Below are 72089 nucleotides of genomic sequence, written 5' to 3'. Positions count from 1 at the left end.
GGGCTGCTCTCTGAGGCTGTGGGACGGATGTAATGGGCTCTGACAGGAGGGAACTGATCTCATTCACAGGGGATTTGATTTGTGGCATGAATGTGGTGACCCTCAATGGACACATTAATGACCGTTATCATTCACAGACTTTCTGCTGCCATTCATAAAGAAGCCTTTTTCGGGGCTCCAGAGCTGGGACTCAGTCATACTGCTGCTCCCGGCTGCATAAAATACATTGTTTTCACTGCCTTTAAGATAACGCAGTGTCAATTTGGCTTAGCCTCTGTTCTTGTGACTGGGTAGGTAGGTGGGAGGGGAGAGTTGGGTGGTTGGTCGAATGCTTTGAGCAGCAGCATAGTGCAGTAAATAATAACGTTGTTTACAGTTCAGTTACAACCACATGCTGACTGAACAAAACAAAAGCCTACAGTCTGTCACCAGAAACCCACTCTGCAGTCACATGGTCAATATTTAACATCAGCCCACTGCTATTTATGATCGAAAAAATATATATTTACATAAAACCATGTAGTGCTTATTAATTTTGAGGTTCATCTGCAGTATGAACTGTAACAAGGATTATCAATTTTAAATCCACAAAAAAATCTACATTTAAATACATAGTTGTTTCAAATGACAAATGCCTGATTGCAGTAACGACATGGTTCCAATAATATATTTGGATGCCCAAAAACAAACATTGCTTTAAAAAGAGAGCACAGCAAGTGAACCAAATAGAACGGTTATAATTAAATGTTCTAGAGGCAGGATGTTCATCAGTGTGTGGTTTACAAAAAAAACAAAAAAACAAATCTAACATCACTATGAATGGGAGAACAGTCAGAGAAAGGTTTCAGTCATATTGAAAGGAAATGTTCAGTACAGTGAAGAGGGCTGGTTGGGTTCTGCATTACAAAAGGTGTCCATTACAAACATGTGGCGAGGCAGCTGCAACATGAGTATTCTCTCTGTGTACCTGGCTTAGCTATCTGTCAGAAGACTTTTGGTCTGCCTCAAAAGACCAATAAACACACAATATGATGTTCAACGCTATTAGACCTGCTATTGTCAAATTCACCATCAATCAGAAAAGGTAAATGCATCACCTGTCAAACTTCAATCTCATAATGTGCTTTTTTAAGACTGAGCATTTTTTCATTTCGGTAAGTGAAACAAGAGAAATGAAAATAAATTCCACAAATTCAAATGTTTCAAACTAATGTTTCAAAGGTTGTACTTAACGAAAGCATGTACTTGGCATTTTTCCATTACATTACTCCAAGCTGGCAGGCCAAATTGTGTTTTCCAAGAATAGGTGTCTTGACATCCCGCACACTGAAAATGAGCTAACAAGCTAACATCACAACTTCTTCTAATGAAAACTAGCAAAACAAATTCCAATGCATGCAAGTCTAATTTCCACGTTAATATTATTAGCGAGGCAGCGGTGCTGATAATGATATGAAGGTCTGTAGAGTTCTATGGGTGCTGCCTGCCTGCCTGCTTGGCTGGTTGACTGGCTGGCTGGGACTCAGAGGTGTTGTTTGACAGCTGCACAGGAAGAGCCTCTCTCCACACATAGAGGTGTCAGCAGCGTCTGTACATTTACAATTTTGATGTCAGATTCCCTGTGCATGTGTGGATATAAAAATCACATTCTCTTCCGCTCTACATCGCTGCTTGCCTCCCTCTCATACACCGACCAATCTGTTCATTATGATAAGTTGCTCATTATATGAAAACGTGTACTTGTTCTTCCAAGCTCACAACAAAAGATTGTATGCAATTATTCATTCCAAGCATAGATTTACCAACACTGAGGGGTGTTTGATAATGCTTTGAAAACACTTAATTGAAGGTGTACTTTTACAGGTGAAAAAATAAGCTAGGCTGACATACTGTTGAGAAATGTATACCTTTACACCAAATTAACAAACACCCCGGCCACTTCATAACAAATAGAGATGTCGCTGAGTTAATGTACCCTTCTCACAATTTAGAATAAAGAAATTGAGATAACAGTATATGCTTTTCAAAACGGTATATATAATTTTGACGCCTAAAAATAACCTTAGTTGAAATGCTAAATCTGATAAGTAAAACAGAAATATAAAAATGTAACATGGCCAAAGTAATAAGCTCTACACTGAGAGCAAGTGAGGCAGGAAGGACATTTTCTATGCATCTTCCAACTCAAGGCAGTGAGTGCAGCCTCTAAAATCTTCCCCATGCGAGCGTAGCCTCTATAATCCTCCCTACATGAGCGTAGGCTCTAAAATCCTCCCCATGTGAGTGCAGCCTCTAAAATCCTCCCCATGTGAGCGCAGCCTCCAAAATCCTCCCCATGCACATAACTCCCATTGCTAGACACCGGCCACTTTGCTTTCACAGTCCAGAGATCAAACCAGCGGCCATGTTCCCAGAGGAACAAATGTCTTTGCATGCTGGGAGATTGGGCCGGTGTTGGTGTGAACACAGATATACCGCTGACAGGAAGCAGAGGCAGTCAGTTGAAGAGCCAATTATGGGCAGAGCTGCAGGGGAAGGTTTAGAAACACCAGTGTTTCTGTGTCGCGCCACTTTAGGGTACATGATTAACTTCTAAAAGAGTCCCTGAAAGTTAGTCAGCCTTTCGCTAGTGGCAGTGAAACAGTGTGTTGGAAAGTTGGGGTTGGCACTGCCCAAAGAAACCAGACTGGCACAACAGCAACAACAACCAGACAACCAGAAACGAACCAACCAACCAGAGTTCTTGTTTTGTTGTTCCCTGAACTGACTGTATTACCACATTCTTCAGGCTTTTAATGGTTCTTGTTTTTTCACATTTGGTTAAGTTTTAGAGTGCTTCTGCGTATCAGTTAGAAAATGCAGGTTATGAGACCTCTCCTGAAGCCACGACTTGGAGGAGGCAGGGCAATGAAGGCATTCTCCTCCAGTAGAGTTAGGAGGAATTCAAGTTGACCCATCCAAAGAAAATAGCTCTGCTTTATGGGAAGAACTAATTACAGGACGTTGCCATCTGAATGGAGGTTGAAGGAGCAAGTTAATTAACTGGCCTCCAGAAAACAGAAAACCCTGTTTCGCCTCTGTTAGTTCGATTTTCCAAACAAAATAATTTAGCATGTAAGCAAGGGATCATCAAGACTTTGCTCTGACAGTTTATATTTAAACGAAAAAAGAAAACATGAGGGATTGAGAGAAGTAATTCCCTGCTGGTCAATCTCCCTTGGTATCAAAATAAGGAGTGTCCACACGGACCGGCTCCTCCTCTATAACATTGTGATGATGGCAGAGAGGGGTTAACAGTGACCAACAGTCTTTTAACTACCCATGGCTACCAGCCCTCTGACACTGGCTGTATTTAAAAAGTTCCTTTCAATCCATCTGTCTCTCCTTTCTTCACCTGACTTGCTCAAGAGATTTGCTTTATCTTAAAGGTCATTTCATTCAGCCGGGCACCAAACAAACCTGAATATAACTGTCCCGATCTTTTGCCTCAGAGCAGAATTCATGCTTGAGTTGCCTCAAATAAAACAGGACCCCAGCTAGCTAGCCGGCAGCAGAGAGAGAGAGAGAACTCTAACAGAGCTCAGAGCAGGTCTATTGAAACGGCTCCATGTATCATACAGTTCCACTTACAACAGAACATTTCCATTTAATGACACCAAACATATTAACCCTGGTCAGCACCCAATTACTCAGAATAAGTGAATTATCTGCTCCGCCATGTAATTTGAAAATGTTGTCAGGCAATGTGAGCCAGGCTGACGCAGAGGGTGGGCCCCGTTTTTTCATTTTGTTAATCCAGCTCTCATTAAATCCCAGGCCTCGTGGGTTATTTCAAATCCATTAACTTTGAATACAGGTAATTCCTTCATTCCCGTCCGCCCATTCAAACAGAAGGGAACACCGAGATTCCCTGTCTGTCAGGGGCTGTTGTTAGGGGTGTAGAATGACACGAACAAAACTGATTTGATGAGCTTTTTCCTCCCAGGCCAACACTCAATCAAACAAACTGTCCGGGCAGTGAACAGAACACCATTCATATTTAATTACAGGCTTCTAACATCTCCCTCGGATAGCATTACACCACCTAGGCCTATACCAGTCATGCTGCTATCAAATACTGTACACAGAGGAAAACTTATTGAAAGTTTGTGAGATGGTTACAAAATCAAATGCCTTAATTAACTCTCCTTCAAGACACAGAAATGTATCTCCCTGACACACACATATCTTATTCTACACCTCATACTGATGTGTGTACAAAGTAACAATGTTTCAGTTGCAGCGCCGAGCCAGCAGCTCCCATCTCACATTTAATGGCATGTAAATAACACCAGGTGGTGAATATTAAGTATCTAACATGTGTCACAGCACTCTGTGGGTGTAAAGTCCCTGCTGGCCTCCCAGGCAATGATAGTAGAGGGTGATTTAAGTTATGGGCTGAGCTGGTGAACCTGTTTCACTCTGAGTCATAGCATATATTCTACACTGTAGATTAGAACATGGGCAGCTAGTTTAGACCATGCAACATGGACTGACAGATAGGGTATCAACTACGATGCAGTAGAGACATCCAATGAGCATGAACACACAATGAATGTGTAAACATACTATTACATACTTGTCTTGGATACATGCACGCACACACACACATGCACACCCAGTACTGTAAGTGTATTCTGGCATAAAAACCCAGGCTGGCGCCTGTCACTCAACAAGGTCCTGGAATATGCATCGGCAGGACGGGCGTCCACATCGATGCCTGACAAACCTCCAGGCACCAGGCTGTAATTGGAACGGCTTAATCCTCAGATCAAGACAGACTCATTGACAACCTAAGGGGAGGCTGGTCCCAGCAGTGTCTTATTAGTGGAGGGAGCAGCCCACCTCTGTGGTGGAGGGAGTGGTGATGTCATCACTACTAGATAAACAACACAACCCTAAATGAAGCACTCCACATTCTACACAATATAGTATAGTGAACTATATCTCTATCATGTACCGGCTGTTCCAGTGTGTGTGTGTACATGCATCATATCCTCTTTAATTGGCCATCCTGTGTATCATGTGTGAGTCTCTGCTCTGTTTGGTGCCATGGATGGCCTGGCCTATGTAGTATCATGTGGAAGAAGTGAAACATCAGCCTCATGACTTTAACACACCGGGGCAAGTCTCCTCTCAACAGTCTACTAAAGGAGTTGCTCACTCAGGATAAGCACACCTTACCTATAGCATCACTCTGAGCAGAGACAGCCTCTCAGACCTCCCTGCCTCAATAGAAATAGCCACTACTCTCTCTTGAAATTGCCCCATGTTCCTTCCCCTCACCTCCCAGATAGGTAATCTGCTCTCTGGTAAAAGGAGGTAGAGGAGAGCCATGTAGCAAAGGCTTACTGTGACATGTTCTTGGCAGGGTCTCAGAGTTTGGCTCCAAATCCTATTTTCAGGAGCCAAGTTGCACCAAAAAACTGCCTCAGAGTGTTAATTTGTAACCATTGTGAGTGCCTGGTATCACCTGTCACTGAGCATATCAGAGGGCTGTCTATGAAGTGAAACACACGGACTCATATACACTAGAGAAACAGGACAATTGGGTGGCTGCTGCTGCCTAAAATTTCAAATAGTACATTTTTAATCAGTGAAGTACCACCTGTCTTAAAAAGTCAATAAGAAGGTGTGAATGACATAAAACTATTCATATAAAACTACCCACAGAGAAGTAAGCAATGGAAACACACATCATGTAGTTAGTTCAACCACTACAGCTGCCCTGTAACCAACAACAACCAAGCAGTGCTGATGTGATCCATTGGTAATACAGCTGGGAGCAAAACGAAACGAAACACATCCCCAAATAGATAAAGACAAGAAATATAATGTTACAGCGAAAACACAATATTTCCCTGTTCTAAAAGAAAGTGCAGTCTTTGGTAGAACCCGGGTGGAGGGAGAAACATCCTCTCCATGCAGAGTGAGGGTGATTCCTGGGTAGTGTTAGATGTGTGGCCTTTTTAGATGGACTGAGGGAGTAGGGATGAAGGAGCTGTTTCATTTACAGAGAACGAACAGGAGGTATCGCCTTCCCTTTGCTGTTAGAGTTCATTCAGCTAACACACTGCGTTATTATTGGTTTAGAATTGAAATGTTAATTTTGGGAACTAGGCAACTGTGACTGCCTGCGAGCTCTGTGTTCATTCCTCATTTTCCAGTCTGTCTGTAAACTAAAGGACAGTCTGTCTTCATGTTAATGGTTAACCCCCAACTCTCCATGCTACATTTAAACTCAACACAAGGAGGGACTGAGGCCTAGCCTATACCAGTGTGTCTACACTGCAACCAGTCAGAGATCTCACCAGCATTTGTCTAAAAACTAGACCCAGTGGGAACATGTGGGATCCTAGATCCTGCTTGGCATAATAGGAGTTTGGCTGTGCAGCACAAAAGGATTTGTGGCCAGGCTAGAGGTCCAGGGCTGGGCAGTGGACAGTGGGTGTAGCAGGGCTCCAGGGGCTACTCCTATACTCAGTGAAGCTCTGGGGCTGGGCAGTGAAGATCCGGGGCTGGGCAGTGAAACTCCAGGGCTGGGCTGTAAAGATCTGGGGCTGGGCAGTGAAGATCCGGGGCTGGGCAGTGAAGATCCGGGGCTGGGCAGTGAAGATCCGGGGCTGGGCAGTGAAGATCCGGGGCTGGGCAGTGAAGATCCGGGGCTGGGCAGTGAAGATCCGGGGCTAGGCAGTGAAGATCCGGGGCTGGGCAGTGAAGATCCGGGGCTGGGCAGTGAAGATCCGGGGCTGGGCAGTGAAGATCCGGGGCTGGGCAGTGAAGATCCGGGGCTGGGCAGTGAAGATCCGGGGCTGGGCAGTGAAGATCCGGGGCTAGGCAGTGAAGATCCGGGGCTGGGCAGTGAAGATCCGGGGCTGGGCAGTGAAGATCCGGGGCTGGGCAGTAAAGCTCCGGGGCTGGGCAGTGAAGATCCGGGGCTGGGCAGTGAAGATCCGGGGCTGGGCAGTGAAGATCCGGGGCTGGGCAGTGAAGATCCGGGGCTGGGCAGTGAAGATCCGGGGCTGGGCAGTGAAGATCCGGGGCTGGGCAGTGAAGCTCCGGGGCTGGGCAGTGAAGATCCGGGGCTGGGCAGTGAAGATCCGGGGCTGGGCAGTGAAGATCCGGGGCTGGGCAGTGAAGATCCAGTGAAGGGGCTGGGCAGTGAAGATCCGGGGCTGGGCAGTGAAGATCCGGGGCTGGGCAGTGAAGATCCGGGGCTGGGCAGTGAAGATCCGGGGCTGGGCAGTGAAGATCCGGGGCTGGGCAGTGAAGATCCGGGGCTGGGCAGTGAAGATCCGGGGCTGGGCAGTGAAGCTCCGGGGCTGGGCAGTGAAGATCCGGGGCTGGGCAGTGAAGCTCCGGGGCTGGGCAGTGAAGATCCGGGGCTGGGCAGTAAAGCTCCGGGGCTGGGCAGTGAAGATCCGGGGCTGGGCAGTGAAGCTCCGGGGCTGGGCAGTGAAGATCCGGGGCTGGGCAGTGAAGCTCCGGGGCTGGGCAGTGAAGATCCGGGGCTGGGCAGTAAAGCTCCGGGGCTGGGCAGTGAAGCTCCTGGGCTGGGCAGTAAAGCTCCGGGGCTGGGCTCCTTGGGCTGGGCAGTAAAGCTCCGGGGCTGGGCAGTGAAGCTCCTGGGCTGGGCAGTAAAGCTCCGGGGCTGGGCAGTGAAGCTCCGGGGCTGGGCAGTAAAGCTCCGGGGCTGGGCAGTGAAGATCCGGGGCTGGGCAGTAAAGATCCGGGGCTGGGCAGTGAAGATCCAGGGCTGGGCAGTGAAGCTCCGGGGCTGGGCAGTAAAGATCCGGGGCTGGGCAGTGAAGCTCAGAGGCTGGGCAGTGAAGCTCAGAGGCTGGACAGTAAAGATCTGGGGCTGGGCAGTAAAGCTCCGGGGCTGGGCAGTGAAGCTCCGGGGCTGGGCAGTGAAGATCCGGGGCTGGGCAGTGAATGCAGTGGGAGCACAGACATGGGTTGTGGCTCACAAACTCTGAGGAAGGAGTCACGATTGATCTGGAGTCTACAGGTCTACAGAGAAACAGATATATTCCAGTGGCTGGTGTATTGCGTGGTGCAGTCAGCGGGTCAGACTCAGCACTATACTGCTGTACACAGAAAGAGGGAGGGAGGGGAGAGGAATGAGGAGAGAGAGAGAGAGGGAGAGATGAGAGAGAGAGAGAGACTTAGTAGAGAAATTAGTGCATCAGCAAGCAGGCCTTCCAGGGAGATCTATATGACAGGAATTAAACGGCATATTCAAATTGTTTGCGGAACCATTTAGCATTCCCCCTGCCTGCCGCCCTGCCCCGGGGCTAAACTGACCACTGGAGACCGGCCATCCAAGCATTCTCAGCAATAACAAAGTAGAGCAATAACTAACAGCGATTAAAGGAATATTGATGGCCTGTGACACACAGCATCCTGAAAAATGTTATTTGGTTAAGTAGTTACAATAATTAAGTATATGAGGGTCAGTCAATTTAATCTGGTGTTTTTATATGAGCCATTATTGAGTAAACTGGCCAAGGCTTCAGAGAGTCCTTATTGCTGACCAACTGTCTGATCATTCCATACTGTATGAGGTATAGTCTCATCATGCCATAGTGTATGAGGTGTAGTCTCATTATGCCATAGTGTATGAGGTGTAGTCTCATCATGCCATAGTGTATGAGGTATAGTCTCATCATGCCATAGTGTATGAGGTGTAGTCTCATTATGCCATAGTGTATGAGATGTAGTCTCATTATGCCATAGTGTATGAGGTGTAGTCTCATCATGCCATAGTGTATGAGGTGTAGTCTCATTATGCCATACTGTATGAGGTGTAGTCTCATTATGCCATAGTGTATGAGGTATAGTCTCATTATGCCATAGTGTATGAGGTATAGTCTCATTATGCCATAGTGTATGAGGTGTAGTCTCATTATGCCATAGTGTATGAGGTGTAGTCTCATTATGCCATAGTGTATGAGGTGTAGTCTCATTATGCCATAGTGTATGAGGTATTGTCTCATTATGCCATACTGTATGAGTGTCTCATTATGCCATAGTGTGAGGTATAGTCTCATTATGCCATAGTGTATGAGGTGTAGTCTCATTATGCCATAGTGTATGAGGTATAGTCTCATTATGCCATACTGTATGAGGTGTAGTCTCATTATGCCATAGTGTATGAGGTATAGTCTCATTATGCCATAGTGTATGAGGTATAGTCTCATTATGCCATACTGTATGAGGTGTAGTCTCATTATGCCATAGTGTATGAGTAGTGCCATAGTGTATGAGTCTCATTATGCCATAGTGTATGAGGTATAGTCTCATTATGCCATAGTGTATGAGGTGTAGTCTCATTATGCCATAGTGTATGAGGTGTAGTCTCATTATGCCATAGTGTATGAGGTGTAGTCTCATTATGCCATAGTGTATGAGGTGTAGTCTCATTATGCCATAGTGTATGAGGTGTAGTCTCATTATGCCATAGTGTATGAGGTGTAGTCTCATTATGCCATATGCCATAGTGTATGAGGTGTAGTCTCATTATGCCATAGTGTATGAGGTGTAGTCTCATTATGCCATAGTGTATGAGGTGTAGTCTCATTATGCCATAGTGTATGAGGTGTAGTCTCATTATGCCATAGTGTATGAGGTGTAGTCTCATTATGCCATAGTGTATGAGGTGTAGTCTCATCATGCCATAGTGTATGAGGTGTAGTCTCATTATGCCATAGTGTATGAGGTGTAGTCTCATTATGCCATAGTGTATGAGGTGTAGTCTCATTATGCCATAGTGTATGAGGTATAGTCTCATTATGCCATAGTGTATGAGGTGTCTCATTATGCCATACTGTATGAGGTGTAGTCTCATTATGCCATAGTGTATGAGGTGTAGTCTCATTATGCCATAGTGTATGAGGTGTAGTCTCATTATGCCATAGTGTATGAGGTGTAGTCTCATTATGCCATAGTGTATGAGGTGTAGTCTCATTATGCCATAGTGTATGAGGTATAGTCTATGCCATAGTGTATGAGGTATAGTCTCATTATGCCATAGTGTATGAGGTGTAGTCTCATTATGCCATAGTGTATGAGGTGTAGTCTCATTATGCCATAGTGTATGAGGTATAGTCTCATTATGCCATAGTGTATGAGGTGTAGTCTCATTATGCCATAGTCTCATTATGCCATAGTGTATGAGGTGTAGTCTCATTATGCCATAGTGTATGAGGTGTAGTCTCATTATGCCATAGTGTATGAGGTATAGTCTCATTATGCCATAGTGTATGAGGTATAGTCTCATTATGCCATAGTGTATGAGGTGTAGTCTCATTATGCCATAGTGTATGAGGTATAGTCTCATTATGCCATAGTGTATGAGGTGTAGTCTCATTATGCCATAGTGTATGAGGTATAGTCTCATTATGCCATAGTGTATGAGTGTATAGTAGTCTCATTATGCCATAGTGTATGAGGTGTAGTCTCATTATGCCATAGTGTATAGTCTCATTATGCCATAGTGTATGAGGTGTAGTCTCATTATGCCAGAGTGTATGAAGTGTAGTCTCATTATGCCATAGTGTGTGAGGTGTAGTCTCATTATGCCATAGTGTATGAGGTGTAGTCTCATTATGCCATAGTGTATGAGGTATAGTCTCATTATGCCATAGTGTATGAGGTGTAGTCTCATCGTGCCATAGTGTATGAGGTGTAGTCTCATTATGCCAGAGTGTATGAGGTGTAGTCTCATTATGCCATAGTGTATGAGGTGTAGTCTCATTATGCCATAGTGTATGAGGTGTAGTCTCATTATGCCATAGTGTGAGGTGTAGTCTCATTATGCCATAGTGTATGAGGTGTAGTCTCATTATGCCATAGTGTATGAGGTGTAGTCTCATTATGCCATAGTGTATGAGGTATAGTCTCATTATGCCATAGTGTATGAGGTGTAGTCTCATTATGCCATAGTGTATGAGGTGTAGTCTCATTATGCCATAGTGTATGTAGTCTCATTATGCCATAGTGTATGAGGTGTAGTCTCATTATGCCATAGTGTATGAGGTGTAGTCTCATTATGCCATAGTGTATGAGGTGTAGTCTCATTATGCCATAGTGTATGAGGTGTAGTCTCATTATGCCATAGTGTATGAGGTGTAGTCTCATTATGCCATAGTGTATGAGGTGTAGTCTCATTATGCCATAGTGTATGAGGTGTAGTCTCATTATGCCATAGTGTATGAGGTGTAGTCTCATTATGCCATAGTGTATAGTGTATGAGGTGATAGTCTCATTATGCCATAGTGTATGAGGTATAGTCTCATTATGCCATAGTGTATGAGGTGTAGTCTCATTATGCCATAGTGTATGAGGTGTAGTCTCATTATGCCAGGTGTAGTCTCATTATGCCATATGAGATGTAGTCTCATTATGCCATAGTGTATGAGGTATAGTCTCATCATGCCATAGTGTATGAGGTGTAGTCTCATTATGCCATAGTGTATTAGGTGTAGTCTCATTATGCCATAGTGTATTAGGTGTAGTCTCATTATGCCATAGTGTATGAGGTGTAGTCTCATTATGCCATAGTGTATGAGGTGTAGTCTCATTATGCCATAGTGTATGAGGTGTAGTCTCATTATGCCATAGTGTATGAGGTGTAGTCTCATTATGCCATAGTGTATGAGGTGTAGTCTCATTATGCCATAGTGTATGAGGGTAGTCTCATTATGCCATAGTGTATGAGGTGTAGTCTCATTATGCCATAGTGTATGAGGTGTAGTCTCATTATGCCATAGTGTATGAGGTGTAGTCTCATTATGCCATAGTGTATGAGGTGTAGTCTCATTATGCCATAGTGTATGAGGTGTAGTCTCATTATGCCATAGTGTATGAGGTGTAGTCTCATTATGCCATAGTGTATGAGGTGTAGTCTCATTATGCATAGTGTATAGTGTATGAGTGTATAGTCTCATTATGCCATAGTGTATGAGGTGTAGTCTCATCGTGCCATAGTGTATGAGGTGTAGTCTCATTATGCCAGAGTGTATGAAGTGTAGTCTCATTATGCCATAGTGTGTGAGGTGTAGTCTCATTATGCCATAGTGTATGAGGTTCAGTCTCATTATGCCATAGTGTATGAGGTATAGTCTCATTATGCCATACTGTATGAGGTGTAGTCTCATTATGCCATAGTGTATGAGGTGTAGTCTCATTATGCCATAGTGTATGAGGTATAGTCTCATTATGCCATAGTGTATGAGGTATAGTCTCATTATGCCATACTGTATGAGGTGTAGTCTCATTATGCCATAGTGTATGAGGTGTAGTCTCATTATGCCATAGTGTATGAGGTGTAGTCTCATTATGCCATACTGTATGAGGTGTAGTCTCATCATGCCATAGTGTATGAGGTGTAATCTCATTATGCCATAGTGTATGAGGTGTAGTCTCATTATGCCATACTGTATGAGGTGTAGTCTCATTATGCCATAGTGTATGAGGCATAGTCTCATTATGCCATAGTGTATGAGGTATAGTCTCATTATGCCATAGTGTATGAGGTGTAGTCTCATTGTGCCATAGTGTATGAGGTGTAGTCTCATTATGCCATACTGTATGAGATGTAGTCTCATTATGCCATAGTGTATGAGGTATAGTCTCATCATGCCATAGTGTATGAGGTGTAGTCTCATTATGCCATAGTGTATTAGGTGTAGTCTCATTATGCCATAGTGTATGAGGTATAGTCTCATTATGCCATAGTGTATGAGGTGTAGTCTCATTATGCCATAGTGTATGAGGTATAGTCTCATTATGCCATACTGTATGAGGTGTAGTCTCATTATGCCATAGTGTATGAGGTGTAGTCTCATTATGCCATAGTGTATGAGGTATAGTCTCATTATGCCATAGTGTATGAGGTATAGTCTCATTATGCCATACTGTATGAGGTGTAGTCTCATTATGCCATAGTGTATTATGAAGTGTAGTCTCATTATGCCATAGTGTGTGAGGTGTAGTCTCATTATGCCATAGTGTATGAGGTTCAGTCTCATTATGCCATAGTGTATGAGGTGTAGTCTCATGCCATAGTGTATGAGGTGTAGTCTCATTATGCCATAGTGTGTGAGGTGTAGTCTCATTATGCCATAGTGTATGAGGTGTAGTCTCATTATGCCATAGTGTATGCTGATGTATCGTCATGACCCAACCGAAATATACTATTACAGTACAAACATCTCTCTACACTATTACAATACAAACATATATCTACACTATTACAATACAAACATCTCTCTACACAATTACAATACAAACATCTCTCTACACTATTACAATACAAACATCTATCTACACTATTACAATACAAACATCTATCTACACTATTACAATACAAACATCTCTCTACACAATTACAATACAAACATCTCTCTACACTATTACAATACAAACATCTCTCTACACTATTACAATACAAACATCTCTCTACACTATTACAATACAAACATCTCTCTACACTATTACAATACAAACATCTCTCTACATCTCTCTTTCAAACATTTCACAAATAATTACATAGGCTGTAATACATAGGCCAACACTCTTAACCGCTAGGCTACCGGCCTGTGGCATTGCGTTGTGTGGCAAAACTGCACATTTTAGAGTGGCCTTTTATAGCCCCCAGCACAAGGTGAACCTATGTAATGATCATGCTGTTTAATCAGCTTCTTGATATGCCACACCTGTCAGGTGGATGGATTATCTTGGCAAGGGAGAAATGCAGGGATGAACAGAGATTTAAACAAATTTATGCACAAAACGTGAGAGAAATAATATTTTGTGCATATGGAACATTTCTGTGAACTTTTATTTCAGCTCATGAAACATGGGACCGACACTTCACATCGTGTGTTTACATTTTTGTTCAGTGTACATACAGGAGGACAACACAAAACACTAGAACATGTTCTGTTTTGACCAAGCTTCAATAGCTACAGGGTTGTACTAGAGCATCAGCTGTCACTGTGTGATGTGCTTGTAGGGGCTTACCACTACACAGGTACCCTTTTCACTTCCAGGCAGAAAATGACACATTCAATAAACTCAAGTATCTTGGTCAAGTGTCAATGGCATCAAACACACCTGACAAGTGACTGAAGTCTTCCGCGCGAACATCGAAGCCATCCTGTCATAATATTTTATAATTTCCAAATCGTAATCTCTGTTTTGAGACCATAGCTTTGATACATTGAACCACTGCCTTGCTGGCATGCTTGGGCACTGTGAAAAACAGGAAAGCAAAAATGTATGTCGAGGGTTGTGGGACTTAAGGTTAGATGGTGATGAGGAAATCTAATCTGTGAGATGACATTAACAGAGTGTCAATGAGCCTGTGTGTGTCTAAGCCCTCTAACAGACAGTGGTGGCTAGGGTTACCAACCGTAATTCTGACGGTGAAAGGGACACAATCAGCCTACTTAATCTCAAAGAGCTAGTCTCTTAAAGAAAAGAAAGATGATCTGTCTCCGTTCTACTGCATAAAACAAACGTACATGTGACATATCTTACAATGGAAGCAAACGTACATTAAATTAAAAACGCAGATTGGAGAGATCACAAAGAAAGCCTGAATGCCGTTTTCCCTTTATAAATAAAAGCAGGTTGTTTCTCCTCAAAAGTCCCAGCCTTATAAAACTACCTGCCTTGAAAGACACAAACCCAGAGAGCACATTTTTAAGAATTAGCATCACAAAGAAGTTAAATGTCTCTCCTTGCAATAAACGACTCCTAAAACGACCCTGCAATTTCACTGGTGATGATAAACAGGGGGAGAAAGACAACAGAGGCCTTGTGGGTAAGACAAGCCCTTACTGTACATTACAGCCATTATCATCCCTGAAGAATCCTTTTGGATGGACGATGGGGAAACAGAGCATTGTGGTGGCTGTGCTATGCATGAGTGGCTTATTAAAGAATACCCAAAGAGCCTCCCATTCCCTCCTCTCCTCCAGTCTGGTCTGACTAACCCAGTCTTCCTGCCCTCCCCAAGAGGACCCCACATTAGTGCTCCCACCTGTTTGTCTGGGGACTCCCCGGACACAATAGGTCATGAAATGCAATCTCTCTTTCTCGCCACACAAAAGGAAAGAGAGCGGATGAACTGTAAGCTAAATGACCTTCACGTTTGGATAGTCCCCAGAATTTCTCTACCATTAAAATAAACTATGCAAATACTATATTTTACAACTACATGACCCCAAGAGGATTACTTAAATGTAGAAGAAACACAAAGGGTAAATGAAAAGTGTTAGAACTGGGTGGATAGTGTATATTTCCTTGTGAGTGTAACACAGGGCAAAGAAATCCTGCTTAATGTTTGTACTCACTATCTGGAAGTCTTGTCTCCCAACCAGCTGTGTACACGCTTTAGACTGTCACTGTTTTTTCCACAGGAAACCAAATCCATGAGAACCATCAGAGGAGAAGAGGGGGAGACATACTGGAGCTGAAGAGGAGAAGAGAGGGGGAGACATGCTGGAGCTGACGAGGAGAAGAGAAGATATTTAAAAGCATACTCTAATGAGCTGATAGTCATAGAGAATATGACTTTTCTTTTTTATTCACTAATCTGTTCACTCAATGATAAGTATGATTTACAATTAATTTTTTAAAGTGTATATTACATATGATAAAAAAGACCTGAAACTTGACACTCACTTGAGAGTCACTCTAGGAAGCTCCTTTTAGAGGCCCTTAGCGGCAAACCTGTCACCTGGCTGGTATTGATTGACAGGTGTAGGCTGCGGTGCAAGTGTGGCTCGGTGGTCGTGTGTCTTGGGGCCGTGGAGTGTGGCTCAGCATGGCTCACCATTGTTCTCAGCAGGTCTAAGATCACCCAGAGCCAGGCCAGAGACTCAGTGGGGAGTCCCGGTTCCACACCATACCAGGCTCTCCACACCACCAGGCCCCAGGCCACAGTTTGTATCGACTCGGCAGGCCTGACAGCCCAGGACGGGACAGTGAGGAAGGGGGGCTTTGGAGTACACAGGTCTGTGGAGCATAATCCACATTTCACTGGGAGGTTGGGTAGGGACTGTATGGAAGGTACACTGCATGAGTTCAAGTCCATAAAATTTGTCTGATGGATTATAGAATTAAATAGGTGTTTGCTCCCTTGCTGTTCATACTTTCATAACTAAAATTACAAAAACATTTTTTTTGTGTGCAAATGACAAGTTATACATTTGCTAATTATAGAGCACAGACTTTACTGTAGAGACACTAAAACTAAAGGGACAGTAAAGTTACTTTGTTAATGTGTCCCATCCTTCCCTTCAGACATTACCACCTTAAACCAGTTAAGTCCATTAGACAACAACACTAAAACAGCATGTTATAAAGTCTGCAAAACAAACATCAATACCCGTAGTGGTGGAAATGAGACAGATCTACATCTTCTATAAGAACGTTATGGAAGATGCTTATGTGCATGAGTGTGAATTAAAGAGTGTGTATTCATCTTATTCTATAACACTGGATGGTGGCATGGAGACACACTCCAAAAGCCTGTCTGTCAGAGTGCCACATGGGCAGACTAGGGGCAGCCCCACTCAGCCTGTGGAGATTGTGTTTCACCATGTTTCACCCCAGTCTTCCTGTGGTGCTGTGTTGTGAAGCAGAAAGCCACTACTGGGAGGCACAGTGGAAGAGATCAATTCTACACATTCCTGCCACCTGAGATTCAAGTGTTTCTGTAATGCTGCACAGCTCAATCAATACTTAACCAAAGCTAGTAGGGCTGTTGCCTGCTGCACGCCTGGGGAAAAAGGCCCTCCTCCACCACACATCACTAGGACCACTCACTGAGGGTTTGTTACACAACTAAAAGCATGTGTCTATTTCATTATTTCTCCTTGTTGCATCCCTTTTCTCTCCTTTGATCACACAAGGGGAGCTGCTCCATATGCTTATCCCACCATTTTCCATTCTCCCAAATCCGTGGCCGGGCCCTCGAGTTAAGGCTGGGTTATTTTTTACGATTATGTAGTTAGCAATCGTTGATGGTTTGCTCCCTAGTATCTGGGCTGTCAAGCCTCTCTGAAGATTTGATCTTTCTTTAAATAGCTGAATTAAAATGATATATACATTCAAAGTAAATATTCCTGAAATTAAAAAGACCATTGTTTTCAACACATTTCCCTTGGTGCATTGCAGAATTTCAGAGCTTTGGACTGTCATCAAGGACATAGACTATATATACCCTACTGCAATCAGAGTAGTTTATCCACCTTGAGGCTGAGTGAAAACAAGCATGCTGTATCACATCAAACACTTCATTACCCCTACATGCACAACAGTGATATAGTGAACTATAGCCACACACTGTATATAGGCATATAACTCATGTTTGAAGCTCCACCAGTTCAAAGTTCGATTGAATTTAAGTAATTCCAGCTCTTCGAATAAAAACCACAACATCCATCCACTATTACATGCATTTGAAAATTGTATCTATTGGTTTTATGAAGAATTAGGAATGATTTAATATGGTTGAAATAAACAAATTAAACAAACAAATTGTTCTCTATGTCATGGCAATTTTACCACTATTATTATTGCTATTATTATTATTAGTTCATTATAGTTAATTATAATCATTATTATTATTGTTTAAATATGGTGCTTCTGGATGGATATTGAACCAACTATAGTTATAGTGTAACATATATTATGAAATTCGTGTTAATAAATCTAAAGATTTGTTTTTCCTGCATAGTTTTACAGGCCCACTTAAGGTTACAAACGAAATATTAAATAACTTCCATTCTACATCAAAGTGTATGGAGCTAAATCTACGACTGATTAAATAAGGCAGATCAGGTATCATTAGTCAAACTATAATCATAAACTGCTATATCAATAAATGTCACATTTACAAGATAAAAAAAATCCGATATTATCCTACACCTCATTTCCTTGTTTACTTTTCTAAGACAAATCACTAACCAAATCACCGAGCACCGAGATCAGGACTCTGTAATAAAAGAATCCGGAAGCTGATGCACTGTACGAACACCTCTCTATCAGGGGACCAGGTGTGACCGTCAAAAGGGAAAACAGGCACGGGGGGCAGGGATCTCATCGTCGGTCCCGCAAGGATAATTTAGCGTCGAGATCTTGTAAATATTGGAGATTCTAGCCAGCTATAAAATCCCGAAGAAGAGGGGGAGAGAGAGCGGCGAGGGAGAGAGGATGCGGAGCTCAAATGAACAGGTCCTGTATTGCAGGATGTGCAATGATGTGTTAAATTAAATGCAGCTGTTGAAAAGCAAAAGGGTAAAATATGCCTCCAATGTCATCAACCTTTCCATCAACTGTCCACGTGGTGTTTTTGGCGATATGTCCCCTGCTCTAGTTTTGTGAGGCGTTACACAGAAATTAACAATGCAGCCTGTTTTAGCACACTAATTCAAAACAAAAATTCATATTTTCTATCACCGAATATTCAAATTGTATGCGTAATGACACATTGTATGCCTAAATTGTCTAATTTAGCGACAGTTTTAAAAAGTTGTTGTTCACTTTGATGTAATTTATAAGGCCTATTCTGGCCATCATTAAGAATATAATTATTCATTATTTTTACATTTGAACGAAACGTGGTCTGCAATCTGCATAGGCATACAGCCCGGATACCCCAATTGTTTCCATTCACTTCGTTTCTAATTTCACTCCGGTGAAACATGAATTAAAATGTATGATGAGTAACATAGAGTGTTACCCCAGGGCTAGACGGTGACGACGAGTCTTCTAAATCCATCACATCAAGCCTTTGAAAGACAGAGGTTTTCGGGACCGGTCGGTTCTTTAATTAAAGATTCAATTGACTGACAACAGCAGAAATGATGAACTAAGAAATGTGACTATCGCATATTTTTTCTGCTATCGCATATTTGTTTTATGCCCGATCACCACAACCCAGGTGTCCTCATTGATTACGTCTACATCCGAACTCAGATTGTTTGACACAATCATGCAAATCACTTTTACATTTTTAATACTGCTTCAAAATACTGCTTCACTTTTTAATTACTGCTTCACAAGTGCCAGTCGAAAATGAGAGGGGAGATACATTAATTGACCAGTGTTATAGATCCATGATACAGTATTATTTCACAAGTGCATATTTAAACTCAAATTTAAAAGTTGAATCTACAAAAAAAATATCTGTTCCCTCAAATAACATGACAAGACCACATTTCAAAAGTGAAAACTCTCCAATTATTCCAAACCCCCATTATCTCCAATCATAAAGCATACAAAACAGAAAGAAACAAAAGAGAATGAAGAGACACAAACACTCATAGTTTTCTTTTGGAAAACGGATGTATTTGAATAATAGAGTAAAGAATGACAGTATCTTAGTTGTTAGTAGGTATTAAAGTGTAGAGAAACTGGACCCATAAAGATCTTCCAACTTTCCAAGAAAGTGCATGTAACAGTCCGAAGGTTGTCAAACCTAATATATATTTATATTTATAAAAACACTATCATTTGTCCCCTAGCCAAGATGGACTTTGTCTTATGAGCTTTATATGTACATTTTGTTGTGGTGGAATTTCTAGTTCCCACGTCTCACATTATTTACATAGACGTCAACACATATGTTGCACTTGATGCCAATGAGGATGCTGAGGACATAGCAGCAATGTGGAAATCCAGCAGATGACCTATAGGAGAATCCCACCCACATGATTGGCTCTCTTCTCACTTCAAACCAGGAAGTGGACCTCTCCGAATTCATCATCTCCTCAAACAACACAACTGTTTTGTGTTAAACTTAACACCAAAAAGCAACAAAACAAAAAAAGATAAAGAAAAAAAAATTGAACTATGGAAGAAAGAAAAAAAGGACAATACATAGAACAACATTAACGAACAAAACAGGTTAGGCCTACTGTAACTCTAAATAAACACTTGAAATGCCTACTGTAACTCTAAATAAACACTTGAAATGCCTACTGTAACTCTAAATAAACACTTGAAATGCCTACTGTAACTCTAAATAAACACTTGAAATGCCTACTGTAACTCTAAATAAACACTTGAAATGCCTACTGTAACTCTAAATAAACACTTGAAATGCCTACTGTAACTCTAAATCAACACTTGAAATGCCTACTGTAACTCTAAATAAACACTTGAAATGCCTACTGTAACTCTAAATAAACACTTGAAATGCTTGAATGCTTTCTTTTTCCTTAAATAAAAGATCAACAGCGGTTGATAAGGAAATGACTACAGTGTAATCATAGTCCCTTGCCTGAAGTCTCAATGATTCTTTTCATGGGGGAACGTTAATACACATCTGTTAGACCATCTAGAGTAGATCAGTGTACATTATTTACAGCCATTCTGTTTCACTTATTACAGATCTAATGCATCACATGAACATCAACAGTTGTGTTAAAGCTATATACTACAGACAAAAATAACTTAATGCCAAGGTAAAGATATGCTAAAGTTTCAAAAGCTCACTTTCAGCTCATACCCATTGTGGCTGTAGAACAGAAAAAAATGAACTGTTAATGCTTCCACTTGGTTCCGAGCAAGGTTATAATCACTAATAAATAAGCTCCTTAAAACTATAACATGTTGTACATTGTACAAAAAAGCAACTTCTCTTCACACTCATGTTGGTAAAGTTTCAAAGTTAAGCCAAAGCCAAGTCATTCTTTGTCTTTGCCTGGTTCTTTTTCTCTTTTCAATCACTATGTGTGTGTGTGTGCATGTGTATGTGTGTATGTGTATGTGTATGTGTATGTGTATGTGTATGTGTATGTGTATGTGTGTGTGTGTGTGTGTGTGTATGTGTGTATGTGTATGTGTATGTGTATGTGTATGTGTGTGTGTACATATGAGAGGGAAAAAGTCTCTAGTTTGTGGCAATCTCTTTGTTGTCCTCCATGAAACGTGTGAATCGGAAGTGGGTCCCGTTCTCTGCGTTGGCCATTTTCTCTAGGCCAGCCAGAGCGGCATTGGATTCTGTACTGTGCAGCTTCTCCAGGTTGCCTGTGAAGCCGCCCACGGGCGAGCTGCCCCCGTTCCCCATGCTCCCCGACAGAGATGGCAGGCCTCCGTTCTGGATGACAGAGATCTCGTTGGTCTTCATGGCCAAACCGCTGGAAAACGCTGCAGCGTACTGGTTCCAGAAGCTAGCCGGGTCTCCGTTCCCCAACCTAGATGCCATGTCCTTCTGGAAGATCTCTGGGAACTTGACAGGGTTGGTGCCCAGGAAGGCCATGGAGCCGTCTACAGAGAGCCGGCGGCCGCGTCTGGCAGGGGCGCTGTTCCACATGTGTGTCCCCATATGAACCTGGAAAGAGAAACAGAGATACAGAGATAAGGAGAGATAGAGAGAGAGAGGACGCAAATCAGAAATATTTCAAACTTGGCCACGACAAAGGCACATAGTAACAGATGAAGCAATGGAAAAAATAATAATAATAAACAGCAAGTTAGTATTAAAAGAGTTCAGCACCCTGGGTGCAGCAGGAGGATTGGTGCAGTGAGCTGTGAACGGCGTGGGGACGTGGGCATGGTGTAACCATTTTATTATGGCTAGGATGAAATACTGCATTTAATCTGAAACCTTCATTCAAACGTCTCATGAGGGAGACCCTTGTGCTTTGGTTCAAATTGCAGTGCCCACTCTCATTGCCCTGGCCAGTATTACATCTGATGTTCACCCCTACTATACCCTTTGCCAACGAGGACAATGTATTTTTCTCCTTCTTTTGATCCTGAAAGGATGAGTGTTACAGATAATTAATGTTATTCTTTTTAAATCTGTAGAAACATGGAGGTGTCAGATACACAACTGAATGTGTTGTCTAGAGTGATAACATGTTTTAAAATATCACTTGCTAGAAATTATACATAATTTTAATAAAAACACACTACAAAATCAGCTGAAATCTTGCTACAAATAATAAGGGTATTGTTTTTTTTATATCATCAAGGGTGTAAACTATAACTGGTGCTGATTACCCGGTAATTGCAATCTGGTTATACATTTGACAGTGCTTCCTAAATATTACACCTTTCTATGTTTCACCACCTTGATTTCACACAGTTGAGTGGTGTTATCACATTTGGTCCTTCAGTTCCTGTTTATCTCTGAGGTTTATCACCTTTTCCAAATGGTCAAAGGGAAACTGGGATTTTCATGGGGTAAACTCTGGAAAACTGAGGATGGTTGCCTCTGGTTGCCTCTAGTAACTGCAGTTAATGCTGTTAACTGAACCATTCCCAGCTGTGCTCTGCTGATCACATTCTCAGGTTTCTACCCAATAATCATATTAATGGGGTGATTCAACCTTTCCGCTGAGCTGGTTCTTTCATTATAGAACATTACTGCCTCCGAATGGCACTGACATAACACACTTCAATTTGTTGCTCAAAGTTGTGGATCAAAATTCTGGTGATTTTTATACTCCTCCTATAGATATTCATTAATAAATATGTGAACATTTTCCAATTCCATTCATAATGTTTTTAAATATACAATTGCCCTGAGATATTGAATATGTGTGTATTTTACCTATTGCATTCATAATGTTTATAATCATACAATTACCTTGAGATTTCCTTTGGTGGTGAAAGCCCGACCACAGATGTGACAGGCGAAGGGCTTCTCCCCAGTGTGGGTCCTCTCATGTATCTGCAGAGCGCTAGAGGAGGAGAAGGTCTTCCCACAAGTGTTGCAGTAGTGCTGCTTGGGTGTCCGGCGTAGAGGGGCAGAGGCTGAGAGCACCGGGGATGTAGAGGCCGAGGTGGTCACCAGGCCGTGGGGCATGTTACTTGCCATGTCCTTATGGTGATCCCGGTCCTGGTGGTCCCTGTGGTGTTCTCTGTGGTGTTCCCTGTGATGGTCGATATGGTGGTCCCTGTGGTGGTCCCTGTGGTGGTCCTGATGGTGGTGGAGGCCGTGGAGGAAACCGTTGACCTCTGATTTGATCATGGAGGACAGGGAGTTCACAGAGAGGAGGGAGGGGGTCGGACTGGAGGAGAGGCTGGTGTTAGAGGGTTCGAAGAGCTGCGAGGGCAAGTCCCTCATCTGGTGGGTGAGCATGTGCTGCTTCAGGTTGCCCTTGGTCGAGAAGCCCCGGTTACAGGCCGTGCAAATGAACGGTCTCTCTTTGGTATGGCTTCGGTAGTGGATGTCCAAGGCACTCTGACATGCAAACGTCTTCCCACAGATGTCACAGGCTGTGTTCTTGAACGTGCCACGCTCACGGAATGGGAAGAGCATGCCCAGTGGGTCTTTAGACGGGTTGCAGGATGTCAGGTCCAAGGCCCCGAGGCTAGAAGGGTGATGCTGCATGAGGCTGGCACTGATGTGATCCAGGGACAAAGCCCTCTGGTGCCTCTCCTGTCTTTCCTCCAAGCTGGGGGATTTACGTTGATGTTGGGGGTGCCCATTGGTGGGGGATGGGGGCTGCATGGAAGAGGTAGATTCTGACACTGCTGGACTCCCGGCACCTGGGCTCTCGATGTCCCCACCCAGGGATGAGGAGTCGTTAGTAAGGCAGTCCCCTTCCATTGAACCTCTGTTCCCCATGGCCTTCATTCTACTGGCCTGCAGCTCCTCTACCAGCCTCTGGTGGGGGTTATGGTGGCTGTTATGCTGATTGTCATGGTGGTTGTTAAGATGATTGTTATGGTGGTTGTCATGGTGGCTGTGATGTTGATTATTATGGAGGTTGTTGTGGTGGATTCTATAGTCAATATCATGGTGGGTATTGTGGTAGGCGTTGTGATGGGCATGATGGTTTTTCTCTTGCCCGTCCTGGACGACCATCTCGGGGTGAGAGGGGGAATTGCACAGGCTGTCTTGGGAGGCATCGGCTGACTTAGGGGTGTCTGGGACGCTGCTATCAGGGCCGTCTTCCATCCCTTCCACTCCCTCCATCCCCTCCATATCATCATCAGAAAAGTTGTCCAGATCATCAAAGTTCTCATCGAAGTTCCTCTCATCAAAGGAGCCAGTGTCGGAGCCCATGGACTCAGGGTAGCTGTCTGGCAGTGGGGTGTTTGGGATCTGCCCTCCCATGTGCATTCGGATGTGCTGCTGCAGTACCACTGCGTTGGTGAACTTCTTCTGGCAGATGGGGCAGGAGTGATGGACCCTGAGTGGAGGCATGGCCCGGTGGACGGTGTAGTGGGTCTTCAGGTTCCCTTTGGTGGTGAAGGCTCTGCCACACACTTTACACTTGAAGGGCCTCTCTCCAGTGTGAGTACGGTAGTGCATTTTCAGAGCGCTCTGACAGCTGAGCACACGGTGGCAGATGACACACTCATTGGGGTCCGTCAACTTCCTGTCGATGTTCTCCACCAGCTGCTGCAGCTTGGAGGTCTCCGACCCCTGGAGCGGGTCCAAGAGGCCCCCGAACGGGAACTTAGCCTTGAAATGCTCAGACATGAGGGGCATAAGAGGGTTGGTCATCATAGGTGGGCTGTTGGAGGTTGTGTATTCTGTGTTGCGCTCAGACTCAGAGCTCACACTCGGCATGAAGCTCAACGAGTGATTGCCCTCTTCAGTTTTCCCGTTTGACGTAGGCAGGGCAGCAGCTTCTTCAGACAACCCGTCGTTGCTTTTCATTGATGGCTCAGCAGCATCACAACCGGAGTCAGTCTTTGTGGAAAAGGATGGGCTGGTTATGGCTACCGAATTATCTTCTTTTTTAATGAATGGTGGCAGGCTGGGTATGGTTGGTGGGAGCAGCATGCCCACTGACGAGGTCAGAGTGGAGAGAACAGGTTTGCTGTCCAGCCAGCTGGTCACAGGCTTCTCTGGAGGCATTGACATACCATATGGAATGCCGGTGCTCGTTGGAATATTGTCTAAATGCTCGGGGACAGGGTATGGATTCATCTGAACATGTGGATACTTCTCTTTATGACGCTGGAAGTGGACCTTCAAGTTACCACGGGTGGAGAAGCGATTGCCACAGATGTTACACTTGTACGGCCTCTCACCTGTGTGAGATCGCAGGTGGATCTGCAAGGCACTGTCACTCCCAAACACCTTGGCACAAAATCTGCACTTATGCTTGAAGAACGCCTCCTCTGAGCTGCTCTTGGGTTCAAATGAAGTTACGTTTGGTGGCTTGCCTTTCCTCTGGGCCAGCGCAGCCAGAGAGTTGAGGTCCTCCACTGTGGTGCCAATACTGGGCAGGGAGCTGGAAAATAGGTTGTTTCCAGACAGGGGCTGAGGTAGATGTGGATTAGTTACAGGGTTCAACAGGCTACCTATCCCAAAGGCTGGCATGGATGACTTAGTGTGTGATGGGTTACTGAGCTGAGAGTGGAGGTTGCTACTGATCGCATGTATTGGCCTCTTGTCAGATGACGACTGGGAGTTGTTGACTGTGGATAACCCCAGTGAGCTGATGCTCTGAGATGATTCACCGCTGCTGGGGTTGTTGCTCTGAGGTAGCTGCACCCTTTCAGCCAGCTGCTTCAGGCTGCTGATGCTGGCAGACTGGCTGGCCAGGCTCTGTGCTAAGCCTGCGGCTGCAGCCAGCTGCTGAGAGAGATGGGAGCTGAGCGTGGTCAGTGGGTTGGCTGACGGCCCCAACGAGCCTCCTGGTGTGGAGATGCTGGGGGGCACCTGCATTTCAGGGGACTGGGAGGCCAGTAGCAGGATCTGGTGACGGATCTGTTCAATGAGCTGCAGCTGGTGGATCTGTTGCTGCTGCAGGCCCAGGAGTTGCTCCATCAGGGCCGGCACTGCCACCCTGGGGCCCCCGGACCCAGACCCAGAGGAGCGCTGCATCTCCTGGGAGAACTGGGCCACAGCCACTTTGGTGCTCTGCAGGTTTTCGATGATGACGTTGCTGTTGATCATAGAGATGCTCCCCAGGTCAGTCAGGTTGCCAAGCGGAGGTAGCTGAGGGGCAGAGACGGACGAGGTGCCCGGTGCTGGTCCGGAGCTCTTCCTACTGGAGCTGTGGCCATTTCCCTCGCCCGTGTTCATGTTGATGTTACTGTCTCCCTCCATGTGGCTGCTGCCTCCATCATTGTCGTGGCCAGGATGAGCGTTGATTTCGGAAACGTCGACGTCCATGGATTCTTCTTTGTCAAGAGCGTTATGCTCCAAAAGGTCACTGCACTCTGCTTGATCAGTGTTATTAGCCATGTCATTCATCTGCTCATCAGGATTATGTGGAGGGGAGCCAGGCGAGAAGCTTCCGGAAGGAGAGGCAGGATTCTCATTCACTATCAGAACTAATTGATTCTTAGTGCAATTCTTCTGGTGTTGTTCAAGATCTGATAGTTCAAAGAACTCAGCACAACATCTGCTACAGACATGGGCATCTGACTCCTTGCAGGGGGGGTCTTCCTCCGAGCAGGGCTCTTCTGTGTCCCCTGAAAAACACAGGAGGAGGAAACAGAGGATTAGTGATTAGAAATGTTTTGCAGCTGAAGAGGCAGCTTTATCTATTCAAATTCCTTTGTTGTTAATCTTAAATTAATCAGTTTTACACTTATCTGCTTGATAAGTTCACAAAAAACAACCATCAAAAAAGCAACAATAAACCAAAAAAATTGTGAAAGACTCATTTTAATGTGGTGGCTCTGAGAAACAGGATAAGAAAATAATGTAAATCAATAATACTTGTTCAAATATTGCCTAAAAGTGATATTTGAAGATGTACATCTGGTTTCATCAAGCCAACCATCTTTTAAGTAATAATTGTCCATAGACAATCCATCAACATATAAAATACTATGAAGTGAGGACATTGGGGCTTAATGACATTTCATAGAGAAGCATTGATTTCCAATATTTCATACTCCTCCATGTCTACTTGTCCATTGAGTGCAAATCAACCATTTGAAGGACTTATTAGACTTCCAATTTGCTGTCAACTTTGCTCATTTTCAACTCAACTACAGGCATCTTGGACAGGTTATCCCTGTCACTAAGCTAATTTGTATCCCGTCAGGCTGCAATCGGAATCTGACAGCCACAATAAACAGAACCTTTGGATTCCAGATTGTTCTCTCTAGCCACTCGGACACTCAACAAAGACAGTGGAAAATGATATATGCCATTATTGTACTGATATCACTAAGAATTATACATTTTGTTTTTACTAAAATATCTGTAATGTTTACATAACACATGTTTTTATAAATATGTTATGTATATTTAATAAATTACATAACATAAAATAAATAGAACACATTATAGTACCTAATATAAAATGAAGAGTAAAACATAAAGTATAAAACTTTGTATCAAAAACTGTTAATTTGTTTTGATGTAAATCTGTAAGTATCACAGTGCTATATATATATATATATATATATAGCACTGTGATATATATATATATACACCTTCCAGGGAAAAATAAAACCAAAACATAACTACAAATGGGTCAATAAATGAGTCAAGACCTATGAGTGGAGCTGCTGTCATATATATTAGAATGAACAGCTTGCTGCCCAAAACCAAGCAACTGGCAACACCAGTTTTAAGCAACAGGCAATTCAATACCAACCAATAAGAATACGCAAAATGAATAATTGTCTTTTAAATGTGCATAGAAACTGGTCTTGGTTATGCAATTTCCATTCAACAAACACAGGGGTCAGTGTGAAAAGAACAAAAGGCGAGTCAACACCCCTGTGCCACTGCTGTGCTCCAGACTTTCCCCATTCTATCTTCTTTTTGTCAAACCAAAATCTCACTGTTTAACATACAAGTTGATTTACAAATTTCAATTCTCTATGAATCCCTTTCACTGTGGGCCCCGGCGATCTACATTTTCATCACGGGTGGAAAGGGAGGAGGGTTCATTTGAAAATGAAACCCAGAGACAGAGACAGAGACAGAGAGAGACAGAGAGACAGAGAGACAGAGAGAGAGAGAGAGAGAGAGAGAGAGAGAGAGAGACAGAAAGAGAGAGAGAGAGAGGAGTGCGGCCCTTCCCCACTGAGACAGGATGGCTTCCCATTGTTCACACAGCATGGGAGCGGCGGGCTCATCGGCACGGCCTGGCCTGGTCTGCTCATCTTGGCCAACTCAAAGCAGATCCTGTTTAATTCAGGGATTATCTCCCTCAACGTTTCTCTGCTCTGGGACATCAGATAACGCAAAGTTGCCATGACAGTAAAACCCAGACTCACACCACTCTAACCATGCAAACGGAGAAGACTCGCTCAAACATTAATGGTAACTTTTTAATATCAACCATGCAGCCCCCCCTGAAAGCGTCAGTAATGAAAAATGTGTTTGATTTACCTCGTGGGAAGGAAGAGTAGCTTTGTTTGGTATTGGTTGACCATGTGAACAAATTAAAGTGGATTTTATGTAAGAGGAAATACATCAATTTACACAATGTCCTGAATACACTGCTGTAGGAAACACTAATGTAGCTAAACAAAAATGTGATAAAACTATCCAAAGTCAACAACAAAATAAAAGCGCTTGAACCGCCCTTCAAGAACTTAAAAAAGTTACCTAGAGGTTACAGGAGCAAACTTTTACAAACATACAAAAGTGCACTATCAAAGCAAAAAATGTAAACATCAAGTTCATAGCGTTAATTATTATTCTCTTACTAGATTAAAGTGCACTGGAGTGTAGTGATGACACACATGTTGAAGCCGCAAGCTACTATTTCCACATATCATTAATAAAAAATGTAAAAAGGATTTAAGATTCCATACATCCAAACGTTTGTTTAAACTGTCCAATGGAATCTGTATGAAAACACTAAGAACAAGTGACTAGCTCAAGTTTCTTCAGAGACTTGTGGATAACTTATTTACTTAGGCAGTCAGTAATAACTATCTTTAAATGTAACATTCTCTCATTTGTCAAGTGAATGGAAACTGAACATTGTGGATTGTATCACATTGTGGATTCTATCTAAACATGATCATGTTTAGCACCCAAAATAACTATATCCAAAACCACAGAGAAAAATAAAACAAAGAGCATATGCCCACATGTAACTCTGTTATCAACTTCTCATAACATTCACTGAAACCACAATATATATGTCCCTAATAATAACGTACTTGTAACAGGCTAGGATTTGACCAACCAAGGGGTAAATTCACTTTCTAAATCTCAAAGTGTGTTACTCTCAACACCCAGCACACCCCACCCCCTTCCTTCATAAATACTCCAATTAAAACCCACCACCTTGACTATTAAGAAGAGTTAAACATCTCAGAAGCATGGAGTATTTGAAAGTCTTAAATCTATAATCATGTACTGACATGTAATTATGTTTGTTTACATAAGTAGACATGCACTTAAAAAGAGATGATATTTCATATTTTGTTCATCTGATGCCTTTATGAATAAAGAAAACGAATACTATGAAAATAACACCAACAAATGAGAACAGCCACAATACACACAACACCCAAATGTCTACAGCAACAGTGCATAAATTAGTCAATGTTTAAAAACTAGCTGAGGATGATCTCTGAATAAAAATAATGCGTTACTCTGTATAAAAACTGTATAAAAATCATCATGCTACAAGGAGTCACCAGAGCACAGGCCTTCAGGGAGGCAGAAGAGACACATGCCAAAACAGAGAGACACTGATACAAAGGACAGAAGAGAGTCAATAATAAGGGATATAGAAATGTGGATTAGTAGAAAATATGACAGAGTAGCTTTTTGAGAGTTCCTACGTTACTTTGTAGGGACGCTGGCTTCAAGTCTCTTGACACTTGTGAATTCAGTAGGATGTCTGATGCCTGATGCATGCCTGAGCTAACCCACCTCCTCTCCAGCCCTCACACTGCTGGCCTCACTGGAAACATCCCAGTGAACACTAGATGGGGTTCCACTATAGCTGCTGTTTCCCGGATGGACAAGCCCCAGCCTTAGCAGCTCTGCCCTGGTGACATGATTAAAGCTTAAAGGGGAGGAGAAGGGAGAAAAGGCAAGCAAGTCCTTCAGCCGGGATACATCTCAGCCTTCCACTATATAAACATTGGCAAAATGACAAGTAACTGAATCCCTGTTGTTTGCGGGGTACAACAGTGCGAAGGGCCGAGGACCGCCCTGCCGATCTCCCTCTGGGGGAGCTACTCTTGCAGGGTGGAAGTGGATGGCGGTCACACTGATAAGACCCCCCCCATCACAAATATAGGACAGGGTCCCTGCTAGGCCCCTGTGGCTCTGATCAGCGGGGTCAATGACGAGGTACAGGAGAACACACTGCAGCCTGAACTCTCATCAACTTCACACAGGGAGACACAGGGGGACCCTGGCAAAGGTTAAAACAGCTGAACATCCCACCCGAGAACTCTCTCTCTCTCGGAGGGACGAGATGAGAGACAGACAGCCTTGACTTTCAACCTCATACACTAACTACCCAGTGGCAAAATGCCCTCAGCATCTCCTTCAAATGTATTAGGAATGTTAGCCTCCCTCTTTTTATTTTGCATACAGAGACTCCTGAGGACTTTCCAGTTCCACACAAACAGGAGATCTCTCAGCCATGAGCAAACATTCTAGAATTATCAACCCATTACCAGAAATGCAAGTATTCCATGTCCCTAACCCATAATTACAGGTATTGCATTTTCAGCTTGTTTAATGCATGATGCATTTGGGTTATTTATTGTGAAACTCAGTAGGCACCAGTCTGCTGACAGAGAATGACTAAAGTTACTATTCACTATTTTATTACATTTTAGGGAAAATGCAGCAGTCAAGGAAAAACAAGTATGATTCTAGGTATAGACTATGTTTTGCATTGATCCTTGGTTCCAACCAAATCATGCAACCTTAGGTAGAAGTAAATGCTTCTTATGCAAGGTTTAAGTTGGGTGAAACAGACCTTTATTTCCAGCTAGCATAACATGTTTTTTAAAGGATACTGCAAACAACATAGCTGTACACACACTGAAAGAGCTTAAAACATGGACAATGTCAAGTCAGTCCAAAAATATAGATTAGTTATATATGAAAAATAAGTCAAACTAAATTGACTGTCTCGATGAAAATATATTTCCATACAACTCCTCAGAAGGAAAATACATAGACAATATGTATGGAAAAACAGCCATATAGGGACAATTAAAGAGCCTCTAGAGTTTCCTTTCTGGTGGCTATGTAATGGCAAACACTTCTAATAAACAGATATTAATAGTAATAATAGAGGAATATGGGATACTATAGAGCAGTAACTACAAACAAGTCAAATGTAATCTGTATCAGAGATAGGAGCTTATGATTTCCTTTGAAAAAAGCTAGTGCAATGACAATATAGTCTGCAAAAAGACAAAGCCTAATCTAACTTCCATTTAAACTAATGAACAGAGAAAACGCAAAACTTAAATCTACTATATATGTGAGACTTTTTAAAATACATTTACAATTCTAGAATGTTAGATAGAAACTACTGTCGTTTCACTACGACCATTCAAGCATTTTGAAAATAGTTATTTCAGTAAATTGTACGTTTGAGGCAATATATCCTATACAAACCTTAATAATCTGCAAATTGCTTGCTATTTTTAAGATAGTGAAACTTAAACTTTGCTGCATCAAAATACCTTACAAACACCATAGGGTGAAAGTTATGGCTATGGGTGTTGTAGGTCTATACAAAATACTTCCATAACCTGGGTTTCACAGCAGATCTAAAGCACATCTTTAGCAATAGAAAATTAAATCCCAGCTTGTTATAGGTCTCTTTGGAAAACATAATTTTATCAAATGTATCATCATTAGAGGAAACGTGACTGTTGGTGGACTTAAAAGTGATGGTCAGCTGGTCACTCCGGAGTAGTGGAAACTCGCAAGGGTGACAAAGCGTTCCTAAAGCAACCAAGGTAGTTGCATAATAAAATTCATTCAACCACTGTCGCCATCTTTTTGATGGTCTCAACCACAACTTGACATATTCTTTATACTAGCTAATTTTCATGACGTGAGGTAATTTGGTGCTGAGCTTTTGTTAAAGTAAATTAATATAAACCTTTTACATATTTTTTTAAATTATAGGTAGAAGTTTCAGGTAGAAGTTAACTTTTTTACTATCGTAAAATAACAGGCCTCTGTCCCTCACTATTTCTTTCTCTCTCGTTTTCTCTCAGTGTGTGTGTGTGTGTGTGTGTGTGTGTGTGTGAGTGAGAGAGAGAGAGAGAGAGAGAGAGAGAGAGAGAGAGAGAGAGAGAGAGAGAGAGAGAGAGGGAGAGGGGGGCGGGGGCGAAAGAGAGAGAATCGGAAGCAGTATGTCATCTATTCTAACATTTAAGTTTTTAAATATTTTGAAAATTATGGTTTAGGAATATACACCGGCAGGTAGCCTAGTGGTTGAGCGTTGGACTAGTAACCGAAAGGTTGCAAGCTCGAATTCCCGAGCTGACAAGGTAAAAATATGTAATTCTGCCCCTGAACAAGGCACTGTTCCTAGGCTGTCATTGAAAATACGAATTTGTTCTTAACTGACTTGCCAGGTTAAAAAAATACACAAGGGAAATGTAGGAAGTAAATAAAAAGTGTGCATGCGACTAAGCTTAAAACCATTGTAATGTATTAACATTAAATAAGGATATACATAATAACTATAAGGTGGCGACAGGTAGCCTAGTGGTTGGGCCAGTAACCGAAAGGTTTCTAGATCGAATCCTGAGCGAACAAGGAAAATAATATGTCGTTCTATCCATGAACAAGGCAGCTAACCCACTGTTCCTAGGCCGTCCTTGTAAATAAGAAGTTGTTCTTAACTGATTTGCCTAGTTAAAAATACATATAAAAAAAGGTCATTTTGGTTTCAGTGTTCTGGTGCATCACATTGAGATTGGGGTTTAAAAGCCATATAATTTGTAAACCGAATGTTTACCATCCGCCATTAAGACCACAAGATGTCAACAAACTGAAAATCGATAATTCAAACAAATGTTTATATTTTCTTATCATTTTATTTTCATCCAGCCAAGGCTTGGCAGAGAAATACCGACTTTGTAGACTAGCCTATGTACAGGACAGTCAGAAACAGTAGAAACTTTACGCGAGTATGCAAATTATTATTTATTTTCTATATAGGCCTAAACCCAAAATAGAGGGTAAACATTTAAGAACATACTGGTTGTTTCGACGCACAAGTACTTGTCCGTGCATAGAGTACAGTTGGGCAACGATTGGAGTGAAAATAAGTCGACTACAAAAGCAGAAACTTAAACGAGCCTTTCGCTGCAGCAACTTTGCTTGCAGCAGCAATAGAGGAAACTTGCTTCAAAGTGTGTAAGACAAAAATGTTGATAAAAAAATCAATCTTTGTAGCCTACCACACAAAGTGTTCTAAAAGTGAATACTAAAAGTGTAGGCTACATAGAAGCCTATGCCGAGGTAAAGGTAGGCTAAGCAGCCTAATAACAAGACTATAACGCATGCACTTTTACACGGTTATATTTTGTAACATAAAGTTGAATTCTAAAGTAATATGAACAACAAAACGCAATAATATGATATTTTCAAGTATAAAAGTGTTTGACTGTGTCTTAGAGCGATATAGAAAAGGCACGGGCCATAGTTCGATCATAAAGTAGATAGTCTATATATATAACAAATGTGTCTTGTTATGATAAGCTGATTTTGAGACTGTAAATTTCATGAATTGTTTTGCCTAACTTAGAAAAGAAAGGGGGAAGAGTTCCTATCCAAAAAGAAACGATCATAAAAAGACAAAAACATCTGAAAACCAGCTATTAAAAGATAGTGGCTTGGATAAGAGCGATCCATTGCCCGAACTTACCATTGTGCTTGGATAAGGCCAGATGAGGGTCCGATTGGAAATGTTGCGGCTTTGCTTGTTTCCTCCGCGACATGCTGGCTCACACATCAGCCAAGAAAGACTAAAAAATTACTAAAAAATCTGCTGAAAATTACAAAAATCGAGTCCATCCACAGCGCATTTGTCCTGTTATGATTATCAATAATGCTTTGCGATTAATCATAAGAGGTATATTTGAAAGACGATTGGCACCTCGCCAGCCCCCTATTCAAATTAAGTCTCTTTAATCAATTAAGTCCTGATTTGCTGGGGACTCTTGTCTCTCTCTCAGCTCCCACCCAATGAGTTGATCCGTGTGGAAGAAAAGGCTGGGTTTTCCAACTCCCTTTAGATACAGTTTAACCCTTCTTAGCAACCAGCTGGTAGCTACGTAAAGCTTATTTTGGCTACTAGTGGAATGTCAGAGTTTTCAGTCCATGCGCGGAACCGTATCTTTCCTATTGACCAAGCAGCGATCAAACCCAGCAGAGTTAGGTCAATTTGAACTGACGAGACGCTCACCGTGAAACCTCCGTGATCTCACATACAAATACTTTCCACAACTCTGGTCGCTGTTGCTGTGCATATCCTCCTTTCAGATTTGCATTGAGGTCGTTGTAATTCAGATCTTGTATGTTGAAACACCAATACCTAATCGTTGGTTGGTGGTGCCTCTAGGCAGCGAGGAAAACGTTTATCGACTATAAGAGGCTCGTGCGTAACGGCACCGTAGGTGTCTCGAAACTCCAAGATATGTATCGAATATCCAAATCAGATTCATTTGATTATCGCCGAACGGTGTTAGTAACACGTTTTCATCACACATCGCATTCCGCGAACAAACAAACTTTAAGGGCCCATGTAGGACTGTGAGAAATGTGGAGCCCAGCCCACCTATGACGTGATTGGTCACTGGGCTATTCTATCATAAACCGACGGAGGTGCAATCTCTCTCTCCCCCCTCTCTCTCGCTAATTCTCATACGCATGGTTCGCGAGCGAGTGTGTGTGTGAGCGTGAACGACTGACTGACCAGTAGAGGGGACAGTAAAGAGTGTATGATTCTGTTTCGAAGGCATGGACATGTTTGTGTTGTTTATAGATGTTTACTACTTCAACACATCATGCATACATTTCATGAACTTGCGCGTCATTGAAACATGGATTTGCTTTCATTTCATAAATTGATTGGCTTGTTTAGGGAAACTCGCCACAATCAGCGTCTTGTCCAAATTGTAGTCTACAGTAGCCCAGCATGTCACGGGTAGCCTATGTATGTTTATTTTGCTGTACGTCAAGTTTATAATTTAATCAGTTCTGTAACAAAAATGAGAAACGTATTGCGCAGTTGTAATGCAAGACAAATCCGTTGCTATTCAAGAAGTGGATTTAAATAGAATAATAATAGTAGAATAGTATACATTTAAAACTATAGAGGTTCCAGTGAATAGACGTTGATCTTTGCTCCAAACACAACGATAAATGTGTACTTTTTCAACATAGAGAACTACTGGCATATACAACCGGGAGGAGAATAGGGCCAGACAAGATCTTTATTGGTAAAGCATTATAATACAATATAGGTCACATAATAAGTGTTGAAAAATATAATATAATTGTAACACATTTTTTTGAATATGTGAAGACAAAAGTCCATTTTATAACTTACTGTATCTACGTTAGTAATTTTATAATAATAATACAAATCATAATATACAAATTATAAGAATCATAGTTCTAAAATTATACACTATTCGTGATGACTCCTGGAGTCATCCTTGGGAATGTTTTAAGAGAGCAGGAGTTCCCATAGGAGCTGCTCTGTGTCTAGTAGATTTATTGTGTGGAAAAGATAAACGAAGCTATCAGTCTGGCTGATTTTGAGAAATGAAGATAATAATGTTACTATAGGTGATGTCTTGGATGCCATTATTTTTCACTGAATATTTAAAGAGCTGCTGCAGGCTAGATGGATCTAGTCCTCTCTTGTTTCAGCTATCTTTTAGGACGAGTCCTATTTACTTATTAATGGCCGAGGAAGGGACAGGGGAAAAATATTGGTGATAGCTACTTTTGTTTGGTGGACACTGATAGGTCAATACAGAATATCAATAAGTAATACATATTTTTCAAATTTTCTATACAATTATTATCGTATTGGAAGTGCCATTTTCAGTATAGTCTATAGAATAAAGTTTTATGTTTACAATCCCTCAATATCTCAAAAGGTAGAAGGAATCAAATAAAATAACCCAACAAAAATAAAGCCTATTCATACAGAGATGATAAGGAAACTGGAATACAATTACATACCTGTATGTCATACAGGGTAATAATAGGCCTACTCGCATTGATACCCATGGGAAAGAAACTTTGCTGAAAATTATATCGGCGGTTAAACTAAGAGGGACAAGAAAATAGGTCTGCAATATTGTAATGTCCCGGGCTGAAAAATCAATGGGCAGTTAATTGATGTGAGTGTTGGTGTGAGATTGTATACAGGGTGATTTGCAGCCCAGCCGAGCGAGAGACATTTTAAATGAGATTCACCCCAGACGGTCGGACTATACTGTGTTAACAATCACGGGATGAATGACACAAACAGCAAGAATTTTGGGGGTCTGAATTGAAATAAGTGGAGGAATGAAAGCGAGGATGGGGGTGGGGGTTAAATAAAAGCAGTCCGAAACTCACTCCCACCCACATTGAGAGGGGCAATTAATTGGCAGCACTGGAAACAAATGTATAGGGGGACATCTCTCGCTTATAATGAAAATATGACAAAGTTATTAACAATTATATCACATTCATAAAGCGGGTACTACTAGAGTAAGACATAGACTATACATTAAGTTTGAGTCAATCAAAAATAATATGTTGGTTGTTTCACTCAAGAAAAAAATATTTATTCTTTTGAGTTTGGGAGAATATTTTTGCAAGGCATGTAAAGTGACTGACACTGTATTTTGCGCACACATACTCAGTGCGCGCTCACTCTCTCGGTCATGCGCAATCGATAAGCAGCATATAAGAGTGGGAGATGCGTGGGCCCATCATTCACTATTATCACTGACATACGATAATTGATCATTGCTCAGAAAACACTAAGCGTTTGACCGCATAATTGAATAGCATAAGCAAAATGGGCATTTCCACCGCACCCCGAGACCTGTGTTGTTGGTGGATCCCATAGATCAGTCTCTTGCGAATACCCCCCCCCCCCCCCCCCCGCGCGCTCTCTGTAATAGAGGGCTTTTGTGTAACACCGCATTCAACATGTAGTATTCACACACAGTTCTGTCGGTTTCTAAACACGATGCCCAAAGAATTACAACTAGTTGGATCACACTTTGAACTAGGTCAGATGCATTAGTGGGCTGGAGGCTAAAACAGAATTATAGAAGCTCTAAACAGCTCGAAATTATTTAATTAATGTAAAGAAACTAGACACGTTGTTTCACGGATACATTTATGGGGGGTTTCAATCTGTAAAAAACGGATAACGTTCTGTCGTCTTCCCGGTATGGGCTACCGCTCATTACACTCCTCAAGGCATTTACTTACCCAGTAGGCCTACGTTGTATCGGCCTAATTTACATGCGAACAGTTGAAGAACACGGGACTATTTTAAGATCCGGAATTTATCCAGATTCACTTGTGCGCCTCATGAGGATAAAGAAGGCTTTCAACAGGAGATAAACGAGCAAATAACACATCATCAACTGACATGGGACAAGACAATACCCAGTTGAAAGTATGAATATTGCTTTACTAGAATGTTTACATTTCAGTTGAGTTTCTGTGCTTTACATGACATGCACGCCATGGTAGGCCTACTTCTAAACACGATATAATCAGTTAGTCAGTGTTTTAATTTCATACGCAAGCATTTCACAATAATCATGATCAAGATGAATACTGGCCAAGCAGAGGATGGCCTCATTCATGACACTGCCGTCCTTGATGCGGATTAAAGTCTTGATTAAAGGGATTTCATGCACAGACCAGCCTGCTACACAAAGCCATAGTCATTTATTTTCCATGTGCTAACTTGCTAGAATAAAAAGTAGGCCTATGTTGCTTCTAAAGGTTTAGAGGATTATACAACTATAACTAAGCTATTCGATACAAAACCCCCAAGATAACATAACTGTGGATATTGCATATTATATTGTGTCCTTAGTTAGTAAAATTATTTCAATACATATTTTGACAAAATAATATTATGACAACATTTATTCATAAGTAAGTTTTCATCTTTTCAATCATCTTGATTTTGTGATGTATCAAGTTTCCATCAGCAATAACAGCAAGAGAACTGACAACCCACTTAAAAATAAAAATACAATAATATTTTCTGTCAAACTCTCCCGTGTTTAAAACTCTAAATAAGACAACACAGTGTGCCATTTGGCAGGGATCCCTTTGAAAAATGGCCTGCATTAAAATTCAGTACCTGCCTCAGAGAATGATGTCCATTAATTAAGAGATCAGACCTCTTCTATTGTCCTCTAGCAGCCCTGCTACACTTGTCCCACAGATTGTGTCTCCCCATTGTTGCCCTCCACAACTTCCTGGAGCATTACTCCATATCAATAGGAACTTGTTTGTATTTACATGATCTTAGTTGAAGTTACAGTCTCCCCTTTCAGGTCTGGCTTGTTTGAGAAAAAACAAGCAAACATTCAGAAGTGTCACAATGGTGCCAGAGGTCATCACTCTCCAGCACCCTGTTGCTCCATTTTGTGTGTGTGTGTTGTCAGGTAAGCTGTTGTCCAGGTACTAGTGCTGAGAGCTGTGGGTAGATGAATAAGTATCTGACCTAAAGGCTTACTACCAATCAGAAGGAGTGAGGTGTGAGAGCAGAGAGCCAACAGTTGATCTTGTATTTACAGCCATGAGACACTTAGCTAGAGTATACATACAGGCTTCAGGATGTTAGTGGGGGAGTGAGAGCTCCTTTCAGAACCAAAAAACAGGACACTGTGGGTTGGGGTTTGTCAAATTGTTCATATATGCTCTAATCCCAGGTTGGGTTTAATAACACATAAGGCTATTTGAATGGAATTATTTGCCTCTTTTGATTGAAGTAAGATTTATAGTATTGTTGCACACGTAGGGTGTTGTGTGTTATTTTGCAGGAAGTGGTATTTGTGTGCTCAACACTTGATAAGTGGGTTTTGCTCTATTTAACAATCTTATGTGATAAATACAGTTAGGATATTAGGTATTTGATTTTAAAAGTATTTGTGTCACATCCATACACTGGACCTCAATGTCTGTTTCTCATTAATTCAATCAAACCCCCAAGAGACCCAGATCGTTTTCTCAATAGATAAACAGTCATTCCCAGAGATACAATCATCAAATACTCTCCATAGTTATGATACAAATTCACTTGATTGTATTTGATGAAACCCACTCGCTTGAGTTGGAATAATGATAAACACCTTGACACTCTGAATACCACCAAGATTCTAATTCTGGAATCCTTCATATTCTTTTAAAACAGATTCTGCTTTCATATGACTTTGACAAATTATACTTGGAAACAGAGATGCTTAGTTTGTTAAATGTTTCTTTGGAGTCAGAAATACACGGACACACCTCCCTTCAGACATGGGAGTTAGAGGAGGACAAAACACTTTAAACATCTTGAAGAAATCACAGACATCACCAAAAAAGCTGAGTGTTTATGTATTTTTAAGACACTGGAAGAAAAAACATTTAAATTACACTTGAAATGATCCCCACAACACCACATACACTCACGAACATTAAACATGGCGTTTCTTCGGGTGAACCAACCAAACAGGCAGTGTAACTTACTACCCCACAAAAGGCCATGCATACAGGTAACAAAATGGAGGGAGAGCGAGCGAGTCAGAGAGCACCACGAAAACCATCCTCGTAATAAATAACCCTGAAAAGTTCCAACATATCAAGTGGTTTATTTGTAGCAGTCCTGGTCACAAGATGTTTATCAGCCACCGTCAGACAGCCATGCTGGTTGGCCAGCGCTTTAACTCTGTCTCAGACAGACCCTTATTGCTATTGATAGTTAGCATCAGTGTCCCGGCTGAGAAATGGAGATGCTGCGGGCAAACAGGGGCTATTGATCTCACGCTTGTCCCTGACTTGCCTGGAGCCGAAGGAGAGGGATGGGAGGTCGGCTGTACCACTACACAACCCCCCCCCCCCCTGCCTGGCACTCCTGGGGAAGTAGGGCTGGTGTAGTGGTACACCCGGGGACTACTGTATATCTGTGACAGATAGCTGCCTTCACTATATTTACTCTAGACACCTTGAGGAGTTATGAGGTTTGAGGGTCCTATGAGGTATGAGGCTTTAAGTATATCACAAGATAGCAACAAAGAGAACTGCAAATCTCCCGTCACATAATTTTGCCCTGCCTTCAATTGTGTTCTTATTCTAGTTCAAATGGTGTCATCTTATAGCTGCACTGTAATTGGTTGGCTATTGTAATAACGTGTAACAGTATTAATATATTACACTATTTCAGGTTCAGAGTGTTATTTCTCGTGGTTGGCATAATGATCCCAATTTACTCGGGTGGACAACAGTTGCCATGCTATCTCCATGCTGGGCCAAAGTGGCGTGAGATATATCAGATGAGTATTTCAAGATGTTCTCTACATCATTCATGTTTCCCTCTGCCCCTATAAAGAAAACAATGCCTTATTTTGAACGCCTTTCCATTTTTAATTGTTCTTTAAAACAAGCACAAACACACATTATACTGAACTGAGGTCATGGTGGTTGAAATGTGTCACTGTCTGGAAAAGTAAAGTGAGGAGTAGTAGAGGTCCTTCTTTGTAAAGCCGTCTGTTATTTTATTTCATAGGGACCACACCGTAAAGCACTGAGTGTAGACTACACTAAGGAAATGTCTGCAGAGCAATAACAACTAGCAGACAAGGTTGGGGTCAATTCCATTTCAATTCAGTCAATTCAGGAAGTAAGCCAAAAATTACAATTGAAATGGACCTGACCCCAACCCTGCTGGCAGATCATCTCTGACAAACGCATTCAGGAAAATGTGTTATGATTAGAATTGAGCATTTCATTCCTCATCATGTCTACAGCATTTCTGTATTTGGCACTGTGAGAGAAGGAGACGATGCCCAGGGGTTAATGTGTCATACTCATTTAGCCCACTAGCTGAAGCACAGTCGGATGTGGGACTTCAGAGAGCTCCCTCTCTTTCCCAATGACTACCACACTCACTACATAGAGGGATGTGTGAGTTTATTCAGTGATGCTACAGCAGTGCCATCTCTCTCTCTCTCTCCATCTCTCTTCCTCACTCTCTTTCGCTCTCTCTCTCGTGTCTTTCTCTCTCTCCCTTCTTTTTCTGCCTCTCTCATTCTCTCTCTCTACTCAGCCCTACTCAGGCAGTGTGTCAGACAGAGCAGAGCTGCAGTCTGCAGACTCTCTCTCTCTCATTGAACAGAACTACACTGCCCTCTAATCTGAGTCACTTCCCAGCTTTTTGGCCTGGATGTCTTGTCTGTCTGTTCCTTTCTATTCCCCTCAGTGTATGGCAAAGAGCATAACGTGAATCTCCTTACCCCTCCACTTTTATGATGTCATAGTTAGCTACGTTAATTCTGTCTAGCTCTAATGTCTGAAAACTGAAAACCTTCTCTTACAACAACAACGACATACGCACATGAACACAAGTACACTCACACAGGTCTCTTTTCAAAGAAGTTCGCTTTTTTTATGACTTCCTCTCCCATTCAGTGTCCCTCCCCTCTCTCCCAGAGTGCCCTGGGTTCTGCTGTGAAAGAGCCTGGGCTATTATCCCACTAAAACTCAAAACCCAGCTTTGTTTTGTCCAGATAGCTCTGCTTTTCTCTGCTCTACTCTCTCGTTAATATTCACAGAAAGAGCCCTGGCTTTCACAAGACGGCTGCTCTCACAGTTTAGCTTCCCCCCAGCCAGCCCAGTAACAGCCCTGTGAGTGTAAACATGCTGGAGGGAGGGACATCTCCTGACAAACATCTCCCAGGACATGCCAGCTTGGCACCCCCTCGGATCCCCTGGCCCCCCTCGGATTCCCCTGGCCCCGTCATTCACAGCCTCCAGCCTGGCACTGGAGCTAAACGAGAACGTGAGAGTACCTACTAGACATCACTGCCAGAGGGTTGTGGGCACCCGCGCGTGCGCACACACACACACACACACACACACACACACACACACACACACACACACACACACACACACACACACACACACACACACACACACACACACACACACACACACACACACACACACACACACACACACACACACACACACACACACACACACACACACACACACACACACACACACACACACACACACACACACACACCTCCATCTCCTGACTAGTGACATTCTCAAGTCTGCTTTCTGCAGCGGAAAATTGGGAGTGGATGCAGCCTACATTGAGTTTAATTATGAAATAAGTATTACATTTAATGTAACTATCATAAAGCACATTCATATTTCATAGAATCATCTAAGAATTATAAATAATGAATAGTACCATTTCAAATGATCATTTAACTAAGCATAGCTACCATGGAAAACAACATAACACTACTATTGTTTTTAATTAGATTTTACATTGTAGCCTTTATTCAACCAGGTGGCTCTGCTGAGAACCACTTCTGACTATCAAGGTACTATCTTAACCTTGCAGCCTTACACTCCTCCAACCCCACCATGGTAAAAAAACACACACCGTGTGTTAAGTACAGGCACTATATTTAAGAGCCAAGCGCATCACTCCACTCCAAACATTGATAATGCAGCAGACCATGTGGCAGGCAGACCCCTGGTGATGTTAACAGCACACTGCTATTATCGCAGGTGTGATGGCTAGCTCCACACTGTCTCCCTCACCAGCCACCATTCAACCCACAGTCACATTTACATCTTAATTACCTGCACAATCAATGGGGCTGCACTTTGGCTTCATTTGTGACATTCATGAAACCTCATTTAAGGTGTAAGAATAGCCTCCATAAGTATCGGTGGCGAAAGAAAAGTACCATTCTTCAACATTGTGTCAAAGGTAGTAAAGGGACAAAGCAGTGCATTCTTATAGGTGTAGATAACACATGGCACTGAACAACAGTCTAGTGAGGTTAGGTATTTATGATGATAGCTGGGAGTAGCAGCCTCCTCCCCAAAATTACAAAGAAAATAGTTGGAACATGTGCATTGTATGACAGAAAACAGATGGCTCATTGAGGGTGATCCGGGTGATTTTAATGGCAAGTGACTGAACAACAAACTCGCATTAAGACTGTATTGATCAGTTCACTGTTTCATTTGTGATCAATAAGACAATGGGTAGGGGCTGAGTCCAATACAGGCAGGGCCAGGGAACAGACTGGACTGGAAGTGTATCCAACCCTCTTTACTGAGGTATGGAGGAGGGAATAGCCCGGGACTAGATAACAGGCGAAGTAGCAGAGGACTGTTTCTATATGGCAGATGGTCTGAAATAAATATCTTGAAAGCTTATCCAACTTTATGCAAAACCTTCACCTATTTGTAGGAGAGGAGGGAAAAGAGATGATGCCAGAATCCATGAAAGTGTAGTGAGATCCACCCGTTGAATCTACAGAGGGTTTTATACAGAGCATTACACTCCTGAGTCTGACATTCAGCCCAGTGCTCATAACGGCCACAGTGCAGACTGTGTCTGACATTCAGCCCAGTGCTCATAACGGCCACAGTGCAGACTGTGTCTGACATTCAGCCCAGTGCTCATAACGGCCACAGTGCAGACTGTGTCTGACATTCAGCCCAGTGCTCATAACGGCCACAGTGCAGACTGTGTCTGACATTCAGCCCAGTGCTCATAACGGCCACAGTGCAGACTGTGTCTGACATTCAGCCCAGTGCTCATAACGGCCACAGTGCAGACTGTGTCTGACATTCAGCCCAGTGCTCAGCCAGTGCAGACTGTGTCTGACATTCAGCCCAGTGCTCATAACGGCCACAGTGCAGACTGTGTCTGACATTCAGCCCAGTGCTCATAACGGCCACAGTGCAGACTGTGTCTGACATTCAGCCCAGTGCTCATTACGGCCACAGTGCAGACTGTGTCTGACATTCAGCCCAGTGCTCATAACGGCCACAGTGCAGACTGTGTCTGACATTCAGCCCAGTGCTCATAACGGCCACAGTGCAGACTGTGTCTGACATTCAGCCCAGTGCTCATAACGGCCACAGTGCAGACTGTGTCTGACATTCAGCCCAGTGCTCATAACGGCCACAGTGCAGACTGTGTCTGACATTCAGCCCAGTGCTCATAACGGCCACAGTGCAGACTGTGTCTGACATTCAGCCCAGTGCTCATAACGGCCACAGTGCAGACTGTGTCTGACATTCAGCCCAGTGCTCATAACGGCCACAGTGCAGACTGAGCCCCTGGCACCAAACAACTCTACTTCTGCTGTAAACCAAGTGAACATGACTCTCCCCTGTGTCATCACTATCCCCCTACAGCGTGATTGATGTGAAATACGCACATTTCATTTTCAGCCACACAGTGAGACACGCTGCTCTTCTGACAGAGATGAACGGAGGACTCCATGATGAATTATAGCACTTTGATGTATCACGACAGGCCGATCTGAATAATACAAATGAACAATTAGCAAATGTGGTCTTAATTAGCTGTTTCCAGACATTACAAAGAGCTTGTACAATAATGTACATGAACATGTCTCATCTCTAATCTTTAGGTAGTTACATGAATATTACTGTGACTTAATTAGGGTTAATTGTATCATTTCCTTCCAGTTATCACCGATCATGGACGTCAAGTACAAAAGGAAAAGCTACACGTATCTTAATGAATTGTTAATGAATTCATCACCAAGCGCACCAAATAGAGGCTGCATGACTTGGTGAAAACAAAATCTGGACTCAATTGGTTGGTCTATTCAAAATAGACTAAAACAGAAGAAGATACAGAAGGAGTACAGGAAACAGTTTGGGACCAGGCCTTGTTAGTGTGTACTAGGTTGGAGACGAGGAGCTTGTTACACTTCATACTCCCACACCTCAACACTGGTGTTACTCACACCCTGTCTGTATCATAATTACATTTCATCAAATTCAATTGCCATCAGGAAAATTACATTTGTCCAAACCTATTCACCAAATAATTCATTGGTTAGAGTAGACTCCCTAAAAAATATCAATGGTAGTGTCACGCCTTGGTCTTAGTATTTTGTGTTTTCGTTAATTAGTTGGTCAGGCCATGGTGTGACATGGGTTTATGTTGTTGTATTTCATAGTGTTTTTTTTTGTAGTATTTGGGATTGCGGCTGAGTAGGGGTGTTGTATAGGCTTGGCTGCCTGAGGCGGTTCTCAATCAGAGTCAGGTGATTCTCGTTGTCCCTGATTGGGAACCTTATTTAGGTAGCCAGGGTTTTACTTTGTATTTTGTGGGTGATTGTCCCTGTCTCTGTGTAGTGTTCACCAGATAGGCTGTAATAGGTTTCACGTTCCGTTTTGTTGTTTTTTGTATTTATAAGTTATTTCGTGTATCGTCATTTGTTCCATTAAAGAACATGAGTAACCAACACGCTGCATTTCGGTCCGACTTTCTTTCGACAAACGAAGAACGCCGTTACAGAATCACTCACCACACACGGACCGAGCAGCGTGTTAACAGGCAGCTGGAGCAGCGAAGGGAGGACATTATGGACAGCAGAGGATTGGAGTATACGACGTGTGAAGAAATAGACAGGTGGGCGGCCAACCCAGAGAGAGTGCCGGAGCCCGCCTGGGATTCGCTGGAGCAGTGCGAAGAGGGCTATAGGAGAATGGAGTCGGAAAGAAAGACACGGCGGCGCAGAGCGAAACCAGAAAATTAGCCCCAAAACTTTCTTGGGGGGGGGGCTCAGAGGGAGAGTGGCTGAGTCAGGAGACAGACCTGAGCCAACTCTCCCTGTTTATCGTGAGGAGCCAAGGAGGAGACCAGAACCGGTGTTGGAGGTGAGAGAAGCAGAGACTGTGAAGGAGTTAATGGGGAAATTGGAGGAGAGAGTAATGAGGGAGTTGCTAGTTTGGTGCTTTAGGTATAAGATTCGTCCGACGGAGCGTGTTGGGGATTTAATGGCACCTGGGTCAGCGCTCCATACTAGTCTTGAGGTGCGTGTTAGTCGGCTGGTGAAAAATGTGCCAGCCTCACGCACTAGGCCTCCTGTGTACCTACCAAGCCTTGCACGTCCTGTGCCAGTCCTGCTCTCAGGCTCTCCAGTACACCTTCACGGTCCAGTCCATCCTGTGCCACCTTCACACACCAGTCCTCCGATGGTAGCTCCCCGCACCAGGCTTCCTGTGCGTGTGCTCGATCCAGTACCACCAGTTCCAGTACCACGCACCAGGCCTTCAGTGCGCCTCGCCTGTTCAGCGCAGCCAGCGCTTTCTCCCTCTCCTGCGCTGTCGGAGTCTCCCACCTGTTCAGCGTTTCTAGAGCCTTCCTCCTCTACAGCGCTGCCGGAGCCTCCTGCCTGTTCGGAGCAGCCAGAGCTGCCAGTCTGCATGGAGCAGCTAGAGCTGCCAGTCTGCAAGGAGCTGTCAGTCTGCAAGGAGCTGCCAGTCTGCATGGAGCAGCCAGAGCTGCCAGTCTGCATTGAGCAGCTAGAGCTGCCAGTCTGCATGGAGCAGCCAGAGCTGCCAGTCTGCATGGAGCAGCTAGAGCTGCCAGTCTGCATGGAGCAGCCAGAGTTGCCAGTCTGCATGGAGCAGCCAGAGCCGCCAGTCAGCATGGAGCAGCCAGAGCCGCCAGTCAGCGTGGAGCAGCCAGAGCCGTCAGTCAGCATGAAGCAGCCAGAGCCGTCAGTCAGCCAGACTCTTCCAGATCTGCCAGTCAGCCAGACTCTTCCAGATCTGCCAGTCAGCCAGACTCTTCCAGATCTGCCAGTCAGCCAGACTCTTCCAGATCTGCCAGTCAGCCAGACTCTTCCAGATCTGCCAGTCAGCCAGACTCTTCCAGATCTGCCAGACAGCCAGACTCTTCCAGATCTGCCAGTCAGCCAGACTCTTCCAGATCTGCCAGTCAGCCAGACTCTTCCAGATCTGCCAGTCAGCCAGAGTCTTCCAGATCTGCCAGTCAGCCAGACTCTTCCAGATCTGCCAGACAGCCAGACTCTTCCAGATCTGCCAGTCAGCCAGACTCTTCCAGATCTGCCAGTCAGCCAGACTCTTCCAGATCTGCCAGTCAGCCAGACTCTTCCAGATCTGCCAGTCAGCCAGACTCTTCCAGATCTGCCAGTCAGCCAGATTCTTCCAGATCTGCCAGTCAGCCAGACTCTTCCAGATCTGCCAGTCAGCCAGACGCTTCCGGATCTGCTAGTCAACCAGACTCTTCCAGATCCGCTAGTCAGCCAGGATCTGCCGGATTCAACTGTCTGGCTGGGCTTCATCTCAGTACTGGGCTTCCTCTCTGTACTGGGCTTTCTCTCAGTACTGGGCTTCCTCTCAGTACTGGGCTGCCCCTCAGTCCCGAGCTGCCCCTCAGTCCCGAGCTGCCCCTCAGTCCCGAGCTGCCCCTCAGTCCCGAGCTTCCCCTCAGTCCCGAGCTGCCTCAGTCCCGAGCTGCCCCTCAGTCACGAGCTGCTCCTCAGTTCAGTGGGGTTCTGGGTGAGGACTATTCGGCCATGGTCGGCGGCGAGGGTGGATCATCCCAGGACGCGAAGGGGAGGAACTATGACATTTATGGAGTGGGGTCCACGTCCCGAGCCGGAACCTCCACCATGGACAGACGCCCACCCGGACCCTCCCTATGGTTTTGAGGTGCGTCCGGGAGTCCCCACCTTAGGGGGGGGGGGGGTTCTGTCACGCCTTGGTCTTAGTATTTTGTGTTTTCGTTAATTAGTTGGTCAGGCCAGGGTGTGACATGGGTTTATGTTGTTGTATTTCATAGTGGGTTTTTTTGTAGTATTTGGGATTGCGGCTGAGTAGGGGTGTTGTATAGGCTTGGCTGCCTGAGGCGGTACTCAATCAGAGTCAGGTGATTCTCGTTGTCTCTGATTGGGAACCGTATATAGGTAGCCAGGGTTTCACTTTGTATTTCGTGGGTGATTGTTCCTGTCTCTGTATAGTGTTCACCAGATAGGCTGTAATAGGTTTCACGTTCCGTTTTGTTGTTTTTTGTATTTATAAGTTATTTCGTGTATCGTCATTTGTTCCATTAAAGAACATGAGTAACCAACACGCTGCATTTCGGTCCGAATTTCTTTCGACAAACGAAGAACGCCGTTACAGGTAGGCCTAAACTTATGTAAACAGTGCATTGTTTCTGTTTAGGACAAGGTATAAATCAACAGGATAACAATGAATTAGCAAATGAAGGAAGGCATCTTAATGCCTTACATAATGCAGGTACAGAAATAGCGTTTGGATTATACCAACATAACAGACAGGATCATTGGATTGACACTGAACGGTTTCTAACTTCACATGAAGTAAACCCATTTTTTTATTTGAAAACCTCTCATGGTGAAATGTGTCTACACACATTAATGTGCTTAAGCGTTACCGTGGGAGCATTCTGTATATTTGTCAAATTGTGTTGAGAAGATTCATTCTTTAATTGAATGATGAAAGGCGTAAACACAATCATAATCTGTGAACATACAGTGGTGAATGAGATGAGTTTCCCCCTACTACTGTAAAGCTCTTTGTGTACCTCGGTTGGTAGAAAAGCGCTATATAAATCCAATCAATTATTCTGAAATTACATGCATGTACATTCTTAACAAGATTAGAGGATCACCTCAGGTTTGTCAATTTGGGAAAAATAAAGAAGGATCAAAGTTTGACACGTGTAAAAGTCAGGGGAAGCACAGTTCTGTATCAAATCAAATCTGTGTGTTAAAGAGAAATCAGGACCTCAGCCAGAGAGCTGATAGTAAATATCAGCCGTATAAATGATCATGTGAATACATGGGGCTCATAAGCTCATAAATCAGTCTCCTCCTCTGCAAAGTAATGTAGTTCACAGCTGACATGGGGTAGGCACAAATCATAAATACTGTGTGGCATATTAATATTGCATCAAAAGTCAAGAGGATTGTGCTATAACATACTCACGCTGAAGATGGGTCCCTGGAGCCAGATCCCAGACTTCCAGCTCTCTGGGGAGAGAAAGCGTTAAATGGTTTAGCTACTACAGTGTATTGTATCATGGTTAACATTTGTCAATCATTTCTCACTAGATAATGTTATCAGAAGTGCAAGTGTGCGGACATACTTTTGTATATATAGTGTATGTGGACACCCCTTCAAATTAGTTGATTCGGCTATTTCATCCACACCCGTTGCTGACAGGTGTATAATCGAGCACACAGCCATGCAATCCCCATAGACAAACATTGGCAGTAAAATGGCCTTACTGAAGAGCTCAGTGACTTTCAAAATGGATAATATAAATAAATAAATAAAGAGAAAGAGCAAAAGACAATTGGGGTAGAGAGAGAAAAAGCAAAAGACAGTCAGGATAGAGAGAGAAAGAGCAAAAGACAGTCAGAGGAGAGAGAGAAAGAGCAAAAGACAGTCAGGATAGAGAGAGAAAGAGCAAAGGACAGTCAGGGGAGAGAGAGAAAGAGCAAAAAAGAGTCAAGGGAGAGAGAGAAAGAGCAAAAGACAGTCGGGACAGAGAGAGAAAGAGCAAAAGACAGTCAGGGGAGAGAGAGAAAGAGCAAAAGACAGTCAGGATAGAGAGGGAAAGAGCAAAAGACAGTCAGGATAGAGAGAGAAAGAGAAAAAGACAGTCAGGATAGAGAGAGAAAGAGCAAAAGACAGTAGGGGTAGAGAGAGAAAGAGCAAAAGACAGTCAGGATAGAGAGAGAAAGAGCAAAAGACAGTCAGGGGAGAGAGAGAAAGAGCAAAAGACAGTTGGGGTAGAGAGAGAAAGAGCAAAGACAGTTGGGGTAGAGAGAGAAAGAGCAAAAGACAGTTGGGATAGAGAGAGAAAGAGCAAAAGACAGTCAGGATAGAGAGAGAAAGAGCAAAAGACAGTCAGGATAGAGAGAGAAAGAGCAAAAGACAGTCAGGGGAGAGAGAGAAAGAGCAAAAGAGAGTCGGGGGAGAGAGAGAAAGAGCAATAGACAGTTGGGGTATAGAGAGAAAGAGCAAAAGACAGTCATGATAGAGAGAGAAAGAGCAACAGACAGTAGGGGTAGAGAGAGAAAGAGCAACAGACAGTAGGGGTAGAGAGAGAAAGAGCAAAAGACAGTTGGGGTAGAGAGAGAAAGAGCAAAAGACAGTTGGGATAGAGAGAGAAAGAGCAAAAGACAGTCGGGACAGAGAGAGAAAGAGCAAAAGACAGTAGGGATAGAGAGAGAAAGAGCAAAAGACAGTAGGGATAGAGAGAGCAAAAGACAGCAGCAAAAGACAGTCAGGATGGGGTAGAGAGAAAGAGCAAAAGACAGGTCAAAAGGATAGAGAGAGAAAGAGCAAAAGACAGTTGGGGGAGAGAGAGAAAGAGCAAAAGACAGACAGAGAGAGAAAAGAAAAGACAGTCAGGGGAGAGAGAGAAAGAGCAAAAGACAGTCAGGATAGAGAGAGAAAGAGGACAGTATAGAGAGAAAGAGCAAAAGACAGTCATGATAGAGAGAGAAAGAGCAAGCAAAAGACAGTAGGGGTAGAGAGAGAAAGAGCAAAAGACAGTAGAGGAGCAAAAGACAGTCGGGAGAGAGAGAAAGAGCAAAAGACAGTTGGGGTAGAGAGAGAAAGAGCAAAAGACAGTTGGGATAGAGAGAGAGAAAGAGCAAAAGACAGTCGGGACAAAGAGAGAAAGAGCAAAAGACAGTAGGGATAGAGAGAGAAAGAGCAAAAGACAGTCAGGATAGAGAGAGAAAGAGCAAAAGACAGTCAGGATAGAGAGAGAAAGAGCAAAAGACAGTCAGGGGAGAGAGAGAAAGAGCAAAAGACAGTCGGGGGAGAGAGAGAAAGAGCAAAAGACAGTTGGGGTAGAGAGAAAGAGCAAAAGACAGGCAGGATAGAGAGAGAAAGAGCAAAAGACAGTAGGGGTAGAGAGAGAAAGAGCAAAAGACAGTTGGGGTAGAGAGAGAAAGAGCAAAAGAGCAAAAGACAGAGCAAAAGACAGAGAGAGAAAGAGCAAAAGACAGTCAGGGGAGAGAGAGAAAGAGCAAAAGACAGTCAGGACAGAGAGAGAGAAAAGCAAAAGACAGTTGGGGAGAGAGAGAAAGAGCAAAAAGACAGTCGGGGATAGAGAGAGAAAGAGCAAAAGACAGTAGGGATAGAGAGAGAAAGAGCAAAAGACAGTCAGGATAGAGAGAGAAAGAGCAAAAGACAGTCAGGATAGAGAGAGAAAGAGCAAAAGACAGTAGGGGGAGAGAGAGAAAGAGCAAAAGATAGTCGGGGGAGAGAGAGAAAGAGCAAAAGACAGTCGGGACAGAGAGAGAAAGAGCAAAAGACAGTCAGGGGAGAGAGAGAAAGAGCAAAAGACAGTCGGGACATAGAGAGAAAGAGCAAAAGACAGTCAGGGGAGAGAGAGAAGGAGCAAAAGACAGTCAGGATAGAGAGAGAAAGAGCAAAAGACAGTAGGGGTAGAGAGAGAAAGAGCAAAAGACAGTCGGGATAGAGAGAGAAAGAGCAAAAGACAGTCAGGGATAGAGAGAGAAAGAGCAAAAGACAGTCGGGAGTAGAGAGAGAAAGAGCAAAAGACAGTTGGGGTTCAGGATAGAGAGAGAAAGAGCAAAAGACAGTAGGGGTAGAGAGAGAAAGAGCAAAAGACAGTTGGGGTAGAGAGAGAAAGAGCAAAAGACAGTCGGGACAGAGAGAGAAAGAGGAAAAGACAGTCAGGGGAGAGAGAGAAAGAGCAAAAAACAGTCAGGATAGAGAGAGAAAGAGCAAAAGACATCAGGATAGAGAGAAAGAGCAAAAGACAGTCAGGATAGAGAGAGAAAGAGCAAAAGACAGTAGGGGTAGAGAGAGAAAGAGCAAAAGACAGTTGGGATATAGAGAAAGAGCTGAATACCATCAGGGGAGAGAGAGAGAAAGAGCAAAAGACAGTCAGGGGAGAGAGAGAATGAGCAAAAGACAGTCAGGGTAGAGAGAGAAAGAGCAAAAGACAGTTGGGGTAGAGAGAGAAAGAGCAAAAGACAGTTGGGGTAGAGAGAGAAAGAGCAAAAGACAGTCGGGATAGAGAGAGAAAGAGCAAAAGACAAGACATTCAGGGGAGAGAGAGAAAAGCAAAAGCAAAGAGAGAAAGAGCAAAAGACAGTTGGGATAGAGAGAGAGAGCAAAAGAGAAAAGACAGTCAAAAGACAGGGAGAGAGAGAAAGAGCAAAAGACAGTCGGGAGAGAGAGAGGACAGTAGGGATAGAGAGAAAGAGCAAAAGACAGTCAGGGAGAGGGAAAGAGCAAAAGAGAAAGAGAAAAAAAACAGTCAGGATAGAGAGAGCAAAAGAGCAAAAGACAGTCAGGGGGTAGAGAGAAAGAGCAAAAGACAGTTGGGGTAGAGAGAGAAAGAGCAAAAGACAGTAGGGATAGAGAGAGCAAAAGACAGTTGGGGTAGAGAGAAAAGACAGTCGGGACAGAGAGAGAAAGAGGAAAAGACAGGGTAGAGAGAGAAAGAGCAAAAGACATCAGGATAGAGAGAGAAAGAGCAAAAGACAGTAGGGGAGAGAGAAAGAGCAAAAGACACAGTTGGGAGTCAGGATAGAGAGAGAAAGAGCAAAAGACAGTCGGGACAGAGAGAGAAAGAGACAAAAGACAGTCAGGGAGAGAGAGAAAGAGCAAAAGACAGTCAGGGGGAGAGAGACAGTCAGGGGAGAGAAGAAAGAGAGTCAGGATAGACAGAAAGAGCAAAAGACAGTTGGTATAGAGTCAGGGATAGAGAGAAAGAGCAAAAGACAGTCATCAGGGGGAGAGAGAGAAAGAGCAAAAGAGGAGAGAAAGAGCAAAAGACAGTAGGGGAAAGAAAGAGCAAAAGACAGTAGGGGTAGAGAGAGAAAGAGCAAAAGACAGTCAGGGAGAGGAGTGAGCAAAAGACAGAGGGAGAAAGAGCAAAAGACAGTTGGGATAGAGAGAGAGAAAGAGCAAAAGACAGTCAGAGAGAGAAAGAGGACAAAGAGAGAAAGAGCAAAAGACAGTAGGGATAGAGAGAGAAAGAGCAAAAGACAGTCAGGATAGAGAGAGAAAGAGCAAAAGACAGTCAGGATAGAGAGAGAAAGAGCAAAAGACAGTCAGGAGCAAAAGACAGTTGGGGAGAGAGAAAGAGCAAAAGACAGTCGGGATAGAGAGGGGAGAGAGAGAAAGAGCAAAAGACAGTTGGGGTAGAGAGAAAGAGCAAAAGACAGGCAGGATAGAGAGAGAAAGAGCAAAAGACAGTAGGGGTAGAGAGAGAAAGAGCAAAAGACAGTTGGGGTAGAGAGAGAAAGAGCAAAAGACAGTCGGGACAGAGAGAGAAAGAGGAAAAGACAGTCAGGGGAGAGAGAGAAAGAGCAAAAAACAGTTGGGATATAGAGAAAGAGCTGAATACCATCAGGGGAGAGAGAGAGAAAGAGCAAAAGACAGTCAGGGGAGAGAGAGAAAGAGCAAAAGACAGTCAGGGTAGAGAGAGAAAGAGCAAAAGACAGTTGGGGTAGAGAGAGAAAGAGAAAAAGACAGTTGGGGTAGAGAGAGAAAGAGAAAAAGATAGTTGGGGTAGAGAGAGAAAGAGCAAAAGACATTCAGGGGAGAGAGAGAAAGAGCAAAAGACAGTTGGGGCTGAGAGAGAAAGAGAAAAAGACAGTCGGGGGAGAGAGAGAAAGAGCAAAAGACAGTCAGGACAGAGAGAGAAAGTGCAAAAGACAGTCAGGGGAGAGAGAGAAAGAGCAAAAAACAGTCAGGATAGAGAGAGAAAGAGCAAAAGACAGTCAGAGGAGAGAGAGAAAAGAGCAAAAGACAGTTGGGGTATAGAGAGAAAGAGCAAAAGACAGTCGGGATAGAGAGAGAAAGAGCAAAAGACAGTTGGGATAGAGAGAAAGAGCTAAATACCGTCAGGGGAGAGAGAGAGAAAGAGCAAAAGACATTCAGGATAGAGAGAAAGAGCAAAAGATAGTCAGGATAGAGAGAGAAAGAGCAAAAGACAGTAGGGGTAGAGAGAGAAAGAGCAAAAGACAGTCGGGATAGAGAGAGAAAGAGCAAAAGACAGTTGGGATATAGAGAAAGAGCTGAATACCATCAGGGGAGAGAGAGAGAAAGAGCAAAAGACAGTCAGGGGAGAGAGAGAAAGAGCGAAAGACAGTCAGGGTAGAGAGAGAAAGAGCAAAAGACAGTTGGGGTAGAGAGAGAAAGAGAAAAAGACAGTTGGGGTAGAGAGAGACAGAGCAAAAGACAGTCGGGGTAGAGAGAGAAAGAGCAAAAGACATTCAGGGGAGAGAGAGAAAGAGCAAAAGACAGTCGGGGGAGAGAGAGAAAGAGCAAAAGACAGTTGGGGCTGAGAGAGAAAGAGAAAAAGACAGTCGGGTGAGGGAGAGAAAGAGCAAAAGACAGTCAAGAGAGAGAGAAAGAGCGATACAGAGAGAGACCAGAAAATGTGTTCCGAAATCAGACTGTGAATGTTTATGTGGGGGCTAATGGTAGTGGCGGGTGGTGGAGGCGGAGGGGGGTAACTGAGGTTGCAAGGCAATTTCTCTTTGTTATCAAGTGAAATGACTCTGCAAATATGACAATAAATCACGTGGGAAATCAATCTGAGAGGAGGCGACTGTGAGCCACTGATAATGCATCAATCAATATTTAATGTTTGGGCCTTAATTAATCCACAGACGCCAAGCATTCTTTAAGTGACAAAGAGGAGAGAGGAAAAACGAGCAGAGTGCTTTAGCATAGAACAGCTCTTATATCAAACAGGGGACATTGAACTGAGAGGCCTCATCAGTCGATTCCCTTTTTTGTGGTTTATTAGTCTTCCCTACGTCATTTACAGAACCAAGATGAGCATAAGACATGCTGTGTGGCATGGGATCTATCAAAATCATGCATTGTGAGACTGGTGATGAAAAAGATACTAAACTGAATGTGCTAATATACAAAAATTAAAAAAGTCTCAAATTAAGTAAAATCTTCCTCTATACATCCTACACTGACATAGTCTAATTATTTACAAGTGGTATCACAGTAATTTCATTTGAAATGTTTTAAAACTATCAGCTAATTCTCTAATCTGTACCAAGCCGTGTGAATGTACATTTAGAACAGTCTCCATTTCCAGGCTGTGAGAACACTGAGACCATCCCTAATGCATCAGCTGCCCCTGCCTCCATACCTGTGCACCGATGACACCTCCATGTTTGATCCATGCGAGGTGAATGCAAGGCCTCTCTCACAGTCGCACAGAAGATCCAAGCCTGAACGTTGCAACTGCAGAGCCGTAATGGAGGCCATGCATACCCTGAGCCCTCTGATCACACAGACAACGTCCCACAGGTACTAATTACTACATCCACAATGCAGAGATACAGTAGCACAAAGAAATAACACAGGGGACGGCTGACATTTGGATACCTGCAGTGAGATTCAGCCGGATAATTGGACCACAATCTCCCACAGAGAGGGAGTGTTTAAAGGAGCTGATGGATAAAATGGTCTCTGGATGAATATAGAAACAGTTGAACTAGGCCAGGTCACCAGAAACATCCCCTCAGTGGAGTTACAGACCAAGTTAGTGAAGCTGTAGAGAAGCACAGCAGTAGTACTTCAAGTTACTAAAGACTCCTTAATAAAGAATCACTTAAAGAGCTTCTTGAGATGTGGATAATGTGTTGAGGGATTGGGTATTGTTGACTGAACATATTGATAGCAGCATTTTATCTGTTGTGTTATTGTCCTCAGATTTACAGCTCTACTTTCATCTTCAAAGAGACATACATCTTTGTTTTACCTTTATTTAACCAGGCAAGTCAGCTAAGAACAAATTCTTATTTTCAATGACGGCCTAGGAACAGTGGGTTAACTGCCTTGTTCAGGGGCAGAATGAAAGATTTTTACCTTGTCAGCTTGGGGATTCGATCTTGCAACCTTTTGGTTACTAGTCCAACACTCTAAACACTGCTGCCCCCCCCCCAATACATCTGGAGCAAGCTTGAAATATGCTCACTTAAAAAAAAATGCAACACACTTCTTGCGTTAAATTGTAAACCCCAACTTAATTTTCACATTTCACACAAACCTGAATACAGGTCAAACACACCTGTCTCAAACAAAGGATTTTTTTTAAACTCAGTGACATTTTTTGTCTCCTCAAAAATACAGTAGCTTTCTATTCCTGATGCCTATCGCAGATACTGAAAATGCTCTGAGGCATGAACAGAAACACCTTGGCAAGTTCACTATTGAGCCAGAGGGTAGCCCCAACACATTTCACATCAATATTACATGTACATCCTCAACATTTCAAAAACCAGAGAAAACAACAAACATAATATTCCACTGAAATGAATGACAGTTCTTATGCCATTTCCTGCTGGTGGTGTGTCTGATTGCAATAACCTCCATGGGTGATGTAACGAGACTGTATAGGATACTTCCTCCCTGCTGAACTGTAACATAAAACGTATTCTACATTCACTTGGCTGTGTAAGCACACATACACACTGACACCTTATGCACATATAATCACATACACAGTACAGAACATACAGTACACATGACATGACATAAGACACAGTTCATACACTTGACATAGGGCTACATATGACCCCACAGGCTGACAGGGAGCCACATGAACCATATTTACAGAAGGTCACACGTACTAAAAAGTAGAAATCCGGAGACAGCCCATGAAGCCATCCCTTTCCTGGTCCCCTGCTACTCTAATGCACAATGGCTCGCTGTACTGGAGGAGCTATGCAGTTGCCAATAGCACATATCCAATTGGTCATGCTCATTAAAAGTGAGAGGGCTAAAACAAGCAGGACTGAAAGTGAGTTGTTGGGCAGACAGAGGAGCCATTTGGTGATTTATTGGGATGTGCTGCTGTGTAACGCAAAGTGAGAAATGAAATAAGCCAAAGTGTGAAGCAGAAACGCTGAGCTGCAGACAGACAGAGTTAAGATGTAAATACCATGAGGTTGAATAAGACATCAGGCCAAATGGCAGTAAAGTGTCTTAAATCCCCCAGACATATGTGAGCATGTGTAACTATATCATCAAATCCCCAAATGCCATGGGTGGACATGTTCCCCGCCATGCAGACTGTGTCCGGGTGATGTAAGAGTAGCCTCCTGTCAGGACCTATCAGAGCAGAATACATGAAGATGTCTGGGGAGAAGACAGGCTCATATGAACTGACTGACTGGAGAGATACTCTACTTCCGACTGAAGTGTACTATAGGATGGACAATGGTGGTGTCTAAAATATGACAAAAGCTAAAAGATTTAGTATTTAAATATGTAATCATAATTATTCATAACACATTTTGAAACATTCTTTGATGAAACATAAATATGTTTTTAGGAAACTAAACTACTTTTCTAGGGAAGTTAGAAATACTCTTTGAGGAAACTGAGAAATATGATTTGTGGCATCTAACAGCAAGTAAAAGACAACGGTTTTACCATGAATACATAAACACCAAACAAAGAAGTATCACTCCACTGATGCCCTTCCAAACGGACTTCTCAAAGTCTCTCGTGACTCTCCCCTCCCTCCAACCTCCTCCTTGGCCCTAGAGTAGACCACTCTCCCCGACTGTCCCCACACTCCTCCCAGTCCCATCTTTAGTGTTTATTACAGGTGACCTGCATCTTCAGTCAGAGGCTAAGTGGTGGCAGGCTGGAGGCTGGAAACAGGCCTGACAAACAGAATTTAATGAATCTCCTGACGTGGCTAATCTCATCCACAAGATGCCTTTAATGCAGCTGTCTGCCACTAGAGCTGGATTCAAATTCTATTTGCGCTTAATTAAGCTTACCTAGTGCAATGGGACCAATGGAATAGTCCCAAAAATGCAAACCCTGACTACTTGGCACTCCAGACAGGCTCAATCGAACATTTTAAGTATTTGAAGGAAAACAAATACAATTTGAACCCAGGCCTGGTGTCGGATGCCTCTAATGTAAGCTCTCAAAGCATCTCTGTCCCCTGATGAGGACCACTGCCACAAGATGCCAAGAGACAAAGGGGTCCAGAGGGGTACCTGCCATTCCATTCCTGCCTCATAAAAAAACTAACAACGGGATGAAAAAACCCAGGCAAGGAGGCGATCTATCTCCTATGGCCCCGACCGACGAAGGAAGGAAGGCTTTCCAGCTGGATCAAGGCTACGTCTGATGATGTCACCCCTTTTATCATCCCTTTGATTCATTCCTCTGTCAATTTGAGACACAAATTTGTTGCTGTGGTTTTTAGAATGCATCCAAGCAATATACAAGCTGATTGCATATAAAGTCTTAGGCTCGGGTAATGGAAATGGGGTGGAGGGGGTGGGATGGTGGAGGGGTCTGGGTCAAGGAACTTTAAGAATGTAGTGTTGTTCTGTCCTTTTGTGTAACCATGCTCCTGTGCCAGGGTGGGGGCTTTCTCTCTAATCCATGCTGATTTGGTAAACACTCACGCTAATACCGCGGCCAGGGCCCTAATTCTGTTGTTTTCTCCCTACTAAAGAAAATTTGTATTTCTTGGGAGATGTCTTGAAGCAGATGGATGGTTGGAAAATGTGGGGATAGATTTAATCTCACCAAGGCTCATGCTCAGATTGGACCCACAGATTAGGATTGCAGCCAAGTATTTTCAATAATTATTCTCTGGTTGAATTAAACATATCCTCTTAACACAAAAACATACACTTGCCATGCATGTCGGACTGATGGAACATCTGTAAGGATCACTGCTGTTTTTGAGTGGAGAGAATCTATCCACACCACATGCCATAGGCTTTAGTTTTATCCATTTGCAGTAGAAATGTACAGATTTTCTATATAATTTTGACTAATTCTAAATGTAAATATAATGTACAAATATATACACAAAGTTATTATATTGTATATAAAGAAATCAGATTTTTAATTAAACAATCACATACACTGAGCATGTTGGCAAGCAACATCCATTTGAACACTGACTATCTCCTATGACACTGGGGACAGCATAATCGCACACCAGCATCATTTGAAACAGCGGCAATTGATTGAATTCACCCAGAGTCCGACCTGTTCCTTCCTCCCCCTTGTCGCCTGAACAATGACCTGGAAACTTATCTCTCTGCTCACCTGCTCCTCTGATTGTCCCGTATCAAATGCATTTTATTTTTCTTCCCTCAGAGACAATCAAACAATTGGGCCTGTTTGCTAATTGATGGCAAAGTGGCGGGAGCATTCATTTTAGAGATCCATCTATTTGTTGGTATGGAGCCATGGATAAAGACAGCTCATTGAATTATTACCTCTCCCCTGCCTGGCCCAGAGCCCCTTGTTCTTTTATCACTCCCATTTTCATAAATCGGTCTCCTTTCCCAGATCTTATCAGGTCCGTGGAGGACCTGCTCCCCTCTAATCACTGGCCTCTCTGGAAATGACACAGTGTAATACAGTAATTCAGGCTATTCCATGTGTATGTGAGTGTGTATGGGAGTGTGTATGTGTATGTGACTGTGTATTTTAGTGTGTATGTGTGCATGTTTGATTGCGTATATACCGCTCGTGCTTGCATGTGTGTGCATGTGTGTGCGTGTGTGTGCGTGTGTGTGCATGTGTGTGCATGTGTGTGCATGTGTGTGCATGTGTGTGCATGTGTGTATGGTTTAATAAAGGGAAAAAAGCCCAGAGCTGCAGCAGTGGAAGCAGGCAAAAAAATTATAATGTTTTAGAAGTCATTAAGACGGACTCAGCAAAGAGCCTGCTGTGGACTTGATTTAACACGCCAGGCCAGTAAGTCAGTGGTGGGTGTAAATAATGTATTAATTTTTAAAGAGATTTTTTTCTCCTTACAAAGATAAAAAACAAAATCTCCATCTGGTCAAGTGTGAACTGGGACAGAGCTAGATTAAAGAATGTTCTGTTATCTTCTGTGTGGCTCCACTGGCTTAATGTCCTCAAAATCAATGCCCTTCCAACAAGTGGTTCATTAAAACAGAATGGCAATGTTTAATTCTGTGTATTACAAACATGTACTGGCACTCATTCCAGACCTGCCAGTGGTGCTATAGACTAAAGGAATTAAAAACAAGACAGAAATCAAAGCACAAGCAGGGAGATTCTTCCAATTACTATATTGTAACGAAACAAATATGATCAATCTCAAAAAAAGTGTTTGCAATATATCATATACACTGTAGGAAACATTAAAAACACTGCTATTTCGATGACATAGACTGACCGGATGAATCCCTTATTGATGTCACCTGTTAAATCAACTTCAATCAGTGTAGATGAAAGGGAGGAGGCTGGTTAAAGAACAATTTTTAAGCCTTGAGACAATTGAGACATGGATTGTGTTTGTGCAATTCAGATGGTGAATAGGCAAGACAAAACAATGACTTGCCTTTCCATGGCGTATGGTAGTAGGTGCCAGGCATACCTGTTTGTGTCAAGAACTGCAACACTCAACAGCTTCCAGTGTGTACCACCCACCCACTCTTCCGGTACTTCCGGCGCCGACAGAGATGGCCGCCTCGCTTCGCGTTCCTAGGAAACTATGCAGTTTTTTGTTTTTTTTACGTGTTATTTCTTACATTAGTACCCCAGGTCATCTTAGGTTTCATTACATACAGTCGAGAAGAACTACTGTATATAAGATCAGCGTCAACTCACCATCAGTACGACCAAGAATATGTTTTTCGCGACGCGGATCCTGTGTTCTGCCTTACAAACAGGACAACGGAATGGATCGCATGCAGCGACCCAAAAAAAACGACTCCAAAAAAGAGGGAAACGAGGCGGTCTTCTGGTCAGACTACGGAGACGGGCACATCGTGCCCAACTTCCTAGCATTCTTCTTGCCAATGTCCAGTCTCTTGACAACAAGGTTGATGAAATCAGAGCAAGGGTAGCATTCCAGAGGGACATCAGAGACTGTAACGTTCTGTGCTTCACGGAAACATGGCTCACTGGAGAGACGCTATCCGAAGCGGTGCAGCCAACGGGTTTCTCCACGCATCGCGCCGACAGAAACAAACACCTTTCTGGTAAGAAGAGGGGTGGGGGTGTATGCCTTATGGCTAACGAGGCATGGTGCGATGAAAGAAACATACAGGAACTCAAATCCTTCTGTTCACCTGATTTAGAATTCCTCACAATCAAATGTAGACTGCATTATCTACCAAGAGAATTCTCTTCGATTATAATCACAGCCGTATATATCCCCCCCAAGCAGACACATCGATGGCTCTGAACAAACTTTATTTAACTCTTTGCAAACTGGAAACCATTTATCCGGAGGCTGCATTCATTGTTGCTGGGGATTTTAACAAGGCTAATCTGAAAACAAGACTCCCTAAATTTTATCAGCATATTGATTGCGCAACCAGGGGTGGAAAAACCTTGGATCACTGTTACTCTAACTTCTGCGATGCATATAAGGCACTGCCCCGTCCCCCTTTCGGAAAAGCTGACCACGACTCCATTTTACTGATACCTGCCTACAGACAAAAACTAAAAAAAGAAGCTCCCACGCTGAGGTCTGTCCAACGCTGGTCCGACCAAGCTGATTTCACACTCCAAGACTGTTTCCATCACGTGGACTGGGACATGTTTCGTATTGCGTCAGATAACAACATTGACGAATACGCTGATTCGGTGTGCGAGTTCATTAGAACGTGTGTTGAAGATGTCGTTCCCATAGCAACGATTAAAACATTCCCTAACCAGAAACCGTGGATTGATGGCAGCATTCGCATGAAACTGAAAGCGCGAACCACTGCTTTCAATCAGGGCAAGGTGTCTGGTATCATGACTGAATCCAAACAGTGCAGCTATTCCCTCCGTAAGGCTATCAAACAAGCTAAGCGTCAGTACAGAGACAAAGTAGAATCTCAATTCAACGGCTCAGACACAAGAGGCATGTGGCAGGGTCTACAGTCAATCACGGACTACAGGAAGAAATCCAGCCCAGTCACGGACCAGGATGTCTTGCTCCCAGGCAGACTAAATAACTTTTTTGCCCGCTTTGAGGACAATACAGTGCCACTGACGCGGCCTGCAACGGAAACATGCGGTCTCTCCTTCACTGCAGCCGAGGTGAGTAAAACATTTAAACGTGTTAACAATCGCAAGGCTGCAGGCCCAGACGACATCCCCAGCCGCGCACTCAGAGCATGTGCAGACCAGCTGGCTGGTGTGTTTATGGACATATTCAATCAATCCCTATACCAGTCTGCTGTTCCCACATGCTTCAAGAGGGCCACCATTGTTCCTGTTCCCAAGAAAGCTAAGGTAACTGAGCTAAACGACTACCACCCCGTAGCACTCACTTCCGTCATCATGAAGTGCTTTGAGAGACTAGTCAAGGACCATATCACCTCCACCCTGCCTGACACCCTAGACCCACTCCAATTTGCTTACCGCCCAAATAGGTCCACAGACGATGCAATCTCAACCACACTGCACACTGCCCTAACCCATCTGGACAAGAGGAATACCTATGTGAGAATGCTGTTCATCGACTACAGCTCGGCATTCAACAGCATAGTACCCTCCAAGCTCGTCATCAAGCTCGAGACCCTGGGTCTCGACCCCGCCCTGTGCAACTGGGTACTGGACTTCCTGACGGGCCGCCCCCAGGTGGTGAGGGTAGGTAACAACATCTCCTCCCCGCTGATCCTCAACACTGGGGCCCCACAAGGGTGCGTTCTGAGCCCTCTCCTGTACTCCCTGTTCACCCACGACTGGGTGGCCACGCACGCCTCCAACTCAATCATCAAGTTTGCGGACGACACAACAGTGGTAGGCTTGATTACCAACAACGACGAGACGGCCTACAGGGAGGAGGTGAGGGCCCTCGGAGTGTGGTGTCAGGAAAATAACCTCACACTCAACGTCAACAAAACTAAGGAGATGATTGTGGACTTCAGGAAACAGCAGAGGGAACACCCCCCTATCCACACCGATGGAACAGTAGTGGAGAGAGTAGCAAGTTTTAAGTTCCTCGGCATACACATCACAGACAAACTGAATTGGTCCACTCACACAGACAGCATCGTGAAGAAGGCGCAGCAGCGCCTCTTCAACCTCAGGAGGCTGAAGAAATTCGGCTTGTCACCAAAAGCACTCACAAACTTCTACAGATGCACAATCGAGAGCATCCTGGCGGGCTGTATCACCGCCTGGTACGGCAACTGCTCCGCCCTCAACCGTAAGGCTCTCCAGAGGGTAGTGAGGTCTGCACAACGCATCACCTGGGGCAAACTACCTGCCCTCCAGGACACCTACACCACCCGATGTTACAGGAAGGCCATAAAGATCATCAAGGACATCAACCACCCGAGCCACTGCCTGTTCACCCCGCTATCATCCAGAAGGCGAGGTTAGTACAGGTGCATCAAAGCTGGGACCGAGAGACTGAAAAACAGCTTCTATCTCAAAGCCATCAGACTGTTAAACAGCCACCACTAACATTGAGTGGCTGCTGCCAACACACTGACACTGACTCAACTCCAGCCACTTTAATAATGGGAATTGATGGGAAATGATGTAAATATATCACTAGCCACTTTAAACAATGCTACCTTATATAATGTTACTTACCCTACATTATTCATCTCATATGCATACGTATATACTGTACTCTATATCATCGACTGCATCCTTATGTAATACATGTATCACTAGCCACTTTAACTATGCCACTTTGTTTACATACTCATCTCATATGTATATACTGTACTCGATACCATCTACTGTATCTTGCCTATGCTGCTCTGTACCATCACTCATTCATATATCCTTATGTACATATTCTTTATCCCCTTACACTGTGTATAAGACAGTAGTTTAGGAATTGTTAGTTAGATTACTTGTTGGTTATTACTGCATTGTCGGAACTAGAAGCACAAGCATTTCGCTACACTCGCATTAACATCTGCTAAACATGTGTATGTGACAAATAAAATTTGATTTGATTTGATTTGATTTGAAAGGACATCCATTTAGTTTGACCCGACTGTGGGTGTCCACCCCCCTCCAGGTGTTGCACATCTTCACCAGTATCCCCTGTGTATTTATACCTGTGTTCTCGTTTTGTCTGTTGCCAGTTCGTTTTGTTCGTAGAACTTACCAGCAGTTTTCCCCTTGCGCCTGTCTTGTCTAAGTTCCTGTTTTCTAGTTTTTCCCAGCTTTGACCCTTCGGCCTCCCCTGAGCCTCCCTGCCGTCCTGTACCTTTGCCCACTACTCTGGATTACTGACTTCGGCCTCCCCTGAGCCTGCCTGCCGTCCTGTACCTTTGCCCACTACTCTGGATTACTGACTTCGGCCTCCCCTGAGCCTGCCTGCCTGCCTGGATTACTGCCTGAGCCTCCTGTACCTTTGCCCACTACTCTGGATTACTTTGACTTCTGGATTACCTCCCCTGAGCCTGCCTGCCGTCCTGTACCTTTGCCCACTACTCTGGATTACTGACTTCGGCCTCTCCTGAGCCTGCCTGCCGTCCTGTACCTTTGCCCACTAGTCTGGATTAGTGACTTCGGCCTGCCCTGAGCCTGCCTGCCGTCCTGTACCTTTGCCCACTACTCTGGATTAGTGACTTCGGCCTGCCCTGAGCCTGCCTGCCGTCCTGTACCTTTGCCCACTACTCTGGATTAGTGACTTCGGCCTGCCCTGAGCCTGCCTGCCGTCCTGTACCTTTGCCCACTACTCTGGATTAGTACCTTTGACTTCGGCCTGCCCTGAGCCTGCCTGCCGTCCTGTACCTTTGCCCACTACTCTGGATTAGTGACTTCGGCCTGCCCTGAGCCTGCCTGCCGTCCTGTACCTTTGCCCACTAGTCTGGATTACTGACTTTGGCCTCCCCTGAGCCTGCCTGCCATCCTGTACCTTTTCCCACTAGTCTGGATTACCGACCTCTGCCTGACCTGACCCTGTGCCTGCCTGCCATCCTGTACCCTTGCCCTTGTTGTTGCAATAAACATTGTTACTTTGACACAGTCTGCATCTGGGTCTTACCTTAAACGTGATATTGGGAAGCATTGGAGTCAACATGGGCCAGCATTGTAGAATCAAGTCAATATTAGGAATGTGTTCTTAATGTTTTATACATCAGTGTATATCCTAATACAAACAGCATTTTTTCCCTAAGGAATAAAGGATTTCACTTAGATGAAAATAAATAATTGAATCAAGTTAAAACCATTGTTAAAGGCTATGCAGTACCATGAATCTGCATTCTGATACGTTTTGCTGTACGGACAATATTCAAACATTTGTAGAAAAGTGAAGTTTGGTCTTATAGACAAAATAGATGTGGACTAACCTGAAGAGTTAAAGCTAACCCAAACAGTGGGTTAAACCAGAATTATAACTCCAGTAAAACCAGTAACCAGACCCACATTAACCAAAACACTACAGCCTCTCCCACACCATGTCTGTTATTTATTTTACCTTTATTTAACTAGGCAAGTCAGTTAAGAACAAATTCTTATTTTCAATGACGGCCCAGTGGGTTAACTGCCTGTTCAGGGGCAGAACAACAGATTTGTACTTTGTCAGCTTGGGGGTTTGAACTTGCATCCTTCCGGTTACTAGTCCAACACTCTAACCACTAGGCTACACTAGCCAACCAGCTCTGCCCAATTAACTCATCACCGCTTCAGCCGCCTTCACCACCCGTGGCTGTGTCTTTTACTGCCAACGAACTGCACCAACACAGACACCAAACCAAATAGAGAGACTGTTTTATTCCAGCTTCTGATCATTAATGTACATAAACATGAGCAGGAGAGGACAGCAGTGTGTCAGCTAGCTAGCTCTTCTCTCCCTTGTCTGTTGTCTCTGTCTGCATGGCCATGCCTCGGCCCAATCACTCAGTCATACATATAATTCATGAACCCCCCCTCTGTCTTCTCTCCCACGCCCTGTCCAGCCTCGGAACAGCCACAGCCAGCCCTATAAAGGACTGTATTGTGGGGGTATAAACTTGTTTGGTGCCAATATCTCGTCATGCTCAGAATCACAATGGCTTGATCCTGCCTCCATCCATCACGGCAGAGCAGACAGGGCCTACCATGATATTAGCCAAATATTATTACAACTTTGAACCCCTTGCCCATAAATTAGGAGCTAAATCGCCCTGGTGCTGTTACGTGTGGAGAATGTATTGGGCATCCGTCTCCTTCAAAGTAATCACACACTAAACGGGAAGCGTGGCTGGGCATTCTGCAACCAGGGAAGTGGCGGAGAAGAGGAGGAGTGGGGGTGAAAAGGGAGGGAAGGTGAAAGAGGAAAAGAGCAAAGGGTTTGCGATCGGCGTTATGAGCTTGTTACAGTTTCAGTTTTTTTGTGCAGCACATTATTCATTCATCAGGTCAGGCCAACCTGAGTATGGAGCCATTACCCAGCCCAGAGAGACCTAACATCTGCTGTTAAGTGCAAGCAGGCGATACTGTGACATGTTTGCAATCTTGTCCTCTTCAGATGTTTGGCCTACAGTGATACACTTCAAACACTTGGCCAGCGCTACTTTCTTTCACCCGCTCGAACACTCTCTCTTTCCCTTCTCTCTCTCGTTCTCTCTCTCTCTCGTTCTCTCTCTCTTTCCCTTCTCTCTCTCGTTCTCTCTCTCTCTTTCCCTTCTCTCTCGTTCTCTCTCTCTCAGCTGTGCTGAGGTACTGATACCCTCTTCTCCTTGACTTCTTCATTATTTTCTCTGGTATCTGCTGCCTGTCTCATCTCTCTCTCTCGTTCTCTCTCTCTCTTTCCCTTCTCTCTCTCGTTCTCTCTCTCTCTCTTGTTCTCTCTCTCTTTCCCTTCTCTCTCTCGTTCTCTCTCTCTCTTTCCCTTCTCTCTCCCGTTCTCTCTCTCTCTTTCCCTTCTCTCTCGTTCTCTCTCTCTCAGCTGTGCTGAGGTACTGATACCCTCTTCTCCTTGACTTCTTCATTATTTTCTCTGGTATCTGCTGCCTGTCTTATCTCTCTCTCTCTCTCTTTCTCAGTTTCTCATATATATTAGTATCCATCACTGTGTGTGCGAAACAACGATCAGATTTGACCTCCTTGCATTGGATCAAGCAAGGTAGATCTTCAATCAGGTTAGCATCTCACCCTCTCACAGGTGGAAAGAACACCATGTTTACTCTCTCCCTCTTTGACCTGGACACTGTAGAAGGCATCCAATGTTATTAACAGGTATGGACTGGTAATGTACTCTGTGTTGAGTTGTAGGGTCATTGTCAGTACTTAGATACATGATAGGTGGGAGATAAGAAGCAGGTGTATTTTGGTGGCTGATGCCTCCTTCAGGCATTGTGCATCAGTTACCCCAACCCACCTGACAGGTTAGGCCTACATGGGTACTGGGACTGGTGGGGGCTGGTGCTGGGGCTGGGGATGGGGCATCTGCTGAGCTACAGGTGTCTCCTCCTCCTTCTCTTATCACTGTGTTAACTGATGATCTCACCCTGCTACATCGCTGTACTGATCATAGCCCCCCTTTGTTCGTAGCCGCCCTCCCTCTCCACTAAACAAGTGACTGTGACACACACGTCCCTGGAGCATAACAAATGACACATAGTGTACGTGAACCTGTAGGCCCAAACTGACTTGAGGACACAGCCATAGCTCATCTCACCAACCAACAGCGTGATGTCCCATGCAGCCATGACTTCAGAGTAAAGGCATTGACACTATATAAGAATGATCCTCACTCACCACAGCTTTATTTGTCTTAGGAAGATGAAGACATGAATTTTTGCAAATACAGCTGGCAGGCAACTTAAAAGGTCCATTAGACTAGGCCTTGTAATTGTTGAAAGATAAGAGAGCAAAGGACAGGGAAAACTGCACACAAGACAGAGGCGGGGGAAGCGGGGACTGGGCCCACTCTTCAAAGAGATATACATTTTGTCATTAGTTCAATTTGAATTGATCTCCCCCACTCAAACACTAAGAAACAGATGCCAAGATGCTTTTGTTACAGTGCCCCAACACACCAAGCAGCGGATAATGCAAAAAGAAAGAAAGAGAGAGAGAGAGAGAGAGAGAGAGAGAGAGAGAGAGAGAGAGAGAGAGATAGAGAGAGTGTGTGTGTGGAATTCAGCATCTTTGAGACCTTTGATTGCTATCTTGGGGCTATACAGAGCAATTACTGGCTGGAACCATTAAAGAGGCTGATTACAGGCAGGCCAGTCTGTAGAGGGAGCAGCAGACACAGACAGGACAGGCAGATTCCAGGTACCACTCAGCTAGCACTTCTGTCTGCTGGGCATGTCACTCCCCTAACTTGGCCCTCAGCGCAACACCTGACCAGCGTACGCTCACACTAATGAGGCCACAGACAGCCCATCACACCTACAGGCCGAAAGGCACAACTCCTATTACACCTATACCAGTGGGGCTCAGCTCTGTGATCAATGGGGCTCTATCATGTATGTTCAGTACTAGACACCACAGCAGAGGTTACGAGGAGTCAGAGGACAAAGTCTTTTCAATACGACTGACTGTGTTTCCTAAGACCAGCTCATATATCCAGGCTACCGTCCTGTCCCATCTGTCCACAGTCATACTATATCACGTTGGTTTTATTTCCTCTTAATAAACATGCTATCATTTCATACAAATCTGCCCAATCTGCTATCGTTCCATCTCCTGAATGACCTAGTTATGTGATATAGGATGCATCCCAAATGGCACCCCATTACCTACACTGTGCACTACTTTTTAACAGAGCTCTATGTAGTGCACTATATAGGCAATAGGGTGCCATTTGGAATGTGACAATGGAGTGTATATATAGTGTTGGCCAGGGTCACTGTACTCCGGTGTCTGGCTGCTGGTCTCATATAACGCTTTGAGGTGTTCAGTTGGACAACAGCCCCCCCCCCACACACTTTCTCCCCATCGCTCTGTCCCCGTGTTCCTGCATGTCGCTGGAAGATGAGGGGGTAGGCTGAAGGATAGATGGATGGAGGGAGCAATAGCATGGAAGAAGGGAGGGAGGAGAGGAGGGGTAGACAATTTGTTTCCAGTTTTCTCACAGCTCCAGGCCTGGCGTCTCCCACTTCTGTTGATTTACAGCCTTTCTCGACACAACCACATCTAAGAGAGGAATAATTAGAAGCCTCTAAAACTGGGCAGTTTAAGGCTGTTGTAATGAAATTTGTTGGCCTGCAGTCGGATGTGTTAAGGGTGGGGATGGGGGTGAGAGGGATGGAAGGAGGGTGGGAGGAGTGGCTGGGCAGGGGAGGTAGTGCTAGGGGTGTGGATCGAGGGAGGGAGGCAGGACGGAAGGGTGGGGGGTGGCTGGGCAGGGGTAGCAGGGGAGGTAGGTGGACTGCACATATACAACTCCACCCTCCTCCACCCCTGCCCATAAGCTGTGATCCAGCTCATTCGGAGAGCTTCACAGAGAGCGAGACTTTACAAGGTCATTTATTCCTACCAACTCCTTGTTATGGTGATTAAATATATCCCAAGTCCAAGGCATCAATTACTGGGCAGTGGAGCACCACAATGGGGCCTGGCTGAGGGGGCTGGCGGGCGGCTGTCCTGGCTGCGATGTGAGGAAGAGTTCCAGGCCCAGAACCTGTCCCCAGCTCCAGGAGGGGTGTGGAGCAGTGCCGTGGGGCCTGGCTGAGGGGAGGCCTGGCTGGGTTAGCCCTGGCTGGGGAGCCCTGGCTGGGGAGCCCTGGCTGGGGAGCCCTGGCTGGGAGAGCAGGCAGCTGGGGCTGCCTCACTTGCCCCAGTGAAGGGAGGAGCTCCAGGGGGAAGGCTGCTGAGTGATTCAGTCTTTTAGCTCTGAGGTCAGCAGCTCTGACGTGAAGCATTCTAAACACAACACATGCAGGCTACCTACAAACAACGGCTATAGCTCTACAGCCCCTTCCTGTTCTGTCGCTGGCGAGGGAACAGCAAAATTACAGCAGTAACTATAAGGAGCGTTTTGGAAACTGCGGGATGTTTTTTTGTTTTCTAACTATGTGGTTTTATTGCAGGGATTTTTAAACCTATCCTCACCACTGAAATGACTGTCACACTTCTCCATGGAAAATAAGCGAGGAGAAAAACACATTACAAAAAATAACAGTTATTACCACTATCATCCACAAACAAGTATAATCTTACCCTATGCCATTGCTCATAGCCCAAAAACCTATTTCCATTTATCTTTGGTTTATAGTTTTCCTAAACAAGAACAATGTCACTACTCTTCTGATCATTAAAGTGAACTCATACATCACATCAGTGAGTTCTCCACCTTCTACAGGCAACGCGGTCAACTACATCTACACATCCTGTCCCTCTGTGCATGGTGAGCCATGGTGGGCTCAGCCAGGTGACCTCATCCACACCACCAGCACCGGCAGGAGCCCAGCAGGAATGGCAGCTGTTCAGGCTGCCCTGCTTTGATGGCACCCTGCCTCTTATTTACCGCGCTGGGACCACGCATCATTTACTCTGAATCAACCAGGCTTTGTCCACCTGTTACCTGACCCCTTCCGCCACTGTGGGGGGATCATGTGGAGGAACGGGAGGAAGCACTGCCAATAGGCTGCTTCACAGCTTGCTCTCACGGTGGTGGATTGGACAAGAACACCTAGAGTAAAGGTAATGAAGGAGTGAGTGAGGAGGAGAGACAGAGAGAAAGAGAGATAGTGAGAAGAGGGGCAATAAAGAGAGAGAAAGAGGGGAGAGACAGAGAGAGAGGGGGAAGGAAAGGGAGGGCGCGAGAGAGAGAGAGAGAGAGAGAGAGAGAGAGAGAGAGGGAATTAAAGGGAGAGCGAGAGAGAGAGAGACAGAGAGAGAGAGAGAGGGGGAAGGAAAGGGAGAGTGAGAGAGAGAGAGACAGGGAGAGAGAGAGGGGGAAGGAAAGGGAGAGAGAGAGAGAGAGAGACAGAGAGAGAGAGAGGGGGAAGGAAAGGGAGGGAGAGAGAGAGAGAGACAGAGAAAGGGAGAGGGGGAAGGAAAGGGAGAGCGAGAGAGAGAGGGAGAGAGAGAGAGAGGGGAGAGAGAGAGAGGGAGAGACAGGGAGAGAGGGGGAAGGAAAGGGAGAGTGAGAGAGAGAGAGAGAGACAGAGAGAGAGAGAGAGAGAGAGAGAGAGAGAGAGAGAGAGAGAGAGAGAGAGAGAGAGAGAGAGAGAGAGAGAGAGAGAGAGAGAGAGCGACAGGGAGAGAGGGGGAAGGAAAGGGAGAGCGAGAGCGAGAGAGAGAGAGAGAGACAGAGACATAGAGAGAGAGAGAGAGGAGGGATAACGAGTCCTGTTTTTTAAAGAAAATCTAATTTTTTCTCCATTAAAATAACACCAAATTGATCAGAAATACAGTGTTAATGTTGTGAATGACTGCATAATTCATCTCATATGTATACGTATATATTATACTCTATACTGTACTCTATATCATCTACTGCATCTTTATGTAATACATGTATCACTAGCCACTTTAACTATGCCACTTTGTTTACACACTCATCTCATATGTATATACTGTACTCAATACCATCTACTGTATCTTGCCTATGCTGCTCTGTACGATCAATCATTCATATATCTTTATGTACATATTCTTTATACGTCTATAAGGTAGCAGTTTTGGAATTGTTAACTAGATTACTTGTTGGTATTACTGCATTGTCGGAACTAGAAGCACAAGCATTTCGCTACACTCGCATTAACATCTGCTAACCATGTGTATGTGACAAATCGAATTTGATTTGATTTGATTTGAATGACTATTGTAGCTGGAAACGACTGATTCTTTTAATGGAATACCCACATAGGCATACAGAGGCCAGTTATCAGCAACCATCACTCCTGTGTTCCAATGCCACGTTGTGTTAGCTAATCCAAGTTGATCATTTTAAAAGGCTAATTGATCATTAGGAAACCCTTATGAAATGATGTTAGCACAGCTAAAAAACTGTTGTGCTGATGTATTTGTCCTCTTGCTCAGTTGTGCACCGGGGCCTCCCACTCCTCTTTCTATTCTGGTTTGTGCCAGTTTGTGCTGTTCTGTGAAGGGAGCAGTATGCAGCGTTGTATGAGATCTTCAGTTTCTTGGCAATTTTTCGCATGGAATAGCCATCATTTCTCAGAGCAAGAATAGA

The 72089-nt window shown here is 43.9% G+C and overlaps 1 protein-coding gene across 1 annotated transcript; it reads right to left on the bottom strand.

Moving 5' to 3' along the window:
• Positions 1 to 19089: 19089 nt before the first annotated feature.
• On the bottom strand, positions 19090 to 34673 carry LOC135557220 (sal-like protein 1). Its single transcript, XM_064990428.1, has 3 exons — positions 33825 to 34673; positions 22658 to 26451; positions 19090 to 21394 (listed from the first exon to the last, which is right to left on the bottom strand). The coding sequence occupies exons 1-3, from the start codon at positions 33895 to 33897 to the stop codon at positions 20954 to 20956; spliced, it is 4308 nt and encodes a 1435-aa protein (XP_064846500.1). The 5' UTR covers positions 33898 to 34673; the 3' UTR covers positions 19090 to 20953.
• Between the last annotated feature and the right edge of the window lie 37416 nt (positions 34674 to 72089).

This window comes from Oncorhynchus masou, chromosome 2, assembly GCF_036934945.1.
Source record: "Oncorhynchus masou masou isolate Uvic2021 chromosome 2, UVic_Omas_1.1, whole genome shotgun sequence".
Classification (NCBI taxonomy): Eukaryota; Metazoa; Chordata; class Actinopteri; order Salmoniformes; family Salmonidae; genus Oncorhynchus; species Oncorhynchus masou.
The sequence above is the reverse complement of the archived record's forward strand: the minus strand, read 5'-3'. Positions and strand labels throughout refer to the sequence as shown.

Bases quoted from the DNA above. Each gene is read 5' to 3' on its own strand.
- LOC135557220 (XM_064990428.1), bottom strand. From the start codon at position 33,897: ATGTCGCGGAGGAAACAAGCAAAGCCGCAACATTTCCAATCGGACCCT. The intron at 26,452-33,824 runs GTAAGTTCGGGC...TGTGTTTTTCAG, and splicing joins GGCCTTATCCAAGCACAATG to GGGACACAGAAGAGCCCTGC. The intron at 21,395-22,657 runs GTAATTGTATGA...TTCTCTTTCCAG, and splicing joins CCACCAAAGGAAATCTCAAG to GTTCATATGGGGACACACAT.